We start from the raw sequence: 72,089 nt of genomic DNA, 5'->3' as shown, positions 1-72,089 counted from the left end.
ATATCATCCTACAGTGAAGACCAAAAATCAACAAACCCCACCTGTATACCTAAAACTTCCAATCAGCTTTTGGTTTTAGTTACTCAAATATGGACAGACAACCATGGATCAGTCCTCATTTGAAGAAAGTCTTTAAGTTGAAAGACAAGAGACCAAAATGAACAACAACAAAAAAAAAAAAAAAAAAAAAAAAACAAAAACTAATTTGATACAAACAGTACAAAGAACAGAAGGAAACATTTTAATTACAATAAATACCACTGAAGGGTGCCTGGGTGGCTCAGTTGGTTAAGCGACTGCCTTCTGCTCAGGTCATGATCCAGGGGTCCTGAGATCAAGTCCCACAAAGGGCTCCCCCAGCTCAGTAGGGAGCCTGCTTCTCCCTCTGCCTGCCACTATCCCCCTGCTTGTGCTCTCTGTCAAATAAATATCATCTTTTTTTAAAATTTTTTTAAAATTTTTTTATTTTAAATATCATCTTTAAAAATAAATAAATACCACTGAATTGTACACTTAAAAAGTGGCTGAAATGGTAAATTTTATGTATATTTTACTACAATTTTTAAATAATTGGAAAAATAGAGGAAAATACTCAGAACGTAGGGTTAAGCAGAATTCTGAGACTTGACATCAAAATTCTGATCCATAAAGGAATAGTGGATAAGATTGGACTTTATCAAAATTAAAAACTTTTGCTCTTCAGATGAAAAAAATGGAAAAAAGCTATAGATTAGAGTAAAACATTTGCAAATCACAAACCCAACAAAGGACTAATACCTAACCTTTATAAGGAACTCTCAAAACTCAGCATTAAAAAAAAAAATCCAATTAGAAAATGGGTAAAAGAAAGTGTATCAATTTTCCATTGCTGCTTTAAAATATTACCAGAAATTTAGTTGCTGGAAAAAAACACATCAGAAATCAAACACAGGTCTTATTGGCCTAAGATCAGAATGTCAGCAGGACAGTATTTCTTTCTAGAGGCTTTCAAGGGCATTCTATTTCTTGGCATAAACCTTGACAGTTGGGTTGTTTTTCCTTTTCCCTTTCTTCTTTTTGTAATGCAGGTGCCTGACTTAAGCTTTGACTGCAGAGGCATCCACTGCAAAGAGACATCCTCTTCAGTGATGGCTATTTCAAATAAACACATGGCCAGCCACGGTACTAGGTAAAGAGCTAGTTAACTCCCTGTACTAAGCAAGGTTCCTTTGTTTTAGAGATCTTGGTTGATTTAATAACTGACAATTTGGGCCACTTGTTTTTTTCTCTTCCTGCACTTTAAATTCCTACTGTTCTGTTTTAAATTTACTACTAAAAAGTGAGCCTGGAAAACCCTTGACTCTCATCCTTGATACTAGGGATGAACCCCTGGGACTCATGTGCTCTCTCTTGCTAGCATGTGACATGCACTCTCTCCTCCCTCTCTCCTTTCATCCATGATGTGTGGCCCCAGGTGTGCTATGTAATATCTAGATCTTGTAAGTAATAAACCTTTATTCTTTCAAAGTTTCCTGATGGTTATTCCTAAGGGGCATCTTGCAATCATAATAAGAACCACAGGGTCAGTCCAACTACGACACTGATCATTGATAGGCTGAGACCAGCACAAAACAATTTTCTTGACATTTGAGTTTCTAGAGGTCACCTACTTTCCTCAAAGCTAGCAATATTCCATCTCTCTGCAATCTTTGCCTCTGATCTTTATTTCTTAGTCAAATCTCGCCCTGAAAGTTTTTCCACTTAAAGACTCAGGGGATTAGATTGGTTCCACTTGGATAATTCACAACAGTCTCCTCATCTCAAGGTCTGTACCCTTAATCACATCAGTGAAGTATCTTAGCTGTATGAGATAAATATTCTGAGGTTCTGGGGATTATGGCATGGTATCTTTTGTAGGCCATTATTTTGCCTATCATAGACATAAACAGATATTTCATTAAAGAGGACATAAAGTTGACAAAATAAGCACATAAAAGATGTTCAACATCAGGGGGCCTGGGTGGCTGAGTCGATTGAGCATCTGCCTTCAACTCCGGTCATGGTCCTGGGGTCCAGGGATCAAGCCCCACATTGGGCTCCCTGCTCAGTGGGGATTCTGCTGCTTCCTCTCCCTTTGCTGCTTATGCATTCTCTCTCTCTCTGTCAAATAAATAAATAAAATCTCTTTTAAAAAAAAAAGATGTTCAACTTCATTAGTCATTAGGAAAATGCACATTAAATCTACAATGAGTTATCAAAACATACTTACTAGAGTGTCTAAAATAAAAATAGTGGTAACACCAAATCCTTGTAAGGATGTAGAGAAATGGAATCATTAATACATTGCTGGTGGGAATATAAAATTGTGCAGCCACTATGGGAAGAACAGTTTGTCAGTTCCTTAAAACTAAACATGTACTCACCATATGACCCAGCAATTAAGTGTACACTTGAGCATTTACCCAGAGAAATTAAAATTAGGTACACACAGAAACCTTTAAACTAATATTCATAGAAGCATTATTTTTAATAGCCAAAGCTGGAAACAAACCAGATGTCCTTTAACACTGTGGTACATCTATACCATGGAATACTACATAGCAATAAAAAGGAATGAACTATTGATGTATGCAACAACTTGGATGGATCTCAAGATGCTGATGCTGAGTGAAAACAATGTCAAATGGTTACATGCTGTGTGATTCCATTCACATAACATGCTCAAGATAGCAAAATTATAGATACAGAGAACAGATTAGTGGTTCCAGGAGTTTGGGACTGGAGAGGAAGGAAAAGGGGTGAGTGTGGAGGTGCTGATAGTGATGAAACAGTTTTATATCTTGATCATAGTGATGGCTACATGAATCCACACATGATAAAGTTGCACACTATATACACCATGTACATACAGTTATAAATAAGTGCATATAAAATGTGAAATCTGAGTAGATTCTATGGATTGTACCAATATCAATTTCCTGGTATGAGACATTACCTTTAGGGAAGAGTGGGTGAAAGGTATATGGACATACCCATACTTCTTTTGCAAATTTCAAGTTTGTATTTGGGGTATTTCTTAATTCAGTTACATATTTTTACATACATGTCAGTTTGGCTGCCTTTGGCTGCAAGAAACAGAACATCCAAATAAAACTGTAATTAGTAGATATTTGTCTTACATAAAAATTCAAGAGATAGGGTAGTTTCAGGACTGATTAATTCACCACTTCAACACAGTCATCAAAGATAAAATTTCTTGCCATATTTCTGCTCTTTTATTTGCAGAATGTTGTCTTTTGTCTTAAAATTGTTCACTCGAGGGGCGCCTGTGTGGCTCAGTGGGTTAAGCCTCTGCCTTCGGCTCAGGTCATGATCCCAGGGTGCTGGGATCGAGCCCCACATCGGGCTCTATGCTCAGCGGGGATCCTGCTTCCTCCTCTCTCTCTGCCTGCCTCTCTACTTGTGATCTCTCTCTCTGTCCAATAAATAAATAAAATATTTTTTTAAAAAAATTGTTCACTCGGTCTCAGGATGGCTACCGCAGCCCTCTTAATCACATCCTTCTACAAAAACATGCAAAGGCCAGAAGAGAGATATTTGCTTTCGTGGGTTCCTTTGGTAAGACTAATGAAAAGTCCTTAAGATTCTTTTTCTCAAATCTTACTGGCCAGAATTGCATCTCATTCTCATTCATAGATTAGTATGGCTCTGGGAATATACTAGGGCCCTGAAGTATATTTGCTTCATATCAGAAAGCAGTTAACAGAGAAGGAAAAGATGCTTATTGGGTCAACAGCCTCTATGTCTGCAACACCATTGTAGAATGGTGGAAAATGGGGTGGAATTGAAAAGTTTGCTTCAACTTTAACGCAATTGAAAAGTAATAGCTTGGGGCGCCTGGGTGGCTCAGTAGTTTAAGCCTCTGCCTTCAGCTCAGGTCATGATCTCAGGGTCCTGGGATCGAGCCCTGCATCGGGCTCTCTGCTCAGCAGGGAGCCTGCTTGCCCCTCTCTCTCTGCCTGCCTCTTTGCCCACTTGTGATCTCTCTCTGTCAAATCAATAAATAAAAATCTTAAAGAAATAAAAAAGAAAAGTAATAGCTTTAATTATCCTTATATCTAAGGCCACTGCCATCTCACCCATAATGACTATACCAACCTCCTTGTACTCCCTGCCTAAAGTATTGCTCTCTTATAATCCTTTCTTTACAATGAAACACAGTGATAATATCTTTTTCTTTTTCAAATAACAATGTCATTGGCCCCTTAAAATCATTTGTTAATTTTTCATCCACATCTGATGAGGTGAAAGCCGGCCCCTTCCTTGACTTAACTCCTCAGCCTATTTTCTACCATTCATGACGCCAAACCATTTATGGTTCTCTGAACTCCTATGCTATTTCTTCCTTTGCTTATGAAGCCCTTTTAGCCTGGCATGCCCTTGCTTTCCCCATTTCAATCAGGAAATGGCCCCTCATCCTTTTAAGAATCAGCCTGGACATCAAATCTCTGGAAGTCTTCTCCACAATTCTTCATGATAGCAGTGATACTCAGGAGTCTGTATAGAACTGCAGGAGTGAACTGGAAAAGCAAAGAGCTACTGAAACACCAACAAAAACTCTGAATCTGAGGCATGCCTATATGAAGAGAGTTTCTGAAAAATCATCAATTGTTTGTGACAATTGACTCAGTGACAGCCTGAATATACCATATTTCTTCTCTGGCACTATGATGCTTTGGAAATAAAAGATCTGCAGGCAAATAATAACAAATAGCTTCCCAAACTGCGTATCATTCCATTTATCTCTGAATCATAACAGAGCTAACTATTGAGAAATGTAGTTATTGTTTAAGCCGGAGGAGGTATTCTTGTTTCCTTCTATCAAGGCACATATTACCCACTATCACATATTTCCTTCTCAGCTTCATTGCTTGCCCAGCCACATTTTTCTCTCCTTTAATATGTCGTGAAACTTTATGTTAAATGCCTTTTTTTTTTACTGTCTATAAAATGAAGAAAGAAAACAGGAAATTTATAAGCTACTTGGGAAGAAAAGGGATTATCAATGTAACAATCATTTAAAATTATATTAGCATGAATCTACAACATTTCTCTTCCATACTCTGATGAAGCTAATGGAAAATAAAACTAGCCAATTCAAATTTCTACATAAACTGAACACTTGAAAGTAACAGTTGTTGCCATCTAACTACTCCATCCAAAATTTCAAGGTATGTTTATGTGTAAAAGCTTTTTAAGAATTGTATGTGAACATTTCCTACATAACAGCATATGCATGCATAGTAAGCATACTTTCTCTTACTTCATGCCCCCAACCTTGAGTCAATATTAAACATTAAAACATATAGTATACATGGGACCTAATTCAGTTAGCAAATAGACTCAAGAATCATATCTTCTAATCCTGTTATTAAAATTTAAGAATATTTTAGAGTGAATGTTTTAAGTGAACTATTGGATTTCCTTATTTATTTTTTTTAAAAAGATTTTATTTATTTGACAGACAGAGATCACAAGTAGGCAGAGAGGCAGGCAGAGAGAGAGGGGAGGAAGCAGGCTCCCTGCTGAGCAGAGAGCCCGATGTGGGGCTCAATCCCAGGACTCTGGGATCATGACCCAAGCCGAAGGCAGAGGCTTTAACCCACTGAGCCACCCAGGTGCCCCACGGATTTCCTTATTTATTAAGGGCATAAAGAATACAAGAGAAAAAACAAAAAGCCCTAAGGATCTACAGTATAGATTCTATACCAAATGCCAAAGTGTATGAAGAATTCCATTCTTTACTTTGGGGAGGTTTTATTGTCTGAAATTTTATATTGGTTTTCTTCCCTCTTGCCAGAAAGTTCTTATACTGAAATTGGATTTCCTTTTGGCAGTAGAGGGTGGTAGAGAATATGGTATCTGGAGACAGTCTTGGGTGAATCCTTACCCACAATACAGTGGGGCCCGTGGTTTAATCTTCTGAAATTTATCTCCTCAACCCATCAGTGGTTTAATCTTTAAATGTTATGGCATGCAAGTTCTGAACTTGTGTTCTTTTGCGTCAGAAGTTTTGGCAACTGAACTGGAAAAGTCATCAAGCACCACACAAATGAGCAGGAAGTCCAAACTAGAAATCTGTATGAATTGCTGGAGGCCAGGCATAGACCAGCTGCAGATATGAAGTTCCGGGGGCTATAGCCCTGGGGCTAGGGAGTAGGGGGTGTTCCCACCTTCCCACTGAATTTTCCCTCTGGAAACCCTGCCAGATTCTCATAATGTTCGAGGGTGGGAAGAACCCAGAGAAAGCACCCCCTATCCATAACACTGCCTCTATATTACTTTCAAAATCATCTAATAATCAGAATATATATCTATATATTTTATAATCAGAATATTTTAAAGAGGGTATGGGTGGCTCAGTTGGTTAAGCATCTGCCTATGGCTCAGGTCATGATCCCAGCCAGCATCCTGGGATGGAGCCTGCTATGGGCTCCCTGCTCAGAGAGGAGTCTGCTTCTCCCTCTCCGCCACTCCTCCTGTCCCTCTCCCTGCTAGTGTTCTCTCTCCCAAATAAATAAAATCTTTTTTTTAAAGAATATTTTGAAGACATGCCTGATAATTCTATCTCTTCTTTTATGAGGAAAACTGAGGAATTCAAGCCACAAAACTTCCCTCCATTTATTCTATACAAATAAATATAAATGTTTTACTTGAAGGGTGGGATATCAGTAAGAATTTCTAAATTGAGTTTGTTCTCTTCCTTTAAAATGTAAATATTCAGAATACCGAGATGGCTCAGTCAGTTGTCTGCCTTTGGCTCAGGTCATGATCCCAGGGTCCTAGGCTTGAGTCCTACCTGGGGCTCTCTGCTCAGTGGGGAACCTACTTCTCTCTCTCCCTTGGCCTGACCCTCCCCTTGCTTGTGCTCTCATCTCTCACTCTCTGTCTCTCTAAAAAATAAATAAATCTTTTAAAAAATGTAGATATTCACTAATTCTATGCCCCCCCCCCAGGATTTTATTTTTATTTCAGAAACAGAATGAGCAAAAGAGAGAGAGCATGAGCAGAGGAAGAGAAGAGGGAGAAGGAGAAGCAGATTTCCTGCTGAGCAGGGAGCCCGATACTGGACTCCAGGATTATGACCTGAGCCAAAGGCAGATGCTTAACCAACAGAGCCACCCAGGCGCCCCTCACTAATTCTACATTTTCTGAGTGCTTACTGTGTCAGTACACTGTGCTAAGAACTATGGGAATCAAGAACACGTGGGAGAAGCCCTGAAGAGGAATATCTAGGAATGGACTCAAGAACGGTGCTACCACTTAACTAGTGTTTAACCGTTGACAAATCAACCAATCTCTAAATTAGAGATTTTAGTAAAATGCAGGGATGGAAGTAAAGGATTTCTCCATCCTTGTGGTAGATTGCCAAAACTTACCTTGGTAAGCCAAACTTACCTTTCCCTTCCATATGCCCACTTCTTCTCAAAGTGACTTTATATTTCCTTAAATCAAAAGGTGAAATATATTTCCTTACCCAGTGGACCTGAGCTATCCCTGTGATGTGGCTTTGGCAAAGAATGAAGAGCACCAGAATTTTTTAATACATAGAGAGAGACTTTTTAAAAAGAAGGAATTAATCCTTTTGAGCTCCCCAAAACATCACTAGCCCTGCTATTAAAGCAAAGCCATTAACCAGAAGTTATTTCAGTAAGAGAGAACACAACTTGGCAGATCTTAGCAATGTATCAGAAAGGAGAATTCAGAAATGGAATACTTACTGAGTTTTGGGTTCTGAGTTCAACTGGTTTAAGATGGGTCTTTCAAGGCAAGGAAATGATTGGGATCAGGCAAATATGTGGTATAATTATTTAAAATTTGGTGACAGAGAGAGAGGATCCTGAAGTGACTTTTGTTGTCACTTGCTGCAAGTACAAATTGTTGTGGATGCCTGCAAGCTAATCGTGGAAGTGAATAGTCTACTATCTCAGATAAATTGATCTGTGGGAATTTTCTAAAGAAGTGAAACTAACTACTGTTTATAGTAACATCCATTTCAGGCAAAATTTCCTTGAACAACCAGATAAGTCAAGTTGACCTAGGTGGTCTACAGTCTTACTTAAGTCATATTGTCACACATACTCTCAATTTTTAGTGCATTTCAACTTTATGAGCATAAAATTATTGATAATAGTTTCTTTTTTTATTTTTTTAAGATTTTATTTATTTATTTGATAGAGAGAGATTACACATAGGCAGAGAGGCAGGTAGAGAGAGAAAGGAGGAAGCAGGCTCTCCGCAGAGCAGAGAGCCCGACGCAGGGCTCGATCCCAGGACCGTGGGATCATGACCTGAGCTGAAGGCAGAGGCTTTAACCCTCTGAACCACCCAGGCACCCCTGATAAGAGTTTCTTGTTATCTTGTACATTTCTAATGTAACTATAGTTATGTTTTCTCTCTCATTCCTGACATTGCTTGGGTGTGCTTTCCTCTTCCTTGAAAAATTTTCCAAAGGTTTTGTATTTTTAAGATTTTCGTAGAACCAATTTCGGAACTTATTTTTTCTCATTATATTTCAGCTTTCTCTCTTATTGAATTCTGCTCTTATAATTTCCTTCCTTCTGCCTTCTGTTTTCTTTGGATTTTATTCTTTTGTTCTTTTTCTCATTTTTTTAAAAGATTTTATTTATTTGGAAGAAAGAGATAGCAAGAGAGAGAACACAAACACCGGGGAGCTGGAGAGGGAGAAGCAGGCTTCCCGCTGAGCAGGAAGCCCGATGTGGGCTCTATCCCAGGACCCTGGGATCATGACCTGAGCCAAAGGCAGCTGCTTGATGACTGAGCCATCCAGGCGCCCCCCTTTTCTAATTTCTTAAGTTAACTCTTTATTATTCAGCCTTATTTCTTCTCTAATACAAACTTTAAATCTGTAAAATGCCAGGAGAACCACTTCTTCTGCATCCCACAGTATGTAGCATTTTCACTTGTCATTCAATTCTAAGTATTTTTTAGTTTTCTGTATGATTTCTTCTTTGACCCATAAGCTATTTTATATGTGGTTTTAAATGCTTTATATTCTTGGGGGGGTTATTTGTTTTTATTTTTACTTCCTTCTAGTACTACTAACATATAATTGGCATACAACATTGTATAAGTTTAAGATGTACAACATATTGATTTGGTACAATATATATTCAAAATGATTACCACAGGGGTGCCGGGGTGGCTCAGTGGGCTAAAGCCTCTGCCTTCCGCTCAGGTCATGGTCTCAGGGTCCTGGGATCAATCCCCACATTGGGCTCTCTGCTCAGTGGAGAGCCTGCTTCCTCCTCTCTCCCTGCCTGCCTCTCTCACTACTTGTGATCTGTCTGTCAAATAAGTAAATAAAAATCTTTTTAAAAAAATGATTACCACAGTAGCATTAGATAACACCTCCATCAACTCACATAATTCCCATTTCTATTTGTAGTGAGATCATTCAACATCTATCCTCTTAGCAACCTTTAAGTATGTAACATTGTATTATTAACTACAACTACCATGTTATACGTTAGATTCACAGAACTTATTCATTATAAGTTATAATTGGAAGTTTGTACCCTTTGACCAACAATTCATTTCCCCCAACATCCAGGCCCTGGCGGTTTCCAGGTTGCCATTCTAATGTCTCTAAGAGTTTAGCTATTTTAGATTCCCCATATAAGTGATATCATACAGTATTTGTCTTTCTCTGTTTGACTTATTTCACTTAGCATAATGTCTTCAAGTTCCATCCATGTTATCATAAATGGCAACATTTCCTTCTTCACTGTGGCTGAACAATTTTATATTGTGTGTTACATATATAAATATATACATATACTACATTTTATTTATCCACTAATCTGTAGATGGACACATGGTTTGATTCCATATTTTAGCTATTATGTATAATGCTCCAATGGGAGAGCATGTATCTCTTCAAGGTATTGATTTCCTTTCCTTTGGATATATATGCAGAAGTGAGATTGTTGGATCATATGATAGACCTATGTTTAATTTTTGAGTAACCTCCATACTATTTTCCATAGTAACTGGACGAATTTATATTCTACCAGCAGTGCACAAGAGTTGCCTTTTCTCCACATCCTGACCAACACTTGGTATCTTATCATTCTGATGATAGCCATTCTAACAGGTGTGAAGTAATGTCACATTGTGCTTTTGATTTGCATTTCCCTAATGATTAGTGATGTTGAGCATCTTTCATCAGTGATGTTGTGTATCTTTTCATGTACCTGTTGGCAATCTATATGTCTTCTTTGGAAAAATATTTACTCAGTTCCTCAGCCTATCTTTTTTTTCAGCGTTCCAAGATTCATTGTTTATGCACCACATCCAGTGCTCCATGCAATACGTGCCCTCCTTAATACCCACCACCAAGGGACGGACACCTGAGGGGCTCAGTAGGTTAAACCTCTGCCTTTGGCTCAGGTCATGATCTCAGGGTCCTGGGATAAAGCCCTGCACTGGACTCTTCTCTCAGCGGGGAGTCTGCTTCCCCCCCACCTCCCACCTCTGCCTGCCTCTCTGACTACTTGTGATTTCTCTCTGTCAAATGAATAAATAAAATCTTAAAAAAAGTACCCACCACCAGGTCCTCCCAACCCTCACCCCCTCCCCTCCAAAACTTTTAATCAGATTGAGCACCCCCCATACAATTGTATAAGTTTCTCTCTCTTTTGTATATTAACCCTTTACCAGATATATGATTTGCACATTTTTTTCTCCCATTCAATAGGTTGGGCATCTTGTTGATTATTTCTTTTGCTGTACAGAAGATTTTTAGTTTGATAAATTCCTTTATTTAGTTTCTTTTGCTACCATATCCTAAAATCCTTGCTGAGACTTACACAAAGAAAATTTGTTCCTATGTTTTCTTCTAGGAGTTTTACAGTTTCAAATCTTACATATGTCTTTAATCCATTTCAAGTTAATTTTTGTGAGTGGTATAAGATAGGGGTTCAATGTCATTCTGCATATGACTATTCAGTTTTCTCAATACCATTTATTAAATAGACTGTCTTGGGGCATCTGGGTGGCTCAGTCAGTTAAGCATCTGCCTTGGGCTCAGGTCATGATCCTAGGGTTCTAGGATCAAGCCCCACATTGGGCCCCTTGCTCGGTGGGGAGCTGGCTTCTCTCTCTGCCTCTGCCTACCACTCTGCCTGCTGTGAGCACACACTCTCTCTCTCTGACAAATAAATAAATAAGTAAAATCTTAAAAAAAAAAAGTAAAATCTTAAGAAAAATCAAATAGACTATCTCTTCTCCTATTGAGTATTTTTTTTTAAATGTAAACAATTTTTTTAAAGATTTTATTTATTTATTTGACAGAGAGAGATGACAAGCAGGCAGAGAGGCAGGCAGAGAGAGAGGAGGAAGCAGACTCCCTGCTGAGCAGAGAACCCAATGCAGGGCTCGATCCCAGGACCCTGAGATCATGACCTGAGCTTAAGGCAGCAGCTTAACCCACTGAGCCACCCAGGCGCCCCCCTATTGAGTATTCTTGACTCCCTTTCAAATAGTAGCTGACTGTATTATGCATGGGTTTATTTCTGGGCTCTCAATTCTGTTCCATTAAATTATGTATCAGTTTTTATTGCCAGTATCATATTTTGATTATTACAGCTTTGTAGTATAGTTTGAATCAGAAAGTGTGCTTCTAGCTTTGTTCTTTCTAGGATTAATTTAGCTAATCAAGGTATTCTTTGGTTCCATATAAATTTTAAGATTTCTTTTTTCTATTTCTATAAAAAATGCCTTTGAAATTTTGGTAGGGTTGCATTGAGTCTATAGGTAGGTTTGAATAGTATGGACAGTCTAACAATACTAATTCTTCAAATCTATAAATATAGTATACCTTTCTATTTATTTGTGTCTTGTTCAATTTCTTTCATCAAAATCTTATAGAAGAGCAAACTAAGCCCAAAATTAGCAGAAGGAAGGAAATAAATCAGAACAGAAATATATGAAACAGAAAATAGAAAAAAAATCAACAAAACTGGGAGTTAGTTTTTGGAAAGACTCACAAACTCTTAGATAGACTAATAAAAAAAGAAAGAAGACTCAAAATAAAAAGTAAGAGACGTTATAACTGATGGCACAGAAATAAAAATGCTCACCAAAGATAATTATGAACAATTACATGCCAACAAATTGGATAAGCTAGGAGAAATGGATAAATTCATAGAAACATACAACATACCATTTAAATCATGAAGAAATAGAAAGTCTAAAGAGACCTGTAATTAGTAAGAAGATTGAATTAGTAATAAAAAATTCCTAGAAACATATAACATACCATAATTTAATCATGAAGAAATAGAAAGTCTGAATATACCGATTATTAGTAAGAAGACTGAATCAGTAACCAAGGACCTCTCAAGAAAGAAAAGCCCAGGACCACATGGCTTCACTGGTATATTTTAATAATATTTAAAGAAGAGGGGCGCCTGGGTGGCTCAGTGGGTTAAGCCGCTGCCTTCGGCTCAGGTCATGATCTCAGGGTCCTGGGATCAAGTCCCACATCAGGCTCTCTGCTCGGCAGGGAGCCTGCTTCCTCCTCTCTCTCTCTCTCTGCCTGCCTCTCTGCCTACTTGTGATTTCTCTCTGTCAAATAAATAAATAAAATCTTTAAAAAATAATAATAATATTTAAAGAAGAATTAATGCCAACTTATCTCAAAAAATTCCAAAAAGTAGATGAAGAAGCATTTCCAAACTCATTTTACAAGGCACAATTACCTTGATACCAAAGCCAGACAAAGTACCACAAGAAAAGAAAACTACAGGCCAATATCCCTGATGAAAATACATGAAAAAATCCTCAATGAAATACTATCCAACAGAAACTAACAGCACATTAAAAGGATCATATACCATGGTCAAGTGGGATTTATCCCTTGTGTGTAAGGATGGTTCAACATGAAAATCAACTAATGTGATATACCACAATAAACAGAATAAAGAATAAAAGCACATGATTCGCCCAGTAGATGTAGAAAAAAAATTTAACAAAATTCAATACCTTTTCATAACAAAAACTTTCAACAAACTAGGAATAGAAGGAAATTACCTTAACACACTAAAGACCATATATGAAAAGCCACAACTAAATATCATGTTCAGTGGTAAAAAACAAAACAAAATAAAACAAAAAATTGAAAGCTTTTCCTCAAAGATCAGGAACAAGGCAAGGCTGTTCACTTTTATTCAACATAGTACTAAATCTCCTAGCCAGAGCAATTAGGTAAGAAAAGAAATAAAAAGCACCCACAATGGAAAGAAAGAAAGAAAATTATCCCTGTTTGCAGACAATATTATCTTACATATAGAAAACCCTAAACACTACATAAGTGGGACTTCATCAAACTAAGAGCTTCTGAACAGCAATAGCAACAACAGAGTGAAAAGGCAATCTACGAAAGAGAAGAAAATATTTGCAAATCATATATATGAAATGGGACTCATCTCCAAAATCTCCAAGGAAGTACTGGAACTCAACAGTAGAAGAACTATTAATTATTAATTAAAAATGCTAAGAACTTGACCACAACTCTATGGCCAATTAGTCTTAGATAAAGCAGGAAAGAATATCCAATGGGAAAAAGATAATCTCTTCAACATATGATGTTGGGAAAACTGGACAACAAAAGAATGAAACTAGACCACTTTCTTATACCATACACAAAAACAAATTAAAAATGGATTAAAGACCTAAATATGAGACCTAAAATCATAAAAATCTTAGAGGAGAACACAGGCAGTAACCTCTCTGACATCAGAGATAGCAGCTATTTTAGATATGTCCCTTGAGGCAAGGAAAACAAAAACAAAAACAAACTACTGAGACTACATCAAAACAAAAAGCTTCTGCACAGCAAAGGAAATAATCAACAAAACTAAAAGGCAACCTATGGAATGGGAGAAGATATCTGCAAATGACATATTTGATTGCAAATATGAGCTATACTCCCCCAAATGACATATTTGATAAAGGGTTAATAATTCAAAATATATAAAGAACTTATGCAACTCAATACAAAAATAATAATAATAAACCAATTTTAAAAATGGACAAAAGACATGAACAGACATTTCTCCAAAGAAGACATCCAGGGGCCCCTGGGTGCTCAGTGGGTTAAGCCTCTGCTTTCAGCTCAGGCCATGATCCAGGGTCCTGGGACTGAGCCCCACCTGGGGCTCTCTGCCCAGTGGGGAGCCTGCTTCCCCCTCTCTCTCTGCCTGCCTCTCTGCCTACTTGTGATCTCTGTCAAATAAATAAATAAAATCTTTAAAAAAAAAAAAAGATGGCCAACAGACATATAAAAAATGTTCATCATTACTTAGACCATCAGGGAAATGCACATCAAAACTACAATGAGATATCACCTCACACCTGTCAGAATGGCTAAAATCAACAACTCAAGAAAAAACAAGAGTTTGGGGTGATGTGGAGAAAAAGGAATCCTTATTTACTGTTGGTGAGAATGCAAACTTGTGCAGCCACTGTAGAAAACACTGTGGAGGTTCCTTAAAAAGTTAAAAAGATCTATCCCATGATCTAACAATCACACTGCTAGGTTTTTATCCAAAGAAAACAAAAACACTAATTCAAAGGGATACATGGATCCCCGTGTTTATAGCAGCCTTATTTATAGTAGCCAAGATATAAGCAGCCCAAGTATCCACTGAATGATGAATAGATGTTATTCATTTACAATGGAATATTATTCAGCCATTAAAAAGAATGAAATCTTGCCATTTGCAACAACATGGATGAAGCTAGAGAGGATAATGCTAAGTGAAAAAAGTCAGTCAGAGAAAAACAAATACTGTATGATTTCACTCATATATGGAATTTAAGAAATACTCTATTATTTCACTGATATATGGAATTTAAGAAACAAATCAAAAGAGCAGAGGGAGGGCGCCTGGGTGGCTCAGTGGTTAAAGCCTCTGCCTTCGGCTCAGGTCATGATCCTAGAGTCCTGGGATCGAGCCCCGCATCGGGCTCTCTGCTCAGCAGGGAGCCTGCTTCCTTCTCTCTCTCTCTCTCTGCCTGCCTCTCAGGCTACCTGTGATCTCTGTCAAATAAATAAATAAAATCTTAAAAAAAAAAAAAAGAGAGCAGAGGGAAAAGAGAGAAAGACATAAATCCAGAAATGGTCCCTATCATAGAGAACAAACTGATGGTTACCAGAGGGGAGGTGGGTAGAGTAATGGGTTAAGTAAGTGATAGGGATTAAGAAGTGTACTTGTCATGAAGAGTGGTGTATAGAATTGTTGAATCACTATAATGTACACCTGAAACTAATATAACATTGTATGTTAATTAGTTGGAATAAAAATTAAAACTTAGGAACACCTGGATAGCTCAGTCCATTAGGCCGCTGTCTCCTGCTCAGGTCATGATCCCAGGGTTCTGGGAACAAGTTCCGCATCCGGCTCCTTGCTCGGCGGTGAGCCTGCTTCTCTCTCCACCTCTGCCTGCTTGTGCATGCTCTCTCTTTCTGACAGATAAATAAAATTTTGAAAATAAATAAATAAATAAAATAAAAATGTAAAAAGCAAAAAAAAAAAAAAAAAAAAAACCCAAACAAAACAATGGGATAAGAACTTGAATAGACATTTCTCCAAACAAAACATACAAAATGCCAACCGGCATATGAAATGCTCATTGTTACAAATCATCAGGGAAATGCAAATCAAAACTACAATGAGGGGCGCCTGGGTGGCTCAGTGGGTTAAGCCACTGCCTTCAGCTCGGGTCATGATCTCAGTGTCCAGGGATCGAGCCCCACATGGGGCTCTCTGCTCCGCAGGGAGCCTGCTTCCCTCTGTCTCTTTCTCTCTCTCTGCCTGCCTCTCTGCCTACTTGTGATCTCTGTCTGTCAAATAAATAAATAAAATCTTTAAAAAAAAACTACAATGAGTTATCACCTCATACCTGTCAGGATGGCTATTATCAAAAAGACAAAAACACAAAAAATGTTGGTGAGGATGTGGGGAAACTGAACTCTTACACAGTGTTGGTGGGAATGCAAAACAATGCATGGGAAACTGTATGGAAATTCCTCAAAATATTAAAAATAGAACTATCATATGATCCAACAATCCTACTCTGGGTATTTATCCAAAGAAATGCAATCAGAATCTTAAGTAGATATTAACACTGTTATGGTTATTGCAGCATTAGTCACAATAACCAAGATGTGGAAACAAGCTAAATGTACATTGATGGATAAATGGATAAAGAATGTGGCATATACCTATAAGAATACTATTCAGCCTTAAAAAAAGAAGGAAATCTGAAATATGTGACAACATGGGTGAACATTTAAGAACAGAAAAATAAGTGAAGTGAAGCCAAGTGAAATAAGCCAGTCACGGAAAAACAACTACTACATGGTTCTACTTACATGAGCTATCTAAAACAGTCAAACTCACAGAACCAAAGAGTGAAACAGTGGTTACCAGGGGATGGGAGGAAGGGTAAATGGGGAGATGCTAATCAACATACATAGAGTTTCATCTAAACAAGATGAATGGGCTCTAGAGATCTAGTTGTACAATTATACTTCTAGTCAACAATAATGTATACTTGAAAATTTGGAGTACCTGGTTGCCACAGCCAGTTAAGCACCTGACTCTTGGTTTGGGCTCAGGCAGTGATCTCAGGGTTGTGACATCAAGCCCCAATTAGGCTCTTCACTTAGTGCAAAGTGTACTTAAGATTCTCTCTCCTTCTACTGGGTATTAAATGCAACTGATGAATCACTAAATTCTATCCCTGAAACTGATAATACACTACATGTTAAGTAAATTGAATTTAAATAAAAAACTATTATAAGAGAGAAGGGAAGGGACGCCTGGGTGGCTCAGTTGGTTGGGCGGCTGCCTTCGGCTCAGGTCATGATCCCAGCGTCCTGGGATCGAGTCCCACATCGGGCTCCTTGCTCAGCAGGGAGCCTGCTTCTCCCTCTGCCTCTGCCTGCCATTCTGTCTGCCTGTGCTTGCTCTCTCCCCCTCTCTCCCTCTGATAAATAAATAAAATCTTTTAAAAAAAGAGAGAGAGAAGGGAAAAAAGATTCTCTCTCCCTCTTTCTCAACCTCTCCCCAAAATACTCTCTCTCAAATAATGAATCTTTTTTTTTTAATTGTCAAGAGGGTAGATCTCTTGTTAAGTGTTCTTATCAGAATTTTTTCAAAATTGTATTTATTTATTTACTTACTTACTTATTTACATTAAAGAGAGAGTGTGACTGGGGGAGGGGGCAGAGGGAAGAGGGGAAAGAGGATCTCAGGCTGACTCCCTGCTGAGATGGAGTCTGACAAGGGGCTTGATCTCACAACCCTGCAATTATGACCTTTGGTGAAATCTAGAGTTGGACACTTTACTGACTGAATGACCCAGGGACCCCTTACCAGAATTTTTTTTTAAGTGAAATAGAAGATAGGCATACTCTGCAACCCAGAGATCCCACTACTAAGTATATTCCCTAGTGAATCTTCCCCATGTTATGAGGAGTCCTATATAAGAATGCTCACTGCAGCATTATTTGTAATAGTAAAAACAATGTGAATGATCACCAAGGAAAGAATATTGTATAAGTTGTGGAATACTATACACCAATTCAAATCAATAAACTAGAGCAATCTGTATTAGTATGGGTAGATTTCAAAAATTTAAAAAATATTTTTGTAATGTTTTGTTAAAATTTTTTTTTCAAAACATCTATGGCTCACTTATTTTTTTGCACTGCTAGAAAACTGAAGTAGTTTTGTGTCCTTTTCATCCTTAAATGAATTCTCTTTACTGCCTTACCATCTCCTTCTCTTTTCATTTGTTAAGAAATAATTTTCTAGCTGTTATAATAGGAAGAACAATACTTGTTTCCTGGCTTGTTACAAGATTGTATTTCCATTTGCAAATTCGTCATGGTATATTAAAACACAAATGAGGTAGCTATAATCAATGGCGGTGGAACTCTAAAATACAATTACAGTGCTTTACAATTTGACTGGAAATGACAGATTGTAATTTGGATTACAGCATATTACAATTAATGCTAAATTGCCAATAGCAAATACATTTAACCCTCCTTCACACTTGTAATCAGTCAAGCATGAGATAAAGCATATCAGGGAACACAAATCATTGCAGAATAAAAAGTACTGGCACTCGTGGAAGAAAAAATGCAATATCCATTTCTGCTAAAGTCAACTTATTTAATGCTTTTATTTTGGAATTTAAAAGGCAATTCCCGTGGTAAACCATTTTATCAGATTTGCTCACAAGAACCTGTTAATTTGAAAGGGAAAAAAGTCCAATATATTTTATGAAAATATTCTTTACAAAGAACTGGATTATAATATGTCCTTCTTTATATGGAGAGCTGTTCTATTATTGAAATGTATTTCATAACGAGGATAATAAAGACAAGGCACCTGTGATCAACATTGTGTAAACTTTGATTAATAATACTTATCTACTAATAAATCAAATGTGGTTGTTAGAATGCCTCATGCAGTGTGAGTAGCATATGTTTATCCTGAGTCTATACTGAATCACAGAATATTGGAAATTTCCCTTGGGAATAATAATACTACAACATAAAACTCATATACCTCTTTCTAAGATGTTAAATTTCATTTTATGAATTTGAAATTGCATTCCAAGAGTGAATTTTCCTCTGAATTGGATTGTGCCTGTTATAAAGGTTATCATTCTACATGCAATTATCCAGAATTGTTCAATATGCAAGCTCAAAACAAGGATTAAGTTAGCTGCTTCATGGTGACAAATGAACAACAGAGTACCATTTAATAAGAAGAATTAATCTATGGTAGTACCACAATCTCCTAATAGAATTCAGGCTCCTCTCTCTAATTCACTTTCAGAAAGTAATTTAAGGGTTGAAAGAACTGGTTGATAATTAACCTTTTAGAAAGCTTCAAGGAAGAAGGATGGTTTTTTTTATTTTTTAGCTCTTATTAGTGTCCCATAAAGTAACCATTAAGTACTTACTTAGTTTTGCTCTTATGTCCCTTCGAGTGTCTGGATCCAATTACTAGTGATCCCTATAAAATGCCAGTAACAGGACTGTCTATGGCTCAGTACTACTAAAGAGGACTTTAAGCAGCCACTGGGGACATTTTGTCTCTCTCAACAGACTAACCTACATCTTCCCTTGTTGCCTTGTTCCATTTCTCAAGGATGACCTATTCCAGTGGTTCGCAACCCTGGCTGATAATTAGAATCACCTGAAGAATTTTTAAACTGTCTATGCGCAATCCTTAGCCTTGACTGACACTTCTGGGAATGGGGCCCAGGTATCAGTATGGAAATTCCCCAAGTGATCTGAATGTGCACTGAGAGCTCTATGTCCTCTGTTCTTTCTTTGTACTTCCTTTCTTCCTCTGTTTGTTGTTGTTGTTTTTAGAGAGAGAGAGTGCAGGGGTAGGCACAGAGGGAGCAGGTTCCATGGCCAGCATGAAGCCCAGTGTAGGACTCCATCTTATGACCCTGAGATCATTACTGAGGCAAAAATCAAGAGTTGGAAGCCCAACCAACTGAGCCACCCAGGTGCCCCTCCTTCCTCTGTCTTTGGTTTAAACTTACCATTTTCAAACTTATTTTAGCAGGAGAACTATTTTTTTATTAAGCTTTTAATTCCAGTGTAGTTAATATACAATGTTATGTTAGCTTCAGATATATAAGATAGCGTATGTTTATTTACTCAACAGTACCATATAATAATACTCAGTGCTCAGATAGTACGTGCACTCTTAATGCCTTTAACTATTTCACCCAATCCTCCCACCAACCTCTCCTCTGGTTACCATCTATTTGTTCTCTATAATGTATGGTTTTTTGTTTGTCTTATCCAGATTGTGAGCCTTCTCAGTTTCCATAATCACATGAGCCAATTTGTCTTAATAAAACTCTAGACAGATGATATATGATAGATAGATAGATAGATAGATAGATAATCTCCTATTGGTCCTGTCTTTCTGGAGACCACTGACCAATGCAGTTTCTTTAGGCAACTTAAATCTCCATTATTTGCAAAATCTTCATACTAGCTCATTAGAGCTGAGGATTGCAGAAAAGAATTTAAAAAACACTTTCTCAGGCCTTGGAGTATCCTCCAGAAGCGTTTGCCAAAAATACTGGAACCATACTGACTCCCCATGAACCCATCATATTCATACTCTCATTTGGGTCAGGCTCTAAGTTAACGGCCAGTAAAGAGATAGGAAGAACACTTCCAGTCTTCAAAGTAGCTCCTGACCTAAAGTAGCAGACAGAAAAATAAATAATCACAATTTAGTGTTCATTCATTCAATGCATATTTAGTGAGTGCCTATGATGCTCCAGCATTATTTTAGGTCTTGCGGATATAACAATAAACAAAGGAGACAAAATTCCTGTTCTCCCTGATTTTACATTCTAACCAGGGAAAACAGATATAAACCAAATAAAGAAGTAAAAATTATACTGTGTTAGAGGGGATATGAACTGTTGAAAAAGTTATAATTTTAAGGTAGTCAGGAGCACTTAGGATACAATGGAAAAACATAGGAGAGGCATTTTGAAAATAGTTGAACTTGGTAAAAGCAATTTTGTGACATTAGGGTCAAGCAGAAGACTGTAGTAGTTTGAGGAATGAAGGGAAAATAGAAGAACATGGAGGTTCCAGTGTGGACTTTTAATAAATTTGATTATAAAATAAAAAAAAAGAGATGCTCACAATTAAGGATAGATTTTAAGTGGGAGGTTCTTGATCATGTTTATAATTCTAGAAGAATGGTGAGTAGGGAGAATGTTGTTCAATATGCTGTGGGAAAAATGAGATCATCTATTAAAAGATCACCAGGTGGGAGGAGGTGGGAACGAGTTGGTGGGAAGGATTAGTGACATGACACACTTGGGTGAAATGACACAAGCAAAACCTTTTGCTAATAGTAATAACTGCTAATATTTATTAATAATTTACCATCATGGGGGTGTTCTAAGCACTTTATATGTAATGACTCATTTAACATTCTCAGCATCCGTATGAGGTACATACTATTATTATCTTTATTTTATAAATGAAGAAGCTGGGCAAAGAAAGTTAAGTAAATGGCCCAAGTCTCACCAGGAAATGCAACATAAAATGTCAAATCCAGGCATCTGGCCTCAGTCTTCAGTCTCAATCCTTACCCTATACTGATAAATGTGGAAAGAGAGGAGGAGGGAGGGTCAAGCAATTGGAGTAATGACTTAAATTGTTACAGAGATGGAGATGTCTAAGGATGGACAAAGGGTTAGGGGTGTTCAGAGAATGTTAGACGAAATACATAGCCAGAATTTGGGGGACCATGGAGGTTGTTTACTCTGTTGAAGCCCAGAGGTGCCCACTAGACTAAACTCTATTAGAACAGGGATCATGTCTATGTAACACCTAGCTCTGGACCCGGTGAATAATAGCAGGCACTTATTAAAATTTCTGTTAGCTGAATTAAGATAATGACATTAAATATGTGCCTTGGTTAGGTTGGTACTGGGTTGAATGTTTCAAAATTACCATTTATATTAGTCTTAATTCTTCTGCAAAGCACTTACCTTTTCCTTCCTATTTCTTGTACCAGGCCCCGTGCCCTCCCCACCCCAGCCAAGTCAATTTGTTTGCTAAAACTTGCCACTTCCCATTTTCATGCCATTGCACATATCTTCCTCTTAAAATGTCTACTTCACCCTCTGTTCATGTCGCTCTTTCAAAGTCTGCTGCAAAAATTATTTATCTACTCTCAAGTATTCATAAATGATTAAATCTACATTTGTTAATTTTTAACTTTATGATCCCTTGTGTCACATTCTTAAGATGTTTCTTTGTAAAAAAAAGGTCATTTTTTAAGCAAATTCTCTGTTTATACACTTAATTTTTCTTTCTTAAGCTTTATTTATTTTCTGGAATAGGCAATATATTTACATGACTCCTACTTTTAAAAAAAATATACCAAAAGGTATCCAGTGAGAAGTATGCTTCTCAGGGGTGCCTGGGTGGCTCAGTCAGTTAAGTACCTCAGAATGGTGAGGTCATGATCCCAGGGTCTAGGGATGGAGCCACGCATCAGGGTCCCTGCTCCCTGTTCTTAACAACAACAACAAAAAGTATGCTTCTTGTCCCTTTTCCAATCCAACCCTATTTCTCTCTTCAAAGGCAACCAATACATATCTTTTTTGAGATATTCAAGGCCTATGGAGACAAAAATGTGTATGGTTACTCTTTTTATCTTTATTTACATGACAGAAAGAGACAGAAAAAGAAAGCAGAAGCAGGGGGAGCAGCAGAAGCAGACTCCCCACTGAACAGGGAGCCCAATGTGGGGCTCAATCCCAGGATGCCTGGGATCATGACCTTAGCGAAAGGCAGATGTCTAACCAACTGAGCCACCAAGGTGCCCCTTTTTTTTTCTTTTTCAACAACAAAAAATATCAGGAAGAAGGCAAAGATGTCACTTCTAACCACTTCTATTCAACATTGTACTGGGAGTTATAGCCAGTGCAAGAAGGCAAGAAAAAGGAAAACACATCCAGGGATTCCTGGGTGGCTCAGTGGGTTAAAGCCTCTGCCTTTGGCTCAGGTCATGGTCCCAGGGTCCTGGGATTGAGCCCTGCATCGGGCTTTCCGCGGGGAGCCTGCCTCCCCCTCTCTCTCTGCCTGCCTCTATGCCTACTTGTGATCTCTGTGTGTTAAATAAATAAATTTTTTTTAAAAAAAGAAAAGCACATTAGAAAGAAAGAAATCTGTCTTTACTGACTGATGATGTAATAATGTAAAAAAAATTTTCATAATCTACAAAGAAGGTATTAGAACTGATAAGTGAGTTCAGCAAAGTTATAGGATGCAAGATCAAGAGAGAAATAATTTGTTTCTATATGCTAGTAATAAATAATTAGAAATTGAAATTAAAAACATCATTTAAAATAACATCAAACACATGAAATATTTAGAAAAACATCTGGCAAAAGACCTGTACACTAAACTAAACTAACTAACTAAACACTGTAAAACACTGCTGAAAGAAGTAAAGAAGACCTAAGTAAATGGACAGCTATATTATTTTTATTGGTTGAAAGATTCAATAGTTTAGTCAACTCTTCCCAAATTGATCTATAGATTCAATGAAATTGCAATCAGCATTCTAGAAAAGTATTTAAAAATTATTTTTATGGACATAACAAGCTGATTCTAAAATTCATATATAAATGAGTCTAAAATAGCCAAAAACAATTTTGGGAAAAAACAGAGGTGAAGGACCAACACATCAACACCAACTATACAAATGCACTAATCAGAACAGTATGGTATTGTATCAAGGTAGACAAATCAATGGAATAGAATGGTGTTCAGAAATAGAAGCACTCATCTGGGGCACCTGGGTGCCTTAGTCAGTTAAGCATCTACCTTTGGCTCAGTCAAGATCTCAGGGTCCTGGGATCAAGCCCCGTGCTGTGCTCCCTGCTCAGTGGGGAGCCTGCTTCTCCCTCTTCCTCTGCTCCCCTGCTCCTGCTCTCTCACTCGCTCTCTGTCTCTAATAAACAAGAAAAATATTTTTAAAAAAAGTAGAACCACTCATCTGTAGACAACTGATTTTCAACAAAGAAGCAAACACAAAGCAATAAAGAGAAAATAGTCTTTTAAACAAATGGTGCTACAGCAAAAAGAAAAAAATTAACTTCAATATTTACCTTGTATCATACAAAAAAGTAATTCCAAATGAGTCATGGACCTAAAACTGTAGAATTTTTGGTAGAATACATAGGAGAAAATTGTTGCGACCATAAGCTAAGCAAAGAGTTCTTACAAACAACACCAAAACACAATCCATAAAGGAAAAGCTCTCAGATTTCATCAGAATTTAAAATTTCTTTTTTAAAGATATTAGAGAGCAGAAAGTGAAGTCAGACCAGGAGGAAATATTTCCAAATTGCATATCTGATAAAGAGCCTGTATCCAAAATATATAAAGAAGTCTCAAAACTAAATAACAAAAAAGTCAACAAATATGGACAAATGATTTGAACAGACGTGTCACTAAGAAGATATACAGATAAGCACATGAAGATATACAAATAAGCACATGAAAAAATGCTCAATATCACTTATCTTTAGGGAAATAAAAATTAAAGCCACAATGATTAAAAATAAACCCACAATGAGGGGCGCCTGGGTGGCTCAGTGGGTTAAGCCGCTGCCTTCAGCTCAGGTCATGATCTCAGGGTCCTGGGATCGAGTCCCGCATCGGGCTCTCTGCTCAGCAGGGAGCCTGCTTCCTCCTCTCTCTCTGCCTGCCTCTCTGCTTACTTGTAATCTGTCAAATAAATAAATCTTAAAAAAAACCCCACAATGATATATACATCTATTAAGATGGCTGTAACTCTAGGGACGCCTGGGTGGCTCAGTTGGTTGGACGACTGCCTTCGGCTCAGGTCATGATCCTGGAGTCCCGGGATCGAGTCCCACATCGGACTCCCAGCTCCACGGGGAGTCTGCTTCTCTCTCTGACCTTCTCCTCGTTCATGCTCTCTCTCACTGTCGCTCTCTCTCACTGTCTCTCTCTCAAGTAAGTAAGTAAAATCCTTAAAAAAAAAAAAAAAAGAAAAGAAAAGATGGCTGTAACTTTAAAAAATGCCCATATCAAGAGTTAGCCAGAATGTGGAAGAACTGATACTGGTGGAAATATAAAGTGGTACAACTAGTTTGGAAAACACCTTGGCAGTTTCTTGAAAAGTTAAACATACACCTTACCAAATAGTTCAACCATTTTACTCCTAGGTAGTTACCCAATGGAAGAGAAATAAAAGCATATGTCTTTACAAAAAGTTGTATACAAATGTTCACAAAAGCTTTATTTGTTTTTTGTTTTTAAAGATTTTATTTTTAAGTAATCTCCACACCCAATGTGAGGCCCAAACTCACAATCCCAAGATCAAGAGTTGCACTCTCCACCTACTGAGTCAGCCAGCCACCTCTACAGAAGCTTTATTTGTAATAGCCACAAATGGAAAACAACCCAAATTCCACCAACAAGTGAATGAATAAACAAAAAGAAGTATATCCATACAAAGGGATAGAATAAGGAGTGAGATGTTAATAAACACAACATGGAAGAATCTTAACATAATTATGTAGAATGAAAGAAGCCAGACTCAAAAGTATATACACTGTCTGAGTCCATTTATATAAAATTCTAGATAATTCAAACCACCGTAAAGGAAAGAGGGAATGGGAGGAAGGGATTACAAAGAAGCAACAGAAGACTTTCTGGGGTGAAGAATATATTCACTATTTTGACTGTGATGATAGTTTCATGAGTCAGATTTGTCAAACTGCACACTTTAAATATGAGCTTTATTTTATGTCTATTATACTTCAACAAAGTTAATTAATTTCTTTTAAAACGTATACACTGTTCTGCTCCCTGGCCTCTTTCTTCTTCTTCTTCTTCCTCTTTTTTTTTTTTTTAACTTGATATGCCTTGTTCATTGTTTCTTTAAAATATTTAAAGCTTTCTCATTATTTTTTTTACCTTAGGATTCTATTATATACATGTACTATAATCCATTTTATGATCCCCCTACTGATGTCAGTTTACAATCCATTGAAAAACCTTCTTTACTTTCAGATACAAGCATATCTGTAGAATATAGTCTTATAAGTAAAACTGTGAGGTCAAAAGGAAATACATTTACAGTTCTGATTGCCATTGCCGAATGGATCAGTCAGTTTTCAGTGCAGGAAACAGAAGTCATTTGAGAGATTTTTGAACAGGAAGGCATTTGTCATAGGGACTTTGGTACTTAAAAGGTCATTGAAAGGGCTGAAAGAGCAAAGTTTAGGGATATAGGCTGAACCTCCCAGAATGAATCCCAACGTGATACAGAACTGACTTACTGGGGTCTACTACCTCTGGAGTCGTTGCGAAGCCATGCTGGAAGCCAGAGACTACCATCACCTTCTCCCCACTCCTGGGAAACTAGAGAAAGAAGATCTGCTACCACAATCCAGGGATTAAAATATCATTTTAAGGAGCTGCTGCCACCATCACTGTTTCTCCATATCCAGGAAGTTGGAGGATAGACCTTTGATCACTGTTGCATGGGAACATGTTTCTCAAAATCTTGCAACATTCAAGAACCCCAAAAAGAGGGCCTCTGCCTCATGTCTGTTTTCAGATCATGCGGGGAACAAATAATTGGGAAAATCTAATTAGCTTCCAGAACAGTAGCTGTACAAACAAATCTGGGAAATGTATTTTCCAACCCGAATAGGAAGGAAAACTGGTAGGTGAAAGAGTAAATCTTGAATAGATAGCATACCATTTTCAGTGGTTGTTCTAATTATTTACACCTCTGCAAGCAAAAATACTTGTTCTTCAATTCTTATCAATAATATCTAGGATGTAACACAATGTTTTATAAAATTAAAAAAAAATCCTTCCTGATCAAATAGATTAAAAACTTGTATCTCAGGATAGTTTTTATTTTGTACTTAACAGTGAAATTGAATTTTATTTTCAATTTGTGTCATTTATATCCTTTTCTGTGAAAACTGTTTATAGGTTAGGATCTTTTTCCTTTTGGATTGTTGAATTTTTTTTCTTATTAAACTCTAGGACTTCTTTATATATTAAGCAATGCATGATATGATTTGCAAATTTTTTTTCCAAATCTGTAGTTTCTTTTTGCTTATGGTGGTTTTTGAGATGAATAATTTATTACATATATACACATATATAATTATATTATTATCATTATATATATCATACATTATCATAAATTTTATACTGAAAACTTTTTTATTGTTTCTGGATTCTATAACAAATTTAGAAAAGTCTTCACCATACTAAAATCTTTTAAGATTCTCCCATGATTTCTTCAAGTATTTTAAATATTTCAGTTTTCACATTTAAAACTGGATTTTAGGGATGCCTGGGTGGCTCAGTTGGTTGGGCGGCTGCCTTCGGCTCAGGTCATGATCCCAGCGGCCTAGGATCGAGTCCTACATCAGGCTCCTTGCTTGGCGGGGAGCCTGCTTCTCCCTCTGCCTCTGCCTGCAACTCTGCCTGTGCTCACTCGCTCTCTCTCCCTCTCTCTCTGACAAATAAATAAAAGTAAATCTTAAAAAAACAAAACAAAACTGGATTTTATTTTGGTATGAGGTATGAATCCAACTTTTTTTTTTCCTGCAAATAGCTACCCAGGTGTCCTAACACCTTTTACTGAGCAAGCCATATTTTCCTCACTGAATTAAATGTCCTCTTTATCTTGTGCTAGATTTCCATATCTGAGTCTGTTTTAGACCTACTTTATTCCAATGGTATCTCTAGTCATATGCCAGTACCAAACTGTTTTAATTACTGTCATTTTCTATTTTTAGTATTTTATAAGACTAGTCTGTCCTCACTGCTTTTTTCAGAGCTTTCCTAGCTAGTCTTTTTTCTTTTTCATAGGAACTTTACAATCAACATTCTAGTTTTAGAAAATCCTGGTATTTTTATTGAGATTGCATTAAATTTATAGATTAACTTAAAAAGAACTGGCATGTAGATATTGGCAAGTCTTCCTATCCAAGAATATGATGTGCCTCTCTATGTGTTTGTGCTTTCTTTTCAGGAGAAACAAAGCTTTTTTTGGTGATCTTGCATACTGCCTATTCCTACGTATTCTTTTCTCCTTTGCTCTTTATTTTTTTTTTTAAAGATCTTATTTATTTATTTTATTTGAGAGAGAGAGAGAGGAGAGAGAGCAAGCAGGGGGAGGGGCAGAGGGAAAGAGAATCTCAAAAGACTCAGTACGGAGCATGGAGCCCCACGCTGGACTTGATCCCATGACCCTGATATCATCAACCTGAGGTGAAACCACTTAACCACCTGAGCCACCCAGGTGCTCCTGCTTTGTTCTTCCTATACTTTTAAAAAAAAAAAGGATTTTATTTGTTCATTTGTCAGAGAGAGAGAGAGAAAGAGCACAAGCAGGGAGAGCAGCAGAGGGAGAAGCAGACTCCCCGCTGAGCAAGGAGCTCCATATGGGACTCAATCCCAGAATTCTGGGATCATGACCTGAGCCAAAAGAAGCCTCTTAACCAACTCAGCCACCCGGGCATCCCCTTTGTTCTTGCTTTAAAAGGAGCTTTGTCTTCCATTGTGTCTTCTAATTGACTATTGTTTATATAAATAAAAGCTTTTGATTTGTATGACTAATTTTATACACTGTGACTTTATTAAGATATTTTCAGTTGACTCTTAAGCTTTGCACTATCTTCTACAAGTACTAATTTTACTTCCTCCATCTTTAATGTCTCTTAAGTTCTCTCCCATTTGTTAGTTAATTCTCCCCCAGGTTTTTAAGTTCCTTGAGGACATGAGTTATAGTAGTACATTTGGTTATCTTTCAGAGACCAGTAGGAAAACAGAAACACACAGTGCCTGCTAAATTCTGACTCTATTTATTTATTCATATCCTTTTGTCAGGTCCCCACTCCCAAATGAACCAAAATCTGAAAACATTTTGAAGTGTTTTGCAACAAAGTAGGTCATTTAGCTACAAGGTTTTTTTTTTTTTTTTTTAATTGGATTTAGGTATGAAATTGCATGCAAAATCTAAAATGTTTAGTCTCAGTTTTGCTTAAACATTATTGGTAAAATTTATACATTGTCTATAGCAGTTTTCCTAAAGCCATGCATAATTTCACTTAAAAACGTCATATATTAGGGGCCCTTGGGCGGCTCAGTTGGTTAAGCATCCCACTCTTGGTTTCCACTGAGATCGTCTCAGGGTGGTGGGATCAAGCCCTGCATAGGCTCCATGCTCTGTGGGAGTTTGCTTGAGATTCTCTCCCTCTTCCTCCTTCCTGGCCCTTCTCCCTACTCCTACTACTCTCTCTGTCTCAAATTAAGAAATAAATAAAATCTTTTTTTAAAAAAACTACATATATTAGGTGAAATGTGAGGAGGGGTAGCATGGACATTAAGGTTTAAAAGCAAACGCATGAAACAGAAGATTTTATTCTATATACTATACAAGAAAATCAGTCTTCTGGTGCCTGGGTGGCTCAGTCAGTAAAGCAGCTGGCTCTTGGCTTAGGGTCAGGTCATCACCTCAGGGTCCTGGAATCAAGCCCTGCATTAGGCTTTGCACTCAGCAGAGTCTGTTTATCCATCTCCCTCTGCTTCTCCCCGTGGTCTCTGTCTCTCTCTTGAATAATCTGAAAAAGAAAGAAAGAAAGGAAGGAAGAAAGAAAGAAAGAAAGAGAGAGAGAGAGAGAGAGAAAGAAAGAAAGGAAGGAAGGAGAAAGAAAGAAAGAAAATTAGTCTTCTTATTTTATAGCTAGGAATCTTGTTAAAATATTTCCAAACTATACTAGTTACTTACATAGAAAGGGTAAAGCGTTCATGTGTGCATCTTAAAAATACTACATCAGAACAGAAGTTCCTGAGGCTCCTGGGTGGCTCAGTTGGTTAAACATCTGACTTTTGATTTTGGCTTAGGTTATGACCTCAGGGTCATGAGATTGAGCCCTGCACTGGTCTCCGACCTCCGACCTCAGCATGGAGTCTGCTCGTCCCTCTCTGCTCCTCACACTGCTCTCTAATAAACAAATAAAATCTTAAAAAATGAAAAGAAAAAGAACAGAAATTCCATTTGATAAAGCAAATGTTTCTTCCCTAGGCCATTTTCAAGTATGGTAAAAATTCAAAGTTCTACATTAAATTTTTATACGGTACAGAAAACAACTGTGTGATACAGTGAATTAAGATGAAAATTCAGGAAAGTACAGATAAATAGCAGCTCTTAAAACTATCTAGCAAAATGGATAAATATTTGTAGATTTTCCTCACAGGGCTATGAGACACTCCCTCAGCCTAACTCTAAAGCTTTTCTCAAACATCATGATGAGGTTCTTTCTCTAGTAACTAAATCTTCCTCATACCTTATATTGGACCTCATATCTCCTGAATCTTTTATTAACTGTATTTGCCGCACCCCAATTTTCAAAAACCGAGGCATAAATTGTGCTACTTTTTAAGACTACCATCAAAGACCATCAAAGGCAGAGATTAAAGATCTAACCAATGACTGTGTAACACCAGCACGTGAATCCTGACCACAATACTTAAATAAGTGAAATTAGTTTCAATTATTTTTCAGATAAATAAATGTCTACCTACAAGGCTAATCAGTGTGACAACCTGAGATCATGACTCAAGGTTATTTTACGTTTTATCTCTTTTCCTGTCCATTCACTGCTTAGTTCTCACCTGGGGCCCCCCATTAAGGACATGCAGAGGCTCCTTTTAGCATTTCTTAGTGAGTATGTAACTAAAGATGGCATAAAAATTCACGTGACTTAATACGGTAAGTATGATTTACGTTGAATATCCCATTCAATATAGTGAATTAATAAATAACTGGCACATGTAATTTTTCATTGCAAAATAGCCAGAAAGCAAAACAGCCGAAATCATCTTGAAAAACTGAAGCTAAAATCTTAATATATATTTTTTAAAAATTTCTATTAGAGATTAAGAATTTGGGGACAGTAACTTAAATTGTTTTCAACACTAAGCCCCAAATGGTGAACAGCTCAAGCTTTCTAGTTCAAGTTTTAGAAGATAACAGGCAGTGCCCAAGTCAGATTGGGAAAAAAAAGAGCAAAGATGGTAAGGGAATTCAAGAAAGCTTTAGCAAAAATTGTGGCATATGAAAAATTTAGAATTCATCATACAAATGTCAAGTACCTGGAAGATTCTGTGTAATTTACTAAGCACAAAAAAAAGCAGAATTTAGGGTGAGGTTTACAAGCTATTAGTTAACCTTAGTGAATAAAAGTTGTAGAACCTATCTCAATCTTCCCCAGTGATGTTAAAACTGACCTTAAATACTTATGTCATATGTTAAGTACATTCAATTAAAAATAAATAAAATTTAAAAACCTTCCCTTAAAATGTCAGCGTAAGTCATTATTAGGCTAGGGATATCCCCAAGTTTCTCTATAATCATTAAATACATTTTTTGAAAGCAGTGCTTAGCTTAAAGCTTCTCTTTTTCTTTTTCCTTTTGTCCCTCCTTCCTTCCTCACTTCCTTTCCTTCTTCTTTTTAAGCACCACTAAAAATACTGTGACCCTTTGGCAATATGTATTTTCTAGAGTGTCTTTTGAAAAGATTTATTTATTTGAGAGATGGTAGAGGCAGAGGGAGAGGGAGGGGGAGAGAATCTCAAGCAGACTCCATGCTGAGTGCAGAGCCTGACCCGTCCTTGATCCCATACCCTGAGATCATGGCCTGAGCCAAAATCAAGAGTCAGATGCTCAAGGCGCCTAGGTGGCTCAGTGGGTTAAGCCGCTGCCTTCGGCTCAGGTCATGATCTCGGGGTCCTGGGATTGAGTCCCGCATCAGGCTCTCTGCTCAGCAGGGAGCCTGCTTCCTCCTCTCTCTCTCTCTCTCTGCCTGCCTCTCTGCCTACTTGTGATCTGTCAAATAAATAAATAAAATCTTTAAAACAAACAAACAAACAAACAAAACTTCTGCCTTTGGCTCTGGTTATGATCCCAGCGTCCTGGGATCGAGCCCTGCATTGAGATCCACATGGGGCTCCCTGCTCGGCAAGGGGCCTGCTTCCCGCTCTTTCTCTGCCTGCCTCTCTGCCTACTTGTGATCTCTGTCAAATAAATAAATAAAATCTTAAAAAAAAAAAAGTCAGATACTCAACTGACTGAGCCACCCAGGCACCCTGACACTCTCATTTTCTCTCTCTACATACATATATATTATTTTTTAAGATTTTATTCATTCACTTGCAAGAGGGCGAGCGAGAGTGAGCAAGCGCACAAGCAGGGGGAGCAGCAGGCAGGGAGAGAAGTAGGCTCCCCACTGACCAAGAAGCTCAATTCCGGACTCAATCCCAGGACTCCGGGATCATGACCTGAGCCGAAGGCAATGGCTTAACCGACTTAGCCACCCAGGAGCCTCCCCGCCGCCTGACAATATATTTTTAAAAGCCTGTTTTTGGATTCTTGGCGCTTAATACTCTGAATCACAAATGTTGCCAATTTTTCTTTCTCTACTTAAAGCCACCCATAGCCCTATGATGCAGTCAATAGAAAGGGACAAATAAGTCACTTACCAGATATAATGAAGCTCTCAATCAACACCACGCTTAAGCTTTAGCTCTTCATTCTGCATTTAAGGAAATTCCTCATTTTTTTAGAATCATATTTTGTCAAACATTCCACAGGTGAAAGTTTCTTATACATGGTGATTATTTGGCATTCTATAACATTAATAATCTTTTATTATTTATTTATTTATTTTTAAAGATTTTATTTATTTATTTTACAGAGATCACAAGTAGGGAAGAGAGGCAGGCAGAGAGAGGAGGGAGGCAGGCTCCCCGCCGAGCAGAGAGCCCGACTCGGGGCTCGATCCCAGGACCCTGGGATCATGACCTGCGCTGAAGGCAGAGGCTTTAACCCACTGAGCCACCCAGGTGTCCCAAGTTACTCTATTTTAATTTGGCTTGAAAATGTATTATTTGCAAAACTCAAAAATCAAACTGTCCAGCTTTACCTCAAATTCACGATCAGCTCCAACTACTATCATTCTAATTACCTCACCTCAAAAACTGATGTGTATATATCTGATCAAATAGAGAATGTGAACACATGTGCTCAGTCAACCTCATATATACAGATAAACTACTTACACCCCCCTTGACTATAGGCAATGGTCATCTGTTCCCTATCTCCAAGTTCTAACTACAGAGGAAGCTGGTTCCCCTACTATATGTTCACTGGGCACAGAACAGGTACTCAATAAATGAGGGAAACTGATAAACAGTCATGATGAGTGGAATGTGTTTTGAATTTTTTAAAAGATCATCCAGAAACAATTAACAAAATCATGTACACTTGTGCTTAATTTCCGCCTCTGAATTATTTTCATTAGAAGTCAAATATGAACAAATTTGTTGTTCTGGGGCATGTACAGCTAACTCTGTGTCAAGACACTCTCATGCTAAGCTATAGCTTGAATAGTGAGAAATACCTGTAAAGTAACTGTGGTGGACAACTGCACGCTCAAGTAAGAGAATATGATGAGAATGAGCCCAACTCAGAATTACACAGGTACTAGCACACTTCTCTTTCCCTACCCTATTTCCACAGGGTACAGAAACCAATGATTTGACTTTCACAGAATGATGGTTACTCTTTAAGCTTAATTTATGATAAAAATAAAACATATTAAGAATCAAGTAGTTAATTTCCAGTTCAAGAACTGTCACCACTGATGTAACCTTTCTTTAAAGAAGTATGATTCTGGTTTGCGCTTGGTAAATTTGTCAGTTGACTGAAGATGGAATTTGACATAGGGCAGAAGTTGATTTCAGGGAACACTAAAAATTCATAAAGGCCAAGTATAAATAAAAATGAGAGACAGAGACACACACTGTTAACCATATCTCTTAAGAAGGATAGGGATGTGGGATGTTGGGGAAGGGAAATCTGAAAAGGGACTTTTCATTTTTTCATTAAAGGCACCAAACAGAAGTTTTAATTTTTGGCCACACAAAGTCCTATGTTATGTAACTACTTGAAAGACGAGAAGGACTAGTTCTAGAAAGACTTTAGTTTATCTGTACTCTTTCTCTATCAGCTATTCCTCCCCCTTTTTCTACTTCCCTCAAATAAAAATCTATTCTAAATAAACAACCTGCTAAATTCTTAAATTTTACATGTTAATCAGTCAACAGTAGGCCAAAAGTAATGTACTTCAAATGAATTATAAGCAGATGTCTTTCTAATATCCTGATTCTGTCTAATCACTGGCTTGCACTTAAATTCTGATTCTCATGAAATCCATCTAATTGACAAGATTCCTTTTGGGAAGGTTTCATAGAGAGTCACAAGTTATTTTGAAAGGCAAACACTCCGAACATGTGGGAGAAGATAAAAAGAAAGTCTGCATATACTGACATAACAGTTCCTAGACACGATGGTAAGAGAAAAAGCAAGTTACAAAACATATGCATAGTAAGACAGCATTTATGTAAAAATTTAAAACCCATAAAACTATGTATTTCTCTAGGTAAATATATTTATATAAATGCACAGCAAAAAGGTAATTGAAGAGTATATACTACAGAGCAATTATTTTCCATCTGGGAGGGGAGTACTTTTTATTCTTTTTCCTAGAGTATATTCTCAGATAATTAAATACAAAGTGAAGAACTTTTATATTTCTAGAAGTACTACATATGATGATCTCCTTAAAATAGTTTGCTACTGAAGATACAGTTTAGCAAATACCACTGCTGTCTACATTTCAATATTACCATGCGTTATCCCTGCGGTCCCTCACCTTTCCTCTCATTGCTCTATACAAGCTCAAATTTAAGGAAGTCAATTTTAGCTTTCTCTTGAGTATTTGAGAACTGATACAGTGAAAATAAAGGTAAGCAGTTTCATCTTTTGGCTTTAATGCTATACATTTGGAAGTATGAGCAGGCCTCTGAAGAGGACAAGATGCTTTAAGAGTAAGTTTCTTACTGGGAGTGCCGTGTAACATCAACTTGCTGTGTTCATTTATCTACTGCAGAGAAAAAGTTGTGGTAGCAAAGTTAACATATAAAAGCACACTCAGCTTCTCAGAAAAGAGATGATATATGAATCCCAAAGAGCACAAGCAGTGCTAAAAGTCTATCAAATTAAAGTGGTATTTGTTTAGAAGCAAAAGCATTGTTGCTTGAAATTAGAAACTCTTAAGAGTATTTCTAGATTTTTTTCATTATGTATGATTAATGCTAAAATACTTGCATTTAGGAAATTTGCCCAGAATTCTAATTTGCTTCCTTTGAAAAGGGAAACGCCATCAAAGCCAAACATATGTGTAACATGAATTTTGATCCACAAACACCAAATATATTATTGTTTTTGTTAACTGAAAATCACAGAACAGCAACATACTAGAATCAATACCTATCGTGAAGTCAAGTAAATATATATTCAACTTTTAGTTATTAAAATCTAGGTAATACATTTTGTAATTAAGAAAAAAGATCTACTTAGTCTCTGTATCTCCAGACATTATTGTAAGGCTCCTAATGATTACCACCATCCATACACTTTTCTAGAAGAGCTCAACATCTTCAATGGTCAGAGTATGCATTCCCTCTTTGTCAAACTGCATCTATAAAGAAGACTACAATGGCAAACAGAAGTCAAAAGGTGAATTTCAAAAGTTAAAGGCACAGATCTAACCACTTCTGGAGATAATATAGGTGGTAATTTATAAGGGTAAATTCTATTATCAGGAGATAACATCAATGATTTAGACTCCTTGTAGCATTTATAATATAGAAAATTGCAAATTATATTAAAAGACATAGTATCACAATTCATTTTTTATATGTTCTAAATATTTGGCACAATGCATAACTTGTCTTTAGAAATAACTAAATAATGACTTGATAATGTATTTTCAAAATGATTATAAAAATGTCAAGTTGTAGAGTTTCATATCCATTATGAATGCCTTCCATTCTCCTTACTACCCTTCTTTCATATTTCCCAAATTCTATTTTTTCTTACTGAAAACCTGTATCATTCTTTTTTACTTTAATGCTAAGTAAAAAGTAATCACTAACAATATATTGCTAATATTTAAAAAAAAAAAAAAACCCAAAACATCAATTTAGCTGTAACAGCCATAGCTTTAGGGTATTTTTAGGAGATATTCCCAGAACAAAACAAATTCGAACACTCATATTTCATACAATAACGTGATGCTTTTTTTCAAATTGCTGTTTACCCCAAAACTGTTGCAATATACATTTTTAAAAACAGTATTTTCCTCCATAATCACAAAGCAAAACAAAATGCTGAATACCCATCATCATTACAGAAACAATGATTGTATACTTTTAACATAATATTCAGGAATTTTTTAATGACTATCTTATACCAATTTTTAATTACATATACTAAATGTATACACTTACTAAATGAAAAATATATTGGTTCTACCTACCTACTACTTTTAATACACAATACATTAACTTGTGTCTTTTTCCTAAATAGCACAATTTATAAGGACAGGAACACAAAAGATATGTTAGAGGTGAGGAAAGTTATCAGAGAAATTTCCTCAGCCTTAGTTTACCATCCCTCTACCTCTCCTTTATGCACATACTGAAATTTGCTGGTCCTCTTTTATTCCTCTTTCATCCTATTCCTACTTAAAGACCTCTCAGGCCTCAAGGCAAGGACAAGTATTCTGTATTATTTATCATTGCTAATGAATTAGCTTAAATTACAGGTCAAAAAAAGAAGAAACGCTTGAGGTTAAGAAAGATACACAGAAACCAAGGGAGAGTAAAGGAAAAAAAATATGCAGAGTGGTTTTACCCCATCAATTGTTATCTGGGAACTCTGGAGCAGAGATTCCTATCTGGACTTCGTATCATTAATATAGGGTCAAAAATCGAGAGTACAACTCTTTAAGACTCTACTTTTTGGGAAAAAAACCTCAATTTTATCTCTAAATCATTCCACTCCAAAGGAGAAGAGCTTATTTCACATCTGCATGTATACTAGAAGAAATGGCAAGGCTTGATTTACTTTCTGTGGAAGAACCAGGGGACAAAACCAATTTTTCCTGTATTTGTACTCATGATTCCCCTTGTCTCCTCTGCTGCCCTACATAAAGACAAACTTCCCAGGACACTGAGAGATTATACAGAGTACAATCAACTGATTAAAAAAAAAACCAAAAACAATTTTATAGCTTATAAACCTCACTCTTTCCACTCTACCCTCTCTAAACACAAACAACAAAGATCAGTGTGTTGAGTTTAGCAAGGAGAGTAACTAAAGAAGTTAAAGTGAGGGCTCAAAGAACACTTAATATTTTAAGTTAAAATTCTAACATCATAACATCAAGGTGTCAATTCAACCCATTTGGGAAATTTTAAGCTATTAACTTAAAAATATGATAGTACTTCTTTAGTAACTGTAACCTCTTTATATTCTCTTAATTGCTCATGCTAACAACTTTATTGCATACTACTGCTTCTTATAAGAAGTAAATCCAGGGACCATTCCATTTAATCTTAGACATAACATTTACTAGTTTTCCAAGCATGACAGAAATGGAAAAATATATATATTAGAACAAGAACAATTTATGTTAATCTCCACAATTTGTGATCCTTCTGTGAGCAGTGTCTGATTCTATTAAAATTAACAAATTTAAGTTCAGTCCTATGCTTAAGAAAAAAAAAAAAAACCCTAATGAGACTAATTTACAAAGTATACAAGAATATAATTTTATATTAAATCTTTCCAGTGTCTGCTATAACCACATTACATGAAATGTTTCCCTTCACAGAAACTCAGAAGGACAACTCTTATAAAATGGAACAAACTTTTCTGTGTTCATCTCTGGCAAGCAATGAACAAATACAATTTGCTCACAAAGGGTTTAAAAGTGCTGCCCCAGGAGAATAAACTACCCACTGACATGCTGTGTGAATGAGTCTTGGCCAGTGGCAACTCTCTGGGACCTCTTCCTTTCTTCTCACACCAGTGAAACCATCTTACATAAAGTCTAAGAGAAAACTAAAGCCATTGCAGAAGTGAAACTCAGCATGCTCCACTCAAATACTTCTAAGGTAACCACTCTAAAGCAAAATCAGCAGAATTCATCTCTTATATCCAAAAAAGTCCCCCCCCCCAATAACAATAACAACAACAACAACAAAAACAAAAAACAAAAAAACCCCAACAAACCAAAAGGCAAATGCTGTTGTTCAATTATCAGAAAGACTTACAGAGGCAAAAAATATGACAACAGCAATAATTCAAGTAAAGTATATGTGAAAATTAAAACACGCCACTTTCAAGTTAAGACAAAAGTGAAGGGGAGCTATGATCTTTATAACAGAGTCAAAAAAAGCTTAGGCATTATCACCAAATGTTAATTCACTTTACAATCATCAATGAGACTATTGTATATATTTTTGCACCTTGCGCTTGTAAAAGCAGATAAAATATTTAATATGTAATTTTACAATGTATTTTACCAGCTCAGCATACAGGTTGTATATAGATTATATCAAAGTAGTAGACAGTTAAGGGGCCTGTGCAAACCCTGCAAAAATAGTACTTCAGGTATCTGCTACTTAAAAAAAAAGAAAACAAAAACAGTTTGCTGTTCAGAAGTGATACAATTCAAACTACCACAAAATACAAAGGGCTGCAAAAATGTATACCATTCCAACAACATATATAAGTTATTAAATAAAGATTTGATTTAAAAGAATATAAATGAAGCCTTTAAGTAGGTCTTTTCTACATGCATATTATTCCTTATTAAAGAAAAAAGTATGTAAAAAGGCCATTGGTAATTGCTTTGTTAACATTTGTAGAAAAATGCCAATTCTCTGGTCACAAACTCCACTAAGTTTAGCACTTAAGGTCTCTGCAGTGTTATAAATGTAATTTAAAATACTGTTAATTCTATAATTCCATTGGTAAAATAATGTGACTTGGAATATGGCAGTCTTCATGTTGAGGGCAATGATCCACAGTTTGTTTAATTTCTTAAGTGTGAACAGTTATCCGGAAGAACAGCACCCTCCACCACCGCTCTGGGCTTGAGGTTCATCATCAATAATCTGTACACCTCGCCTTGCAGATCCTGGTTGACTAGAGCCATTGCCTTTTGCTCTCTCATCCACTTGTGCTGTTTCTATCATCCCTGAGAGAGGGAAGAAACAGAAATTATTTAGGACCACAACCTATGAGTTTGCTCTTTCTGTAATTTCAGTATACCACCATGACAGCCATTTCTGACTTTCAACCAACAAGGAAACTAAATATAATAAACATTTTGTCAGCTCACTAAACAGCCTTTCCTGAAAGTTATAAATAGTTAACAGCAACTATATTTGTCCAGTTGCATAATGGCCACAGTGATATCGATGGAGAGAAAAGTTTCTGCTTTGAACAGATGACTATATACAAGTATAATCCTTAAGATTTTCCAAATATACTTAGCCATCTGTCAAAGAAGTTCAAATTATCCCATGTACAACTAGTAGTTAGGGGAAAAGATTTATTCTTCAACTAATAATATAATACTTTTAAATAGTATTTGAAAGAATGAGAGTTTAAGATGAGGGAGGAAGAAAAAACTGCAGGACCCATGCTATGTGACTTAAAGATATAGCAGAAAGTTACTCCAATAGAGAGTGAGATATTGGGGAAAGGAGAACTCGAAAGATCAATGAAACTAATAATACACTACATGTTAATTAACCAAATTGAAATAAAAAATAAATACAGATCAATTGAACAGAGTCTAGAAATAAACCCCCATTTATATGGTCACTTGATTTTTGATGTATATGCCATGCTTATTCAAGGAAGAAAGATTAATCTTTTCAAGAAACAATATTAGAACTGGATATCTATGCTCAATATTAGAACTGGATATGTAAAAAATAAACCCTGATTTATTTTTATCTCTCGCTATATATAAAAATTTAAAAATGAATTATAGACCCAACCAGAAATTTCTAGAAGAAAACATAGGAGGAAATCTCTGTAGGAAAAAAATCTTTGTGACTGTGAATTAGGCAAAGATTTCTCATATAAAATACACAAAAAATGAATTATAAAGAAAAATTGACAAATCAGACCTTATTAAATAAATTTAGAACTTCTGTCCTGGAAGACACAGTTTAAAAAATGAAAAAAAGGAACAAAGATTAGGAGTAAATATTCACAAAATACATATCTGAAAAGATGAAGAAAGAAAAGAGGGAGTCCTTAGAACAATAATTCTTAAACTTGGGTCCAGAGACTGCTCTTGAACAACGGGTTCCAAATTTAGGTGTATAGGAAAATTCAGTAAGATGAAATAAGAAAACACCACAAATGCTAATTCCTACGTATTGTTCCCTAATCTTTTAAAATTTCTATTTTTTTAATGTTTTATAAAAATGTACAAAATATATTAGTATTTGTAGATGTTCTATATTTTAAATAAACATGGGAAATACTCAAATATTTTTCTATAAAACTGAGATTTGGGGAAAATATTATTTAGGACCACATTAGGGGCATCTGGGTGGCTCAGTCAGTTAAGTGTCCCTTTCTTGATTCTGGCTCAGGTCTTGATCTCAGGGTTCTAAGACTGAGCCCTGTATTGGGCTCCATGCTCAGCACAGAGTCTGCTTAGGATTCTCTCTCTCATTCTCTCTCCGTCTCTCCACCTGCTTGTGTGTTCATGCACACTCTCTCAAATAATAAATAAATAAAATCTTAAGAAAAAAAAGATGTGAGATTTATAACATGTCTAGGCTACAGTTCTAGACCCTTGGTACTCCAAGTATGGTCTTAGGATCAGCATTATCACCACACGCGTGCCTGTTAGAAACGAAAAACTGAAGCCCACACCAGACCCACTCCATCAAATATACATTTTTACAAGATCTCCAAGTGATTGATAGGTATGTACAAGCAGTGAAAATAAAAACAAATTCCCAAATTTCAGTGTGCATCACAATTATAAGGAAGGATTGTTAAAACATAGATTCTAGGCACCACCTCCAGAAGTTTTGACTCAGTTGGTTTGGGCAGGGCACAACAATCTGCATTTCTAATACATTCTCAAGTGATGCTGATGCTGCTGATCAGGGGACCCCACTTAGAGAATTAAAGCTCTACAAGAATTATGAATGATCTTCAGGTTTTCATAAAACTGAAATTTACTCCAAAATTTATGTATATGTACATTTCCCTAGGGATAAAAACCACAGTTTCATCAAATTCTCAGGAAACTATAAGGTCCATAAAGTCAAGGAATATAATTTTACAAAATCATTTCAATCTATTATTCCATAGACTAGGGCTTTCCTGGTATGGTTGGTATATATGCTATTGGTGGTAAACATTTTCCTCTCTTTTAAAAAACTTTCTACTATGAAAAACTTCAAGTATAAATAAACATAATGAAAATCCATTATGTCCATCACACAATTTCATCTATACTAAGCAAGCATCCCTAGCATTATTGAGAATCAAACAGTAGACACATAATTTTATTCATAATTTTAATATAACCTCTAAAATATATGGACTCTTTTTAAAAAAATAAGACCTTTATTTATTTATTTTAAAGATTTTATTTATTTATTTGACAGAGAGAGATCACAAGTAGATGGAGAAGCAGGCAGAGAGAAGGAGAGAGAGGGAAGCAGGCTCCCTGCTGAGCAGAGAGACCAATGTGGGACTCGATCCCAGGACCCTGAGATCATGACCTGAGCCAAAGGCAGTGGCTTAACCCACTGAGCCACCCAGGCGCCCCAAAATAAGACCTTTTAGAAAAAGTTTAACCACAACACCATAATCATACCTTAAAAAGTTTATAATTTTTAAAATAAAGAATAATGCAATTAATTTAAACTAAACAAACAAAAAACATTTCACCTATTTCTCCCACCCCCAAACCCCGCCTCTGGCAACTACCAATCTATTCTCTGTATCTGTGAGATTGGTTTTATTTATTTATTTTTAGATTTCATGTATAAGAGGGATCATATGTTATTTACACTTCTCTGATTTATTTCACTTAGGATAATGCCCTCAAGGTCCACCCATGTTGTCACAAATGGCAAAATCTCATCTGTTTTTTTGGCTGTATCATTAGTTTGCTATAGCACACTTGTTTATTTTTGCTTTTATTGCTTTTGCTTTCACCTTCAGATTAAAAAAAATCATTGCTAAGACCCATGTCAAGGGGCTTACTGCCTATATTTTCTTTTAGGCGTTCTATGGTTTTAGGTCTTAGATTCATTTAAGTTCATTTAAGTTAATTTGTAACTTAATCCATTTAAGTTAATCCATTTAATTTTTGTGTACGGTATAAGATAGTGGTCCAGGTTCATTCTTTTGCCTGCGGCTGTCCAAATTCTCCAACACCATTTATTGAAGAGACTGTCCTTTCCCTGTTGTATATTCTTGTCTTTTCTGTCCTAAGTTAAATGGTCATATATGCATGGTTTTATTTCTGGGCTCTGTATTCTGTTCCACAGATCTGTGTGTCTATTTTTATGCCAATACCACAATTTTACTACAGCTCTGTAATACAGTTTGAAATCAGGAAGTGTTGTGATGCTCTGGCTTTGTTCTCCAACTCAAGATTGTTCTGGCTATTCAGAGTCTTTAATGGTTCTATACCAATTTTAGGATTTTGTTCTCTTTCTGTTAAAAATGCTACTGGAATTTTGATAAAGACTATGCTGAATCTGCTTTGGGTAGTATGGACATTTTTTTTCCTTTTCTTTTCTTTTTTTTTTTAATTTGAGAGAGAGACAGAGAGGGAGGGAACACAAACGGAGGGAGTGGGAGAGGGCGAAGCAGGCTTCCCACTGAGCAGGGAGCCTGATGCGGGGGCTCAATCCCAGGACCCTGGGATCAGGACCTGAACCAAAGACAGATGCTTAACAACTGAGTCACCTAGGCAACCCTTAAGTTGAAAACATCTTAAGCTTGATCTCATTGTAAAGCTCAACATTATTACTCCCCCACTAAAGTTTTATGGTTTTGATTTCACATTTTACATCTTTGCATCTTATGTATCCCTCAACTAATTATTGTAATTATGGTTATTTTTACTACTTTTGTCTAACTTTCATATTAGCTTTATAATCAATAATATACTCCCTTTACTAAATATTTGCTTTCCAGTGAGATTTCTTCTCTCAAGCATGTTCTAGTAACTTATTAGTGTCCCCCCACTTTTTTTCCCAGGGAAAAGAAGTTCCTTTAACATATCTTTAGGGAAAGTTTGGTGATGAGGACCTTTAGCTTTTGCTTGTCTGGAAAATTCTTTATTTTTCCTTCCCTTCTGAATATAATTTTGCCAAGGTGAGAATTCTTGGTTGCTAGTTTTTTCTTTCAGCACTTTGAATGTATCATATACACCACACCATTCCCTCTGGCCTGGGAAACTGCTGCTGAAAGATCTGCTGATAATCTAATGGGGGTTGGGGTCCCCTTTTATGTAACAAGTTGTTTTTCACTTGCTGCTTTTAATAATCTCTCCTTATCCTTTGCTTTTGACATTTTACTTATAATGTATCTTTTGTATGGATCTTTTAGGTTCCTCTTATTTGGAACTCTCTGGGCTTCCTGGGCTTGGATGTCTGTTTCCTTACTCAGGTTGTTAAGTTTTTAGCCATAATGTCTTCAATAAGATTCTGCCTCTTTCTCTCTGGCTTCTCCTTCTGGAATCCCTCAGATGCAAATGTTGGGCTGATAGTCCCTTAAACTATCTTCAATTTTTTCATTTTTTTCTTTTTGCTTTATCCCTTTCACGTTTTTCTTCTTGCTCCTGATTGGGTGAGTGTCACTGCCTTGCCTTTGAGTTGAATGATCATTTCTTCTTATTCATCTAGTATTATATTGAATATCACCACTGTATTTTTCAGTTCATTTGCTGTATGCTTCAGCTCTGTGACTTCTACCTGGTACTTTCTTATATTTTCCATTTCCTGTTGAAGTTCTGTGTTCACCTAGTCTTCTCCCCAATTCAATGTTCAGTGATTATCTTTATAACCATTACCTTGAATTCTTTATCAGGTAAATTACTTATTTGTTTCATTAAGGTTTTTTCCCCAAAGTTTTTATCTTGTTCTTTCATTTGAAATATATCCGTTTCTTCATTTTGTGTGACTCTCCATGTTGCTTTCTATACAGTAAATGGAACAAGCAACCCATCATATTTCTAATAGCTCCCAGTAGTTAAGGATGTCCTAAGACCTATCAGTGTCCCAAAGGGGAGGGCCTCAGCACCTAGATGTAGGGTGACTGGAAGCCCAATCTTTAGGCATCAGCTTTCAGCAATATGCAAATATAGGAATGCCTGGGTGGTTGGTTGAGCCTCCTACTCCGGGTTTCAGCTCAGGTAGTGATCTCAGGATCATGGGATGGAGCCCTGTGTGGGGCTCCATGCTCAGGGGCAAAGTCAGCTTGGGATTCTCTCTCCTTTACCTCTGCTCCTCCCTCTCAAATCTTTAAAAAAAAAATATGACATGGCGCCTGCGTGGCTCAGTGGGTTAAGCCTCTGCCTTCGGCTCAGGTCATGACCCCAGGGTCCTGGGATCGAGTCCCACATCAGGCTCTCTGCTCAATGGGGAGCCTGCTTCCCCCTCTTTTTCTTCCTGCCTCTCTGCCTACATGTGATCTCTCTGTCAAGTGAATAAATAAAATCTTAAAACAAAAACAAAAAAACCCAAAAGTATGCAAACATATAGTCCTACAGGACTTCAATCATAAGCCCCACTGGCCACTAAGGCCAGGTGATCTGGATGTATCCCCTGGATAGCAATCACAAAAATTAGGGCTTTTGACAAATGGATAAGCTCTTCCTAGGTGATAGGAGCAAGCTAGAACAAGGTAAAAGAAGAGCACCAAGATGGTGCTCACAGCCTACCGTCCTTGAAAGCAGCCCCACAGGCCACTAAATAGGTCTCAGACTTGAAACTTGGCCCTAAGGCCACAGTCACAATGACTAATTAACAGGCCTCCTTCACAGAATAATTGAGCTTGTGGCTCTGTTGCTTCTTGCTGTGCCCTGTGGGTGCTAGCTGTTTAAGAACTCTTTCTCTGTTGGTTACAGTCCCATGGGATCCATGACCATAAGCCCCACTGGCCATCAGAGACAGCTAATATAGAGGTGTCCGCTGGCAGCAGTCACATAAACTGGGGTACCAGACAGGGGTATGAGCTCCTTTCTGAGTAACATCAATTACAGTCCAATGGGACCAAGAACACAAGCTCCCCTGGTCTCTGGGCCAGGTGATCAAGATGTATTTCCCAGGTGCAGCTGCAACAATTGGGGCACCAGATATGTGTGAAAGCTTCCCTCTGGAAGATAATGGTGCTCTGGAGCACAATAAAGGGTGAATCCAGCAAAGAGAGAGCATGAAGATGGTGCCTGCCAGTCTCTAGCCTAGGACAGTATTCCATCAGCAGGCTCCTGGATGTGTGTGTTAAACTCTCTGCCTTTAATAGAAGCAGTTGGGCCTCCCTCAGTTTAAGTTGGTGTGATCAGCTGCCTCTGAGCTGGGCCCTGGGACAAGTGAGTCCAAGAGCAAGCCCTTCAAGAGCAGTTTTTCAGACTGCATCAATCTTGCAGGTTTGAGGATATAAGCCATGCTGATTTTCAAAGTTAGATGGGGGAATCATCTCTCATTTATGTCTTTAAAGTTGAGATGCCCACTGTAGGGTTCAAACTCTTTACTCCTTAGGGATAAGCTATGGGTTTTGAGTTCCCTTCTAGTTGTGGGTCACCACATCAGGGATGGGGTTTATGGCAAGATTGTGTTACAGCCTCCTTCCCCTCTTAGATGTGGTTTTCTTCTTGTCAGTCCAATATACAGCTGTCACTCAACCAGCCTTTAGCTTTTTTTTTTTTTAAGAGGAAGTTGTTCCATATATAGCTTTAGACTCAGTGTGTCTAGAGAAGATAAGCTGAAAACCTTCTGATGTGACCATCTTGAACTAGTACCTCAATAATTTTTTTTAAAGACTCACTTTACTGTTTTTATTTATTTTATTTATGTTTTCTTTAAGTAAGCTCTATGTTCAATGTGGGCTTGAACTCAAGACCCTGAGATCAAGAGTCACATGCTCTACTGACTGAGCTAGCCAGGTGCCCCTCAATAATTTCTTAATTATCATCAAATATCCAGTAAGTATTCATATAGCTCACTATCTGACATATGTTCTCTTTCACTAGGTTGTCAAATCAGGATCTAAATAAGATCAATCCATTGCAGCAAGTTGTTACATTTCTTAAATCTGTGTATTCTCCTTCTATCTTTATATTTGATAGTTATTCATTTATTTTAATGTATACTTGGTACATACCATATATAATGATTTCATACCCATTAACTACTGCTTGAAATAGAGCTAAAGTAGGTATTTAAGCTTTAAAAAATGATTTTAAGAAAAAATATTAAGTCAATAATAGTACTGTTAGATGTGAGACATCATTAATGTGGTCATTGAGACTATAAAACATCACTTAAAAAGTATTACCAAAACTTTTAAAAGAACAACTTCTAAATATACAAAATCTGAGTATACCTACTTTTACAAAGGTCAAGAAAGAGTTCCTCAATTCCTTTGTTCTGTTTAGCAGAAGTATGATAATGTTTTGCTCCTACAGATTCTGCATACCTTAAAAAAAAAAGTAACATCAGTGATACAAAAAATTTCATGTTTTTGTCATAACTGCTATTTGAATTTTTTCAAGTAGCAATTTTAGTGACTCATTACTAATTAATCCGCATTTAGTGAAATTAAGATACATTGAACCAAATTTTAAATGAGAACATAAGGATAATAAGACTTGAAATTTTTAAGTTAATTTGGAACCCAAATACTTTAATAAGTTTTTGTAACTCACTATTTGACTATATAGGGTTTTTTTGGTATCACTCTCCACATTTTCTACTGAAATCAAAAAGAGAAGTGAGAATGGAGTATTTTTAGATGCTGTCAAAAGTCCACAAATTACCAACGCTTCATGAATCCAATAGACCATTTTATATTAAGAGGTTTGAGTAATACCTAAATGGTAAAGCACATTGTACAAAGAAAAAGACTTCTACTAGGGAATGACTAGATGGAGGGGGAAAGGGAGAACACTTACGATTCTGCTTCTTGAATGGAAACGTGTCTCTCTTTTTCCAGATCTATTTTATTACCTAGTTTCAAAAAGTAAAAGTGCCAATTCTTAATATTGATTCATTTTTATAACAAAACAATGCCAATTCTAAACACACAATTGCCATTTTAATTACCTGGAAAAAAATAATACAAATCCCCATCAGACTTCTACATGTCCTAAAACTACATAGTTAAACTCTATGATAGGAGGGTTGATCATTACAGTCACAATATATGCCTAGACCTCCTCAAATGGCTCAATGCATATCCGTCCTGAAGCTGCAGCCTTTGTCAGAGAAAATAACTTTTCCGAAGAGATGGGCACTCTTCTTTGATTTAGGATATAATGGAGACTAAAAATCACTTGGGAACCTAGGAATAAACTATGATTCTTAGCCAAATGTAAATGGTCCCCAATCAACATATAGCCAGTCAATAATTAAGCAAGGCTACCTTACTGTTCATGAAATACAATAGGCTAGACTCTTGGACTCTAAGGGTATTTTGGTTTCGTAACTGGTAAGAACTGGTTAAGTAAAGCATTTAGACATATGGCCTTTTAAGCACTTCACTATCACAGGAGAGGAAACAGTACTATTTAACAGCATGAGAGAACTTAATACATGCACATCATGCAAATTTAAAATTACTGAAAATAAGTTTGGTTTTCTTAAACAATGGGACAAAACTGAGATAATGCTAAAAACCCACCAGAATAAAAGTGAAGAAACTGCAAAATGCAGATTCCTTATTAAATACAAGGTAGAGGTTAAGGTGTGAGTTGGCCGGGCACACAGGATACTAAAGGTAAAGGAAATAACAAATAGAAAAAAGAGAGAATACTCTAAGGAAGAATATTTCAAACAAATATTTTCATTTCTATTGTGATTTATTGGTGGGGGAGAAAACTTTGTAAATAAGGTCATCTTTTCTTGGGACCTTACAGAATCTAGAAGACAATTTCAGACAAGGATTGAAGTAAGCACCCAATGAAAGATCCAATGCTTAGAACTGAGAAGTATAAGCCCAGAGAGTGTATATATGGAGGACCTTAAATAATCTGAGCACCCAAATGTTGGCGGCTACAGTACCCATGTGACAGACGCCAAAGCATGAGAAGGAAACAGACTATATACTAAAGCTCAGGGATTACCAACAAATTCAGTAATGAATTGTTCCTGCTTTGAAGAGTTATCTGTTTAACTCGGCAAGAAAGACATATCAGGTCTGACTTCCTACATTATATCTGTCAATAAATTTTAAATTTGCTAAATACTACAGCCAATACATCTGACAGTCACCTTAAAAAAAAAAAAAGCTGTTTATACTATGAAGAATGCAAAAAGCACCACCTAGTGGCCAGTGGTTCCAACAGAGGCACAAGGGGAGGTAACAATTAACCAAAACCCTAGGAGTTGTTTTTCTCAATTTCTAAGGCCTCTGCTTTCAAATTCTTCCAGAATTATGAACATCCATTTTTTTTTAAAATAAGGACTGAGAATTTGAATAATGTCTTAAATGAATATTTGGGGAAAATTATTCAGACACTGCTTTCCCATCTAATAGCATTCTAAATTTACCCAACTTTAATAAATCTAGTTATCATTAAAATAGCTAATTTTTTGGGTGCCTGGGTGGCTTAGTGGGTTAAGCCGCTGCCTTCAGCTCAGGTCATGATCTCAGGGTCCTGGGATCGAGTCCCACATCAGGCTCTCTGCTCAGCAGGGAGCCTGTTTCCTCCTCTCTCTCTCTCTGCCTGCCTCTCTGCCTACTTGTGATCTCTGTCAAATAAATAAATAAAATCTTTAAAAAAATAAATAAAATAGCTAATTTTTTAAGTAAGCTAATTATTATTTTAAACAAAATAATTTTACCACTATTTCTTTTGACAATCACTGTCCATAAAGGGATTAATAACACAGATTAAGTCATAAAAAACTGCATTTTGGAGACTGACATCTTCCCAAACTCAAAACCTTTTTAGTGCCTATAGCTCTTTTAAAAGCAAGACATATAAAGAATTAAAGCTTTGAGGTTCATCTATTTCAATGCTACTACGCAGTTATATAGGGAACTTTCTAATAGGATTGAAACACCTGAAAACAAGGATTACCACCAATAAAGTATAGTACTATGAAGATTGGGGGGAAAACTGGCTGAAGCTATTGGAGAGGAAAGGGAAAAGCCACTGTGTTACAAACAATAAAAACTTTATCTTCTTTGTAAATACACATTTGAATTAAAAATATGAAAGGGATATACCCATTGCTAAGGGCAGGTGGCCTAATGGGAATAAAAGGCTAGAACCCTATTCTGGTTAGACTGTACAGTCCGTGTATGGGCTAGTCAAAAGAAGCTTTCAAAGGCTTTCAACCTGATAAAGTGTGTTTATATGGCCTGGATCACTTCATAACTATATAACCTGGGGGGAAATTACTAACCTCTCAGTATCACTCTACACAAATGTAGCTAACAAATTTAGCATGGTTCATATGAAAATATGATAATGTAAAAAAGACCTAGGGTATGGTACATGCTCAATAAAGAGCAGTTATTAATATCAGCTGTATTCACCACAGTGAATGATCAAATGGAAAATCAGTATTATTATGAGAAAATTAAAGCCCACACATTTTACTACCACCTTGCTACTTCATCTAGCTTATTTGGTTAATCCAACACTCTAGGAAGTCCTCTTTAACTTCCCTTCCCCCTAAATTTAGTTAGGTTTGTTTTAGTGCTAAACCTACTAAGTTAGTGCTAAACCTAAATTTAGTTAGGTTTTGTTTTAGTATCAGAACATTCTGTACTTCCCCCTTCATAGCATTTATTGTAATATATAATAGCCTGTTCTTCTCCCTTTCTCTACTCAATAAGCTCTGGGAAGACAAGAACTATATCTATTTTGTTCACTTATTCTTATGCTACACTATTCCCAACACTGGTATAGAGTAAGCTATCTATAGTGCTGTTTAAGAATATGGGCTTGAGGGACGCCTGGGTGGCTCAGTTGGTTAAGCAGCTGCCTTCGGCTCAGGTCATGATCCCAGCGTCCTGGGATCGAGTCCCACATCGGGCTCCTTGCTCCGCAGGGAGCCTGCTTCTCCCTCTGCCTGCCATTCTGTCTGCCTGTGCTTGCTCTCTCCCCCTCTCTCCCTCTGATAAATAAATAAAATCTTTAAAAAAAAAAAAAAACTTTAAAAAAAAGAATATGGGCTTGAGGAATGCCTGGGTGGCTCAGTGGGTTGAAGCTTCTGCCTTCGGCTCGGGTCATGACCCCAGGGTCCTGGGATCGAGCCCCACATCGGGCTCTCTGCTCAGCAGAGATCTTGCTTCCTCCTCTCTCTCTCTGCCTGCCTCTCCGCCTACTTGTGATCTCTGTCAAATAAATAAATAAAATCTTAAAAAAAAAAAAAGAATATGGGCTTGATATAGCAGAAAGACCTAAGTTAAAATCCTAGGTCTACCTCTAACTAGCTATGTACTTTGGGAAGTGTCAAGCTCTCAGCCCACTTCTCATGTGTGTTACGGAAATGGCAGCAATACCTTCTTGTAGTGCTGTCAGAAGACTTAATGAAAGCATAAACATATAGTTCTTAGAACAGTACCTAGGACTCAATAAATGAAACCATTATTCATTTATTTATTTATTTATTCTAAAGATTTTATTTATTTATTTGACAGATAGAGATCACAAGTAGGCAGAGAGGCAGGCAGAGAGAGAGGAGGGGAAGCAGGCTCCCTGCTGAGCAGAGAGCCCTATGTGGTCCTGGGCTTGATCGCAGGACCCTGGGATCATGACCTGAGCCAAAGGCAGAGGCTTTAACCCACTGAGCCACCCAGGCACCCAGTAACTATTATTTAAAATAGGTATTTAACAAACATACAAATGTTAAGCACAGACTAGAAGCAAAATAACAAAGCAACCACAGCTAAGAGTGCTAATTAATGGACTAACTAAAACTGAGAGGAAAAATCTCTACTAGCAAAGTATGGGGTTCTCCATTATTGGTTAACACATTATAAGTGGTTTAGATAAGGACCTAGAAGGTTAACTATTTAATTTACATGAAGAAGCCATTAAACATAAAGATTCAGGAACATTATATGAGTTGAAATTCCTACACTTAATGAAAAAGATGGGGGGAATGGCTGGGTGGCTCAGTCATTAAGCATCTGCCTTTGGCGAGTCTTGTGACGGGGCTCTCTGCTCTGCAGGAAGCCTGCTTCTCCCTCTCCCAATCCCACTCCCCCTGCTTGTGTTCCCTCTCTAGTCAAATAAATAATAAAATCTTAAAAAAAAAAAAAGTGAGGGGTGCCTGGGTGGCTCAGGGGGTTAAGCCTCTGCCTTCAGCTCAGGTCATGGTCTCAGGGCCCTCGGATCAAGCCCCACATCAGGCTCTCTGCCTGCCTCTGCCTAGTTGTGATCTCTCTCTCTGTCAAATAAATAAATAAAATCTTTAAAGAAAAAAAAAAGATGAGAAAAGCTTGAAAGAAAAGCAATACTTATAAAAAAGTAATTCAGATTTTTGTTAAGAATAATCTATGTAAAAGAGACACTGTGACATGGCTGCTAAAAAATGTATGCAATCTTGGGCAGTGTTGGTAGAAAGATAATGGGAGAATTTTTTTTTTTTTTTAAAGATTTTATTTATTTATTTGACAGAGAGAAATCACAAGTAGACGTAGAGGCAGGCAGAGAGAGAGAGAGAAGGAAGCAGGCTCCCTGCTGAGCAGAGAGCCCGATGCGGGACTCGATCCCAGGACCCTGAGATCATGACCTGAGCCGAAGGCAGCGGCTTAACCCACTGAGCCACCCAGGCGCCCCGATAATGGGAGAATTTTTAAAAAGAGAGCCATTTAAGGAGACATTGGCTCAACAATGTTTGGATTCTAGTATTCAAGTGTAGAAGACATATTTATACACTGACATAAACCTAGGAAAAAATAATCAGGATGGTAAAAATATCTACAAGTAAGACAAATGAAAAACAACCAAAGACTACAGATGTAAGATTTCAGGTGAACCATCCAAATGTTTGAAAGGTTGTCTTATTTAGAGGAAAAGGAACAAATATTTGTCAAATGCCTTCTTTATGCCAAGTGTTTTCCAAGTTATTATTTAACTTTCATTAAATTACATACAATCCTGGGAAGTAGTGTTATTATTTTGAATTTAGTAATAAAAGAGAAGAACGAATAAACACTGAACTACTATAAAAAATAGGATAATCAGTATGTGAAAAAAATAATGTAAATGCCTATCAATAACAAAAGGATAAATTCTGGGATATTTATAGAATAAACTATTAGAGAGCAAAGAGAATAAAATGAACTACAACTATATACAAAAACATAGAGGAATCCTGCAAACATAAGGTAAAGCCAAAAAAACCCGGATTCAGGAGTTCATACTATACAATTTCATTTATCTATAATTCAAAACAAAACTAATTCATGCAGTAAAATGTCAAGACAGTGTCTGGAGGTGGAAAATGGTGAGGGGAAGGCAGCTAGAATAAAAAAGAAACACAGGTGAGACCTGTAAGTTACTTTGTGAAATTTTCCTTTTGTGGTAAAAGGACTCTCAAAATTCTTTCAACAATGAATTACAACTAAAATTCCATGTCACACTTGCCAATAGAAATGAGAACTTTTTAGTCTCTATACCAATCATTAATAAGCATTATACAATATTAAATGAGGATTATCTGACCCTACTTGAGGCAGTAAGCTACCATCAAAATTTCTAACTTTCTTATATGAACACAAAAAATATACAGTTCAAATTATTCATAAGCTTTATTTATCCAGCTATTTTCTTTGAATGTTACTTTGTAACCTGGGTCAAGTAACAAACTCTTGGGCTTTCTTTGACTTTTATTTAGTCACTTCTTTCTCTCTTCTGAGAGATAACCAGAATCCCAAATAATCAAATATTTAGTCATTCACCTACTTCCTATTCCTATTAATACTTTCATTCCTATTAATCCCCAGATACAGACAAAGCCAGGCCAAACTCACTGACTAGCTACAGCTTTGGCTCAAACTCCCAGTTTTCCATTCTGAAATACTCCTGCCATCTCACTTAACATCTAGCAACTAAACTAACAAAGTAGGCCAGATAATCTCCTTGGCCTCTTCCCCCAGGCACACACCCTGGCAAACTCTACAGTTCTAGATCAATCTAATGGTGAGACAACAGAAGAAATGTAAACTCTAGTTTAAAAAAAAATAATTCTTGGGGCGCCTGGGTGGCTCAGTGGGTTAAGCCACTGCCTTCGGCTCAGGTCATGATCTCAGAGTCCTGGGATCGAGTCCCGCATCGGGCTCTCTGCTCAGCGGAGAGCCTGCTTCCCTCTCTCTCTCTCTGCCTGCCTCTCCATCTACTTGTGATTTCTCTCTGTCAAATAAATAAATAAAATCTTAAAAAAAGAAAAAAAGAAAAGAAAAATAAAAAAAATAATTCTTAAAAGTCAAATGTGCCCACATTGACCATTCCATTCTAGGTCCTCCACTAAAGCTACCCTGATTTCTTCTAGGCCATTGTTATTCTACCAAGTCATGCAGAAAGAGAGAAAACAGCATGAAACTACTCATCATAAGGATTAATAACAAAGCATGGGAATCAGAATGACTTCAATTCCTACCCCATCTCTGATAACTGCTTGATATTGTATAAGTTATCAAGTACCTCCAGGACTGAGCTTCCTCTCATCAAAGCCCTCATCAAATTATGAGGATTACATGAAAAACTGTCTACTAAGAACAAAGCATTGTGTCTGGTATACTCTACTGCTCAATAATTAGTTCTTATATCATATAAATAATAATCTAAAGAAAAAGGAAACCAGAGAGAAATTCCAGAAGTCCAAGAGTGAGTTCTAGAGTTCTTTCACCCTCGTATCATGATTTGCTCATTCTCAAGAGTCAAATTTGTCCTTAATTCAAAAATGTGTATAATTAAATGTTTAAAACAAGAATACTAGCCTAAGTCATTAGTTTTAGTTTTATTTTAAAATAGTTCCTAAACTCTTTTTTTCTCAAGAAAATCTTATGATGAAAAACTAAAGATCAAACTGAAGCAAGTCTGGGAGTTGAAAGTTTACATGGTTAATTTCCCACTTGCTCCCCAAGGTCTTCCCTGAAGTCTGAATCTCCTGAAATAATCAAAAATTATTCTAAATATTCTAAATTATTCTAAATATTCTAAAATATTAAATACTAAAATATCATTCTTCTTCCTTTCTCAGGTAACTTTAAAAATGAGATTTACTTACTTTTTATTCTCTAATATAACATTAAGGAAACAGAACTTTTTTTTTTCTGGAAACAGAGGACTTAAAAAAAAAAGTAATGATGCTTACCAACTATACATAAACAGATTTCATTTCCCAACATTTTCCGTAATTCTTTGACCCAGTTTTTTACCTGTGTATACAAAAGAGTAAATATCAAATCCTGTTGCAACAACTATCATTACAACTCCCCAAACTCCACATTGTCAAAATACCTCAGAATTTGTCTAACAGCCCATATATTTAGTTACCTGTAGGATCAGTTACTGACAAACTGTACTGACAAACATACAAACATCTAATGGAACAATTTCTCTATATAGCAGTATAGACAGAAACACCTCTAATTATAATTTTTTTTCTAATTACAAATTTTCATAAATCTTCCACAGATCTAAACGAAACTATTAACTAGAGCAAAACTCCAGCCTCAGATAACAGATGCTTGTAGAGTCACTTTGGACTTAAGAACATCTTAAAACTAAAAGTCTTTTGTATTCCAACTGGTTCCAAATTAGAGGGCACAGAAGCTTCTGTGTCACACACTTAAAGGGGGGGGGGAAATGTATATGGGCACTAAAAAGAGTACCAAAATAAATTTTCATCCTTTAGTGTCTAACAGGTTTTTTCAGCTTCAGCCCTACTGGTATTTTGGCCCAGATTAATGCTGCTGGGAGGGACTGCCCTGTGTAATGTATGCTATTGAGCAGCATCCCCAGCCTCCTACCCACTAGGTATCAGTACCACCCTCCAGCTGTGATAACCAAAGACGTCTCCGAACACTGCTCCCTTCTGGTGGAGAACCACTGGTATACAATGACTCCAGTAACAAACAGATTCTTCACTATGAAGCACAGCAGTAGGCACAGTTGAGTTCATTCAAGTTAAGTAAATTAGTCATTTGAACTCCTGATTTTAAATATGCTGATTACAATAAAATAGGATAAGAACAAACTTGAATACCTCCTTCATTTTTTTGTAATGGAATTTAATTTCCATGTAATCAAGTCACACAGAATCTACACATCTTCCTAAAAAAATGCACACACATCTTTAAATTATAAAAGTTACATTAAATAGGTGGTAAGTAAGCACTTACTGTACATCTGGTCCTACAGTACAAATGTAACCATTCCGCATTCCTGTTCTTTGCAGGAATGCAGAGAAACTGTTTTTAATAAACCCCAAAGCTTTATATAAGGAAAAGTAATCAATATCACCACCTTATCTTTCTCAGAGCACTGAACCATAGTTTTCTCAGTACAGCCCCATCTTTTTGTTTCATTCACATGAATGTATAAAGTTTTTAGAGAAGCACTGAACTTCCATCCCTAGCTGATGTCACATAAGAAAAATATGACAACTTGCTATAAAACGTACATTATTATCATTTGAAAGGAAACATGCCAGAATCCAATTACATATTACTGTACTCTCTGTATAGATAGTATCATAACCTACCAAATCTAACCAACTTTTTAAAAAACTGTGTTATTCATCTGCAAATAGATCCCCTTCTGCAGGCATCCTACTCATTACCCCATACATTCTGTGATGAGTTAGAGATGGTTACTTTTTACCAATCCAGACTTTTTACCAATCCTCTCAACAAGAGTTAGAGTCTGGTGGGGCGGGGTGGGGGGGCGGTTGTCCCCTGCTCAGCAGGGAGCCTGCCTCTCCCTCTCCCGCTCCCCTTGCTGTGCTCTCTACCTCTCTCTCAAATAAATCATTAAAATCTTTAAAAAAAAAAAAAAGAGAGAGAGAGAGAGCGAGCCTATTTCCCTTCCCTCTGAAGCTGAGCTAGCCTTGCAACTTGCTCTGACCAAGAGAATGTGCAGAAGTAATGCTATGCCAGTTCCAGACTTAAGCCTTAAGAAGGCCTGGAAAGTACTCTTAGGATCCAGTTGTCATGTAAACAGCTTAGGCTAGAATATGGAATAATGAGGGAGCATGTGGAGAGAGCATCAGACGATGAGACACCAAATGGAGTAAGAGGCCACAGGAGGAGAACAGGCCTTCCTAGATGGTCCTGGCCTCGCCAAACTTGAAGTTCAATGCAGTTGCATGAGTGACTCCATGAAACCACATAACCTGCCCAGTCAACCCACAAAACCATGAGAAATAATACATTGTTTTAAGCCACCAAGTTTTGGGGGTTTGTTACGAAGCAAGAGAGAAATGGTCACTTTTCAACCTAAAAAGACTCAACCTTCTCTTAATCAATAAAACACTCAGACCATTTCCATCTAAGTCAAAAGGCAGGAAGAGACAACAAACAGCAGCCCCTAAATAAATTTTGCAAGTATCATTAAACCTGCTAATTACTTCATCATTCCCTTTTTCTACTCCTTGGACTAAATTTTTCCACATGTAGTAACCCGAGGACTAACTTGCATAGTTGCTTCATCAGTTGAATACTGAAAAACAAATGAAAACAAAAACAAAAACAAACAAACAAACAAACAAAAACCACCTAAAACTAAAACTACAAAAGCAAGCAATTTCTATAGAAACAAACCTGTAATTTCAATGCAAGTAAAGTTTCTGCCATAGAATTACCCCTTTTAGTTACATAGCCTTGACAAATTTATCCCATAAGGGGCTTTCAGAGGAAGGGTGAAATAAGTAATTAATCACCATCCTGACTGTGATGAGAATTCAAAGGTAAGTTTAATGGTAACTTAGTTTGGTTCTGAACAACTTCAAAAATTCTACATTTGGGGTGGATATTTAAAAGCAGCGTGAAAGGCGCCTGGGTGGCTCAGTCTGCTTAGGCTCAGGTCATGATCCAGGGATCCTGGGATGGAGCCTGCTTCAGGCTCTGTGCTCAGCAGCAAGTTGCTTCTCATTCTGTACCCCCACCTTGCTCATGCTCTAATAAATTAATAAAATCTTAAAAAAGGGGGGGGGTGAAAAATAATAAGAAGGTTTAAAATGAATACTAATTAGACTGTCATTTAAAATTTATATTATATCCTTCAGGACATTTAGTGAGAAGAAAAAGCTTAAACATGATTTAGTTCTTCTCTTCCCTCTTTACAATTGGGGAGTCCATGCAGCCATACGCAGTATTCACATGCCTAGTGTATATGAAATCAAGAAATACATGTGATTTTTCTTTATAGGGAGGAAAAAAGCCCCTGGATTTTTATAAAGTGTTATTTCAAAGTATTTCCCTTTCCTAATATCTGAGAAAGCCATGTAATAAACTTATTAATAACTTATTTAAAATATAAACATGAATTAAATACTGCATTAACAAATATGAGTGGTAACAATTTATGCACAACTTTATTTTACTTTTAAAACCAAGGCTAGTCACATTAGTAAACAAAGGCATGTGAATGGAGACTTGAAAAATTAGTGTTGTTATTCTATTTAAGTCATCTACCCATAAGTAAACAGAATACCTTCTGAAAGGAATCTTCATCTGTTATATCATAAACTAAAATAGCTCCATTTGAATCTCTGTAGTAAATTGGACCCAATGCATGGAATCTCTCTTGACCTGCTGTATCCTAAATAAAGCAACAAACACTTATTAGGTCATAAGAAAAAAAATACATTTGCTATTGCAACTACTATAAACTTCTGGTTAACTGGAAAATGGGACATGAAGTTACAGATAAACTCAAAACACTGTTAAAAGAAAAAAAAACAAGTCACAAAAATTTTTTTAGAAATTACAAACAATATTTAATGTTTTACTGTTATATGAAAGTTACTTCCCTCCCAAGCAAAATTCCCACCCCCACTAAACAAAAAACAGTTTAAATGCCAGAGGATCAGAATGCCCAAAATGGCATTATAAGCCAGGAATAGGCCTTGCCCTAAATTTAGGTTCTGCATAGAGGGTGAAGACAAGGAAAGAGAGCATACACCAGAACAATTGGCCAAAAGGTTCTCTGATGCACTACCCTTGCCCTACTCAGTACTAGCGATTCTTCTGGGAAGTGGGAACATGGAAACACAGAGGGGAAAATGCCAGTCAGGCTGTCCATCCACCCTGTTCTTAGTCTGACATGGGATCCCTCTGAGTTTACCCTTCTTCCAGCTCAACGGTTAGGAATAAGCAATATTCATGTATGCAACTGTGTAATTCTTAGCCTGATTTTAGAAAAAAGTGTTTATTTAATAACAGTTTTGGGGGCACCTGGGTGGCTCAGTGGGTTAAAGCCTCTGCCTTCGGCTCGGGTCATGATTCCAGGGTCCTGGGATCGAGCCCCACATCGGGCTCTCTGCTCAGCAAGGAGCCTGCTTTCTCCTCTCCCTCTCTCTGCTTTCCTCTCTGCCTATTTGTGATCTGTATTTGTCAAATAAATAAATAAATTAAATCCTTAAAAAAAAAAGTTTTAGCTAAACTTAAAAAATAATCCAGAAATTTGAACTCCTATTCCTTGAGCCCACTAGTTATTAGAGTATAAAGAATAGCAAGAAGCCTTCACTCACTCAACTGAAAAGGTTAACTTACCCATATAGCAAGGTTTACTCTTTTCCCACCAATATTTAACTTCTTCGTTAAGAATGATGCCTAAGAAAAGAGATATACATTAAACAATATTTCATATAATATAATGTTTCTTATTCTAAGAACTATAGATGAAAGAATAATCTCATTATGAAACTCAAGTTATCTGGGAGAAAAAGTAATCACTGAGTTCTTATTAATAACCAAACATTCACTGAAGACAGAACATTATTTATATTCTAATCTAAAAAAATGGTGTTTTGTTTTATGAACACAAGTTATAAAAAACAGAAAGAAAAACATGGCCCCTGCCTGGCTCAGTTGATAGAGCATGAGACTTTTGATTTTAGGGCCATGAATTTGAGCCCCCTGTTGGGCATGGAGACGACTTAAAATGGAAACAAATAAAAAGATTTTTTAAAAAAAATTGTTATTATTTTATCAGATTTTCCCCATAAAAATTTTTCTTAGAGCATTTAATTTGATGTCACCCTACACACTCATTATAGAAAGAGCTAAGAGATTTCTAAATGACAGAAAAGATATATTTACTGGTAGTTTACTTAATGGTATGAATACCAGTATTATTTGAAATATTCCTCTAATTATTTTATAACTCAATTACTTAACTTATATCTAATAATTATCCCAGGTACCAATGTTACAGAAATGAAAGGAAATGGTCTAGCCTTGAGGGAGTTTATAGTCTATAGTAGAAATAAACATGTAAATAAAAGTACAATATCATGTAACAATTGTTAAAATGGGAGGGTCTTGCCAAGTATACTCTAAAGAGAGTGCTAAGAAAGGAAGTGTAAAGCCGCCCTGGATGAGTCAAAAAAAGTTTCAAAATGAAGGTGATAATCTCCCCTTTAGGAGTAATAGGGGCTTTTCCAACAGATGGGAGAAGGCACTGAAGCCTCAAACATGTAACTCCCTCTCCAGGGAGAACTCCCAACAAGTTAGTAAGGTCAATGCCAGAGACGAGACTACAAAGATAGGCAAATGCTATTCAAATAAAAAAAGTGCTAGGGTTCCATGTCTAGATGTATGGACTTTACTTAGAGGGTTTTAATAAAACCTGTTCCAAGACACATGTATTTTTTTAAATGTATAAACGTATATACTATAGTCAGATTTGGGAAATGCAGCATATTCCTCTGTATTCCCTTTGTACATTCATAATACACAACACAGTAAGATTCTGGCAAAAGAAAAGCTAACTGCATCTATACAACCATTTCCTAAACTTATTTGACCTCTTTTTTACTAGAGAAATGCCCAATTCATCCTAAGAAATAAGTGTTAAGAAGAGTAATACTGTTGGGGCGCCTGGGTGCTTCAGTTGTTAAACTTCAGCTCAGGTCATGATCCCAGGTTCCTGGGATAGAGCCTGTATCAGGCTCCCTGCTCAATGGGAAGTCCGCTTCTCCCTCTCCCCCTCCCTAGGCTTGTGTTCCCTCTCTCGCTGTGTCTCTGTCAAATAAACAAATAAAATCTTTAAAAAAAAAAAAAGAAGGAGAAGAATACTGTTGATGATGGAGAATCACTGAAGGATTTTAAAGCAGTGGGCAAGTATAAGATCTAAATTTTAAGAGAATGACTCTGGGACAGGAAGGGAAGTTAGACGGGAAAGGACATGACTAGACCTGGAGACAGAAGGCCATTATAAAATTGGAGAGGGGTGTCTGGGTGGCTCAGTGGGAAGCCGCTGCTTTCAGCTCGGGTCATGATCCCAGGGTCCTGGGATCAAGCCCCGAATCAGGCTCTCTGCTCAGCGGGGAGCCTGCTTCCTCCTCTCTCTCTGCCTGCCTCTCTGCCTACTTGTGATCTCTATCTGCCAAATAAATAAATAAAATCTTAAAAAAAAAAAAAATTGGAGAGAAAAACAAAAAGGACCTGAACCAAGGCCACAAACATAGAAAAAAGAGAATCCAGAGTAACTGAAAATGAAATACAATCAGAATCCAGAGTCATTTGACATAGCTAAAAAAAAGAATAAAGAGCCAAGACCAAAGCTATGCAGAGACAGTCACAGTTAGGTGTATCTATATAAAAGAAAATACAGAGAAGTACAGTAAAACAGATAAAAAGCTAGAATGGTGAATCATTACTGAAGAAGGAGTCTAGATCTCAGTAAAGACTTTCTGCATATAAACACAAGGAAATTTAGAATTAAGAAAAAGCGAATGAATTTAGTACTTAACTAAGTGGCAGAGCTGAGATCAAATCCAGGAATGCTTTCCTTCAAAACCCAAACTACACTAAAGATATTTCATTAAATGAAACAGATTACATAGAAAAGGGTATAAAATAAATAACAAAATAAAAATAAAATAAATTAAAAAAATAAAAAAGCATAATAATAAAAGAAAACTTGGAAAATGAGAAGACCAAATACATGTTTTGACAATAAATGTGAACAAAGGACTTCTCCCACTCATTATAGCACAGGAGCTAAGAAAAGGAACTTTGAGGGGTGCCTGGGTGGCTCACTCTGTTGGGCATCCGATTCCCGATTTCAGCTCAGGTCATGATCTCAGGGTTGTGAAGAGGCTTTGAACTCCACACTAGGTGTGGAGATTGCTTGACTCTTTCTCTCTTGGGGCGCCTAGGTGGATCAGTTGTTAAGCCTCTGCCTTCGGCTCAGGTCATGATCCCAGGGTCTTGGGATCAAGCCTCGCATTGGCTCCCAGTTCGGTGGGAAAGGTGCTTCCCCCTCTCCCACTCTCCCTGCTTGTGTTCTCTCTATCACTATGTCTCTATCAAATAAATAAATAAACTTAAAAAAAAAAAAGAGTATGAACTTTGAACCAGAACTTTGGATTTGAATCTCAGCTTTGCTACTTATTAGTTGTATAATCTACTTGAATTCAACCACTTTCATGGTTTCAATATCAATGCTATATAAAGAAACTCAAAATCTGAGTCCTATCCAAATATTTAATAGGTAGGTCAACTTAGATGTCTCTTTTCTCTCAAATATATTTAAAATTAAACTGACCTTCCTTCCAAAATTGGCCTTCCATTCCAACTTTAGTATTTTGATAACATTCTCCAAGTCACCAAGGTTTAGAATCTTACAAATATCATCATTGAATATTCTTCCTCCCCTGACATTCCACATTCCAAAAAAAACCTACCAAGGCTTGTCTTCACACTTCCTCTGGAGTTCTCAGATGATCAATCTCATATTATTATACCACCTTTGGTCTCACCTCACACACACTGTAGTCAACATGCCAAATTATCTTTCTAAAGCCTCCATGATTAAGGAAAAAAAAATCTTACCATAACTCACTGAAAGATTCTAGTAAAGTATCATTTTTGACAAAATTGCTTGAACTACATTTCTGCTGGTAGCTAATATCTAAATAATCTTTTTGTTATGAGATTTGTGGGGAGTTCTCAGTAGAGAGGAATGAACTAGAGCTGATAAAGCTCCACCATATCCTTTTTTACCATCACCTTGGAAACTTACCACCACCTTCCTGTGTGAGTTTAAGAAACGGTGTTAAGTCTCCCCTATTGAACCACAGATACACAATCTTATGGAGAGATGCTCATCAGTGTTGATTATAAAGAAAAAAGAAATAACCTAAGTGTCCCTTAATAGGCAATTTTGAAAAGGTACACAAATATAGCCCATTCATATAATTAAACTCTCTACTTCGATTTCAACTACTGTTACTATACTAGTTAACAGTTACTGAATGCTTACCTTCCATCAAGTACCACGCTGAGCACTTTTTACATCATTCACAAGCTTCTCATTTATAAAAGTTAGGGAACCCTCATCTACAAGCAAAAATCTACCTTTGTATTCAAGGACCTAAACAATTGTCCACAACTCTTCCTATGATAGCTTCCAGAATCTCTCCACTTACTCTCCAACTTACATGGTTTATACACATACCTCAAATTCTACTTGTTCATAAAATCTCCCTCTAATTTGGATGTATTCTCTTCTCTCTCTTTGAATCTCATCTATCCAAGTTCAGTTCATGACCCATACTCTTCCTCCTCGAATTTTTAGAAGATTTCTCGTACCACTCATACAACCCACACTGACTTGCTCTATCCTGAAGAATGACAGGAAACCCAATCTTTAACAAACAGCATATAGTGCCTTGCTTACATCCTAAGTTTTCTTTTCATGAATGTAAGTCTTCTGTCAAGTAGATTGCATATTTTTATTTAACATGTTCACCATGCTTACAATGAAATGGGCAGTATTCTCAAAAACTTTCCAATATTAACTCATTAAATTGTCACAGTACACTAAGAAACAACTGTCCAAATATTAAAGATGTGCAAACCTAGACACAGGAAGGGTATCTTGCCTATAGTCACATAGTAACTTACACAGTGGGATCTGAAATCCAAGCAGTCTGGCTCCAGACACGACTCATAACTACTACGCTATGGTATCTTCCACACTGAGATCTGAAATAATACTTTTCTCATGGAAAAAGCAGGAGGAGCCAGTGCTGACACACAAATATTGTTACTGTAGATATAGGTATCTACAATGTGCCTGGGATAATCCGTGCAGGTAAAACTCAATTTATGCAAGGGATGTACTAAAAGTTTCCTTATAAACCAAAATTATTTTAATTCAAATATTTGATATACAAGGATCCCTATCTTTTTTTTTCTCCTTCATAATGAAATACTTAAGTCCCGTGATATGGAAAGATTCCTAGTGTAATATAAACTGTCCCATTTTATATATATTCTATGTCTTTAATATGTTACAGGTATTTTCTTAAAGAACAAATATGTTTTGGGGCACCTGGGTGGCTCAACGGGTTAAGCCTTTGCCTTCAGCTCAAGTCATGATCTCAGGGTCCTGAGATCAAGCCCCACATCAGGCTCTCTACTCAGCAGGGAGCCTGCTTCCCCCTGCCCCCTCGCCTGCTTGTGATCTGTCAAATAAATAAAATCTTAAAAAAAAAAAAGAACAAATATGTCTTAAAAACAAATACAATTATATGTAAGAATAAAGCTGAAAGATTTTATGTAAAATCAAGATAGGAGTAAATGACCAAAAGGCTGGCATTCATCTTATCTTTTTTTACCACCTCTATGAGGCATACTTAATTTGGATAGACTACCAAGATATCACTTCTAGTTATACTAAACCTGAGACAGGGGCTCTTAATTGTTATGTGAGAGTGAGAAGGAGGACACTGACTTCTTTTGAGAATCTAATGAGAGCCATGAACTGATTTACTCGCAAGAAAACTGCTCATATGCACATACCAAAAACAATTCCACACACTTACCCCAGGGATTTATAAATCCCTGGCAACTCTCAGTGAAGAATTCCCAGTCTATATGGACTCTGAAAAACAATCTGAAGGTTTTGAAGGGGCAGGGGGTGGGAGGTCGGGGTACCAGGTGGTGGGTATTATAGAGGGCACAGACTGCATGGAGCACTGGGTGTGGTGCAAAAACAATGAATACTGTTATGCTGAAAAAAAAAAAAAAAAAAAAAAAAAGAATTCCCAGTCTAGAAAGGGGAGGGGAAAGCAGCATTACAGTATCAATTTAAAAGGTTCTAGAAATATAGGAAGAAAAAAAAATAGTACATCCTGTGTGCCAAACACTGTGCTAGACTTTCTCTTTTAATCTTTTTAACAACCCTGTGAGGTAGCTAACTAGTCCTGTTTTACAATTGTGAACCTGAGATTTAAAGATATACAGAGACTCACTCAAGGTCAGACAACTCAGGTGTTGCAGGGGGTAGAAGACTGTCTGACTCCACAGTGCTTTTTCTACTGCATAAAGCTTTTTGTTCTAGAACACATTCTTAACATGGCATTCGTCCACATGGACACTAGGTGTTCCTGGAAACCAACTCAACTCCCAAAAATATATTCTCAGGGTAGGGCAATGGCAGATCTCCCACCTTATTCCCCTAAACCCTAAGTTACAGGCCAGTACTTATAATTCCAATGACTTCATCTTCCAAACTTTAGAGGTATTAACAAATCAGTAATCTCATTAGCTGAGGCCAACATCTGTTATCTGCACAAGATGCGTAGTTACCCAACGTCTTACCTAAAAGCATAGTGGTAACTATTTAAAAATCTCTATTAAGAAAAAGAATATAGGAAATAATAAGAAAAAATATATCTGCCAAATGAAAGTCTTTTCATAACTTGTTTAATCAATTTTGTCGTATTTGTTGTTGCTATTAGCCAGATCCACTTGCTGCACTTGCTAACCACTGGCAAAGCAATATACCTAAAGCAGCAAAGTAAATGAGTTGTAGACAAAGACTTTTCTGTTTTTATCTAGTATCTTTTAAGTTCAACAGACTTTCATTAATAAGTGTCTGGGTGTATACATAAAAACTGAACACTGACATTATTTTTGCTATAATCACTAACATTGTTTCAGACTTAAGTATTTAAAGTATCTATTACTACTTTATTAACACATAAAAGGAATCAGGTAATTTATAAATTAGTCTAAACTAAACTGGATTGCTATAGTGGCAATCATGTCCCAATATACAAATGTAACAAATTTACATATTATATACCTTAAATTTACACAATGTTGTATGTCAAATATATTTCAATAAAAAAAGGAACCTGAGTGCTTGAATACTTCAACATTTCTTGTCCTTAGTTTCCATAAAGTACAAGGATTATAATCAGTTTAGAGTTCAATACTTTGAAAATAAGAGCCAAAAAGTTATTTCAGAGAAGTAGCTCAAAACCCAAAGAAGACAATGGCAATCAGACATGGAATACTTATATATAAGAAATTTAAAACAATTCAGAAAACCTCTTTTCTTAAAAAAAAAAAAAATTACCCACCCTTCTATAGCACACATGTATCTAGAAACATACCAAGAAGGGGGGGTGTGGAGATTTTATAAAGATATATATATTTTTTTAATTTTTTATTTTTTTATAAACTATACATTTTTATCCCCTGGGGTACAGGTATGTGAATTGCCAGGTTTACACACTTCACAGCACTCACCATAGCACATATCCTCTAAAGATGTATTTTTATAAAGTGTATTTTATAAAGATGATGTGAATGAATTGACCGTTCAACACTGATATGACTTCCAGAACTATTTGGAAGATATTCCAGACATTCAAAACACTAATCTTACAAATAAGGAAACCAAGATTTCTAGACCAGAGACTAAGATGACAGGTATAAAAAAGCAACTGCTAGACCCTGAATGCCAAGTGCTGTTCAGAAGGTTAAGGTACATTGGGGTGGAGGTGGGGGGCAGTAGACTTAGCTTAAGAAAAGATGGTAAACCATTACTCTTTGTGGGACCTTGGAAATTTAACACAAATCTTAATTTCCTCATTTGCCAAACTATCAGGATACTATCTGTCCAGCCAATCTTAAAGCACGGCTTTGCTAATCAAATGACAGCTACCTACCCCAGACTACAGAAGGCCGATAAGGGGAACTCCAGCCAGAATTCAAAAAGGGAAAATGACTGAGGTTTTGATTATAAACATTACTTTTTATATAAGAGACTAGTGGAAAATGATAGAAAGCACTTAAATTAGAGTGCATGATCTTAGAATACTTTCATGTAAGGGGGAAAAATGGCATACAACTAAAGAAAATGAAATGATCACTCAAGAGCACAGACATAAACAGACATACCACAGATAAAAAGTGGTTACAATCGAAATGGCAAAAACATTTCAACTGATGGTTAAAGTACCTTACTCATCTTTATATTCCCCAACTATCATAATGTTTGGTGTTTAAGAGGTATGAAATAAACAATCATTGAATTTAATGGCTTAGGTAATCACGTAAGAAAGCATGGGGACTCTACAGAAGATCAAGTTTCCTGCGATAGGTAAAACATCTTGAGTTCTTAGCTCACCTACAAGATAACTTCATAATTATTAGTAACCGAGGAGAAGCTCTGAGAAAAGAGAGCAGTACTAAAACACCAAAGCATGGCCAATGTCACATAATTTCCTGTAATGTCAATCCCAGTCAAAACCCAAAAATGGATAATAAACACATATATATGTATATGTTCAGTAGTAATACATTTATATATACTTGTATACAAATAACACATTTACATATATATGTATAATTATATATAAAATTATAAGCAATTCTAAAATGTAGTGATCCTTTAGAGACAGCATGGGTTCTCAAAATAATTCATGTGAAATTAATCCCATTACCTTTTTGACAGAGTTAACATGAAGGAAACCAATACAGACTAAGCACCATCTATTCCTTCAACAGCAATCATTTGGTAAACAAACGTGCCAGGTACTGTGATAGATTTACCTATGCCGGTTCTCTATTTAACCAATATAAAAATCCAGTAAGTAAAGGGGTACCTCACTGGTTCATTCAATAAGCATGTGATTCTTGATCCCTGGGGTTTTAAGTTTGAGCCTCATGCCAGGTGTACAGATTACTTAAAAATAAAATCTTTAAAAAAAAAAATCCTGGGGGCGCCTGGGTGGCTCAGTGGGTTAAAGCTTCTGCCTTCAGCTCAGGTCATGATCCTAGGATCCTGGGATCGAGCCCCATGTCAGGTTCTCTGCTTAGCAGGAAGTCTGCTTCCTCCTCTCTCTCTCTCCACCTGCCTCTCTGCCTGTCAAATAAATAAAATCCTTAAAAAAAAAATCCTGTAAATAAAATCCTCTCATTTTATAGATCAAGAGCCAACTTACAAACATTAGAATAACCTGCCAAGGGGCGCCTGGGTGGCTCAGTGGGTTAAAACCTCTGCCTTCAGCTCAGGTCATGATCCCAGCGTCCTGGGATCGAGCCCCACATCGGGCTTTCTGCTCGGCGGGGAGCCTGCTTCCTCCTCTCTCTCTGCTTACTTGTAATCTCTGTCTGTCAAATAAATAAATAAAATATTTAACAAAAAAAAAAAAAAGAATAACCTGCCAAGATCATGATGGCTATGAAGTAGGAGCCAAAATGCAAAACCAAGTCTAACTTCAAAGTCCTGTCTTTTTTTTTACCACATCCTATGCCTCCTATTGCAGAAACACAGTTTATCTTGTCTTCTGCAAGCATCTGACAAAACATCTCATGATATCCCCTGTGGGCAAAACTGATGTAGCTAGGGCAAAAAATCTAGGTTTATAAGGCTGGAATAACCATTTTCATTAAAGGCTTTGTGTCCACTATTTAATAGCCCATAGCAGTCAATTTTAAGCTGTTTTCTGATTTCATTATCATTAATATGTGTAACACTCCACTGTTTCTTACTCAAGAAGACAGACTATGGCCCGTGCATAGTCTGAAAAAGCCCCATGCTAAGATTCTGCACATCTAAAGAAAAATACACTTCGGGTCATGCATCACTAGACAATAATGAGACCTGCTGCAGAGCTTTGTACTTGGCCCACTGTCTCCCTTTTTCAGTCTTTATTAATGCCTGATGAGAACAATGAAGACATTCTTAGCAAATTTGCAGGTGAAAAGTTAAAATGAGTAGCTCATCTGGATATTAAAGAACATACCTTCTTCTTCTTTGCATGCCCAGAACCCAATCAAGGTCACATTTCTTGAATTACAAAATCAAACTTAAAAGGACATCAACAGGCTTTAACCACTGGAGGAAATCTATCAAAGCCAATTTTAATGGGTCAAATATATTAGGGACAAAAAAACTTAACCATAAAATCAGAGAAAAAAGAATTTGAGGGATGGAATGCCTTGGGGGAGGGCGGGGGGAGGAAGCAAGACTAAGACAGCAAGCCCAATATTAATCAATGTAACAGCTGTCAATGTTACAATGTAACAAGCCCATAGAAACTTTCCTATTTCAGTGTTGTAAAAGGATTCTCAATAGGGAAGGTGATAGCCTGTCCTTTGCTCAGTTCAAACCACACTTGTCATCATTTCCACAGCTCAAAGAACCCCATTTTAAGGAAAGAGGACAATGATTAAATAATAAGTGTCTAGAAAAGATATCAAAATAGTGAAATGGGGGCACCTGGGTGGCTCAGTGGGTTAAAGCCTCTGCCTTCGGCTCGGGTCATGATCCCAAGAGTCCTGGGATGGAGCCCCACATCAGGCTCTCTGCTCGGCAGGGAGCCTGCTTCCTCCTTTCTCTCTGTCTGCCTGGCTCTCTGCCTACGTGTGATCTGTCAAGTAAATAAATAAAATCTTAAAAAAAAAAAAAAACAGTGAAATGATTTAAAATGATGTCAGAGGAGATTCCTTTAGGAGAACCAGAGCTGTTTCCCAATAGACAAAATCAAGGGGTGTGATAGGGATCTTCAACTACCAGAAGGGATGTCCTGTGTGACCAAGATTCAGAGGACAGAACTCGGAATGGAAACTAAAAGGGAACAAATTTTGGCTTTATACACAGAAAAATTTACTGGAAATTAAAAATGTCCAAAATGAAGTGGGCCATATCAGGACATTGTGAGTTTTCTACTTTCTAGACCAGTTCACCTACCTCTAAGAGGAGATGAGACAAAAGTGGACAATCACTTGACTGAATTAAACAAAAAAGACTGAAAGAGTGAACCATAAACTACTTTAGGTTCCTCTCGGTATTATAAATCTTTGAAACAAGATTGCAAGAGAATATACTTTGCAAATCATAAAGTATGTTACAAAGATAGGTAAGAGGTAATTTTGTTGACAAAAAAAGAGGGACTCTTCATGTCTTCTGATCTGATCCATCATCTCCTCTCCATTTGGAAATTAGAAGCATACCAGGTTGTTTTATGGGTCACAGTTCTCTAAAAAAATTAAAATGAGATAAACTGATATATAAGAAAAAGTAAATACAATGCTTCCATATAGAGGTATGCAACAAAATCCTCAATTCTGTAATATAAACCAGATAGTTTGTGATGACAATCATGTAAATATTAAAATCAGGACTGCTATGTTTTTGATAACAAAAATCTACCATAACTTCATCCTCTCCAGTGTAGGCTGCAATAGTTTCTAATATTTAAAAATCTTTAGCCTGCTTTTAGCTTCAATGAGGTCTTTGAAATGTATAATGAAGGTGTAATTTTCAGGTTGTAGGACTATCTTAAAGAAGGAAGCACAATTACAATGATTTTCTCTTTTATCTTAGATCTCTAGCACAAATGTAACCACTAAAGGGGTGGTTTACCAATATCCAGAGGCAGTGCGGTTTACTTGCTCAAAATATTAAGTCAGATCTGCATTCAAATTTCAGCTTGGGCACCATGCAAGACTTGTGGCAATATGACTGCCAGCAAATTACTCAACTTAACCAAGCCTGTTTCCTTGCCTACAAAATAGGGCTAATAAAACTACTGACCTCATAGGCTGTTATAAAAATTAAATGACAGAAGAAAAAATGTTCAGCACAGTAAGAACTTACTAAATGTTAGCTATACTTTACCTAAATGAATTTCTAAGTTCCAAATAATCATAGGTATTTACCCTACAAATTTCCTTGATTTCACTAGCAACACTCAACAATAACAACTACTAAAATTGTAAGTGTTCTTGTTCAAGGATGTAAAAAAAAAAAAAAAAAAAGGGAGTTTCCTCATATTCATTTTTTCAGGTATTATGCTTTACATAAGAGAAGTAAAAACAGGAATAAAAATAGAACATGGAATCAGAGCATCTTTGTGAATTCTAGATTCAGTAGTTTAATAATAGCATCAAATATCAAATGTCACAACAATTAAAGGAGATTATGCATTCTATTAAATAGTCAGTAAGATCTATTGTGCAATTTGGACCAGTAATAAAGATGGAGAGCTTCCAATAGACCAGGTCCTAAGTGATTTTATGTATACTTGTCCTGACAAACCTATGAGCTAGAAACTATCATTATGGCCATTTCAACAGATAAAGAAAACCTAGGCACAGACAGGTTAATTAGCTTGCCCAAGATCACGCAGCTAGTTAAAAAGATGGAGATGGATAGAAACCTCGACAGTCAGGCTCAAAAGTCCATGCGACTTTACTACCTCTAACTAAATTGATGAAGTCAGATTAGCTGGATATTTTTCTTCTAACACGTGCAAACTGATTTCTTTGGGAGACGGAGGAGACTACACCTGCCTAAAAGGGCTGCTTTCACTCCCAATCAATGACTACACTTTAACACTTTCCCAGCTAACCATAAGATAACTTCAGAAGAAAGCCGGCCCTACACTACAACCAAAGAAAGCAAGTAGCAGCAGCAACTAAACTGTTAGTTTGGGGACCAACTGTTGGCTAGTAGTCACATGACGTTTCCATGTGCATGTGGATCGACCGACTTCACATAAGTCAGACTCACGCAGGCAGCAATGAAAATGTGTAACCCATAACCGGCAAGGGGTCATTTCAAAAAATCCTCCACAAATGACTGTTTTGCCAATCAGCATGTTACTTGAAGACAGGACAAAATGGAACTTGCGTAAACACTTAGTCATCAGTAAGCGCTGAAGTTACAAATCACCTAGTTCGCAAAATCAAATCCGCAGCTAAGTTCCTAATTCCGACAGAAAGAAAAAAGGGCTGACAGCCGGTGACGGTAGGGTGAAGGCACCTAGGGCCCAAGCGGAAGTGAATCAAAAGCGAAGATTAGCCAAGCGATCTGGGGGACTCCACAATATGCGCAGCCACACGGGGGACTTTTGAGGGACCTTCCACTCCCTTCCCCAAAGCCTGTCCTAATGTCTGTCTACAGGATGCCCGACCCCGCGTTTCCCTAGGGCGAATTCAGAAAGGCAATTCGAAGACGGAGGTGACAGGCCTGAGATCTGTAAGCCGAGATCCAGCGGGCCATGGCAGCGAAGTCCTCACAGCCCCGAAGGGGTAGGGGCCCCAAGGCTCCACCTTCCACTCCCTGGGGCCCGCACCTGCAGAGTGGTGATGTGCTTGTCGTTGAACTTGTTCTCGCAGTAGCGCAGCACCAGCGACGTCTTTCCCACGCAGCCTTCCCCCAGCAGTACCACCTTGAACGAGTAGGCTCTACCCGCCGCCGCCGCCCCGCCGCCGCTGCCGGCCGCAGCCATCCCGTTTCCCGGCCGCCCGAGCCCTAGAGCTGCGCCGAGCACCCCACAGCCGCCGCAGCGCCTTCACAACCGCGGCCGGCGCAGGCCCCTCCGCACCGACCCGCCAACCCCAGCCGCTGCCTCTACTCCCGCCTCGGGGCGAAGCCTGAGAGGGCAGAGGAAAGTCCGAGAATGAAGGGCCCCCGCCACCACGTCAAACACCCGAGGAAAGGCGAAGAGCGCTCCCTCTCCGCCTCCCTCTAATGGCGTCTCCTTCCTCCTACGTCACACTTCGGGTCACGTGATCGCCGCGGTCGCGGGCGGCCCCTGGGACTCGGCCTAGGAGAACGTGCCTGGACGTGGGTGGGGCTTCTGGGGCCTCTTCCCGGGGTGGAGTTGGCAGTGAGTGCAATTCCTCCGCGCAGTCTCCGGCAGACCCTGGCCGTCTGCGGGTCACCGCCGCTCTGCAGTTGGTGGAAGCCTGCGCGATTAAGAAATGGATAATTTGAGGTAAACCCAGTTCTGC

General features: G+C 37.1%; 1 protein-coding gene and 1 long non-coding RNA gene across 3 annotated transcripts; both read right to left on the bottom strand.

The window, feature by feature from the left end:
* Positions 1-29,062: 29,062 nt before the first annotated feature.
* On the bottom strand, positions 29,063-31,350 carry LOC123390050. Its single transcript, XR_006604700.1, has 2 exons — positions 29,448-31,350; positions 29,063-29,280 (listed from the first exon to the last, which is right to left on the bottom strand). It is a non-coding gene; the product is annotated as an uncharacterized LOC123390050 (long non-coding RNA).
* A 4,490-nt stretch (positions 31,351-35,840) lies between these two features.
* Positions 35,841-71,865, bottom strand: RAB21 (RAB21, member RAS oncogene family). Of its 2 annotated transcripts, none has more exons than XM_004752422.3 (7): positions 71,429-71,865; positions 58,590-58,649; positions 57,529-57,636; positions 54,188-54,251; positions 46,804-46,858; positions 46,240-46,328; positions 35,841-38,832 (listed from the first exon to the last, which is right to left on the bottom strand). In XM_004752422.3, exons 1-7 carry the CDS (start codon positions 71,582-71,584, stop codon positions 38,690-38,692), a joined length of 675 nt encoding a protein of 224 aa, XP_004752479.1. In that variant the 5' UTR covers positions 71,585-71,865; the 3' UTR covers positions 35,841-38,689. The 2 variants fall into 2 exon arrangements, with proteins under 2 accessions (XP_004752479.1, XP_044929293.1); XM_045073358.1 differs by lacking the exon at positions 71,429-71,865 and adding an exon at positions 61,591-61,856.
* Between the last annotated feature and the right edge of the window lie 224 nt (positions 71,866-72,089).

The sequence above is a fragment of the Mustela putorius genome, unplaced genomic scaffold, assembly GCF_011764305.1.
Source record: "Mustela putorius furo isolate JIRA1106 unplaced genomic scaffold, ASM1176430v1.1 tig00537227_pilon_pilon_pilon, whole genome shotgun sequence".
Classification (NCBI taxonomy): domain Eukaryota; kingdom Metazoa; phylum Chordata; class Mammalia; order Carnivora; family Mustelidae; genus Mustela; species Mustela putorius.
The sequence above is the reverse complement of the archived record's forward strand: the minus strand, read 5'-3'. Positions and strand labels throughout refer to the sequence as shown.

What these genes read in the sequence shown, in the direction of transcription:
- RAB21 (XM_004752422.3), bottom strand. Translation starts at nt 71,584, where the DNA reads ATGGCTGCGGCCGGCAGCGGCGGCGGGGCGGCGGCGGCGGGTAGAGCC. An exon ending in GAGTAAACCTTGCTATATGG is followed by an intron (nt 57,637 to 58,589) that starts GTAAGTTAACCT and finishes TGCTTTATTTAG; the next exon opens with GATACAGCAGGTCAAGAGAG. An exon ending in CTTTCTTGACCTTTGTAAAA is followed by an intron (nt 38,833 to 46,239) that starts GTAGGTATACTC and finishes TCCCTCTCTCAG; the next exon opens with GGATGATAGAAACAGCACAA.